Source organism: Ipomoea nil, unplaced genomic scaffold (assembly GCF_001879475.1).
Source record: "Ipomoea nil cultivar Tokyo-kokei standard unplaced genomic scaffold, Asagao_1.1 scaffold2144, whole genome shotgun sequence".
Lineage (NCBI taxonomy): Eukaryota > Viridiplantae > Streptophyta > Magnoliopsida > Solanales > Convolvulaceae > Ipomoea > Ipomoea nil.
The window spans coordinates 6997764-7065556 of NW_017618572.1; the positions used below are offsets into that span (position 1 = coordinate 6997764).

At 40.8% G+C, this 67793-nt stretch overlaps 1 protein-coding gene and 4 non-coding genes across 5 annotated transcripts; 1 reads left to right on the forward strand and 4 right to left on the reverse strand.

Annotated features, from left to right (window-relative positions):
- The first annotated feature begins 29044 nt into the window (after positions 1 to 29044).
- On the forward strand, positions 29045 to 29884 carry LOC109148696. Its single transcript, XM_019296433.1, has one exon. It carries the CDS (start codon positions 29045 to 29047, stop codon positions 29882 to 29884), a length of 840 nt encoding a protein of 279 aa, XP_019151978.1.
- A 17689-nt stretch (positions 29885 to 47573) lies between these two features.
- Positions 47574 to 47646, reverse strand: TRNAF-GAA. The gene has a single exon. It is a non-coding gene; the product is annotated as a tRNA-Phe (tRNA).
- Positions 47647 to 50581: 2935 nt separating this feature from the next.
- TRNAE-UUC lies at positions 50582 to 50653 on the reverse strand. Its single transcript has one exon. It is a non-coding gene; the product is annotated as a tRNA-Glu (tRNA).
- A 92-nt stretch (positions 50654 to 50745) lies between these two features.
- TRNAF-GAA lies at positions 50746 to 50818 on the reverse strand. The gene has a single exon. It is a non-coding gene; the product is annotated as a tRNA-Phe (tRNA).
- Positions 50819 to 52187: 1369 nt separating this feature from the next.
- On the reverse strand, positions 52188 to 52259 carry TRNAE-UUC. Its single transcript has one exon. It is a non-coding gene; the product is annotated as a tRNA-Glu (tRNA).
- Between the last annotated feature and the right edge of the window lie 15534 nt (positions 52260 to 67793).

Below are 67793 nucleotides of genomic sequence, written 5' to 3' on the forward strand. Positions count from 1 at the left end.
AGTCAATTTTCAAAAACCGGCACAAAAAATGTTTTCAAAAATTAAATATGATTATAATGTGTTTAATGGTTACCAATCACCTAAACTTAGATCAGTGAGTACAAGGTGGATTTGGGTACCAAAAATGACTAACACCCAAGGACCCAAGTCAAGTTGGGTACCTAAAGATGTTTAATTCATTTGCAGGAAGTTTGGTACTTCGATAGTGGATGTTCTAGACACATGACTGGAAATGAATCAAGTCTTGTGAATCTTAAAAATATCGAAGGACCAAAAGTCGTATTCGGTGGAAATGAACGATACGGCATAACAAAAGGAATCGGTACAATATTTAGAAATGGTTTGAAAATCGAAGATGTATCCTTTGTTGAAGGTCTAAAATTCAACTTGTTGAGTACAAGTCAATTTTGGTGACAAAGGATATCTAGTAGAGTTCTTCAAAGAGAAGTGCCAAGTGAAAAATAATTCCACAGGAAAAGTTGTTCTCGAAGGAATAAGAAAGAAAAATATGTACGTTGTGGATTGGAATACAACAAAAGAATCAGTGTATCTACTAGCAAACAACTCACACGCAACAAGTTGGGAATGGCACAAGAAGTTGAATCATCTAAACTTCAAGACTATCAACAAGCTAGCAAGAAAAAAATTATTTGAAGGTCTACCCGACATTGTCTACAAGAAAGATCAAATATGTGATGCTTGCCAAAGAGGAAAGCAACTCAAGTCATCTTTCAAATCCAAAGCTCAAGAATCTACAACAAGACCGCTAAGTCTACTACACATGGATCTATTTGGTCCAGTAGACCCAGCAAGTCTAAGTGGTAAGAAATATACACTAGTTGTTGTTGATGACATTTCCAGGTACACATGGACAATATTTCTCAAAAAGAAAAATGAAGTGGAGCAAAAGTTGCCAGAGCTACTGATGCTACTACAAAATGAGAAAGACTTGAAAATTGCAAAAATCCGAACGGATCGTGGAACTGAGTTCGTGAATCAAGTGATTGAAGCCTACTGCAATTCCAAGGAATTCTACATCAATTATCTGCCGCACGTACACCTCAACAAAACGGTGTAGCCGAAAGAAGAAATAGAACACTAAAAGAAGCCGCACGAGTGATGATTACGTCAGCCGAGCTACCTAAAAGATATTGGGCTGAAGCAATCAACACCGCTTGCTACACACAAAATCGGAGCTTGATACATAAGTCTTACAACAAGACTCCGTACGAATTATGGAAAGGGAGAATACCTAAACTCAACTATTTCCATACTTTTGGTATCAAATGTTTTATTCTTAATAATGGAAAACATATCTAAAGACTTTTGATGAGCGTGCAGATGAAGGAATATTTTTAGGATATTCATCTACCAGTAAAGCATTCAGAGTATTGAACAAGAAATCAATGGTGGTAGAAGAATCAATTCATGTCACATTTGATGAAGCTCATGTGAAGGAAACCCAAAGCAACAAAAATGATCAAGAGATTTGTCAAGTTGAAAAATCATTTAATGATGCTGACATATCTTTTAAAGATCAAATTGTACAGGGTATGGAGCAATTGGACATTGATTGCAATAGTGAAGGATACGTGGAAGCCAATGAAGATGCACACGTGGAAAATCAAAACTCTCAAGTCAATACACAAATTGGAGATCAATCTGATGAGCAAAATGTGTCTACCTCCAATTTACCTACTGAGCAAGGAAACGTGGAAAGGCCATGCAATCTACAACCTGACTTGAGATGGCTCAAAAATCACCCTCCAGAGCTAGTAATTGGAGATCCACGAGAAGGAGTAAAAACAAGGTCCTCAAGTATAAATTCTTTATTCTCTTGTTTTCTTTCTCAGGTGGAGCCCACAAGCATTGAAGAAGCTTTAAGTGATCCAGATTGGATCAATGCAATGCAAGAAGAGCTTGAACAGTTTAAGAGAAATGACGTATGTGAATTAGTTCCAAGACCTGAAAATTACAATGTAATTGGAACAAAATGGGTCTTTCGAAATAAAGCTAATGAGGATGGAATCGTCATTCGAAATAAAGCACGTTTAGTGGCAAAAGGATATTCACAAGAAGAAGGCATAGATTTCGATGAAACATTTGCACTCGTTGCAAGACTAGAAGCCATCAGAATATTTCTAGCTTATGCCGCATACAAGAATTTCACTGTCTATCAAATGGACGTGAAAAGTGCATTTTTAAACGGATTACTTGAAGAGGAAGTCTACGTCGAGCAACCTCCCGGTTTCGAGGTAAAAGGTGATGTTAATAAGGTCTACAAGTTAAAGAAGGCGTTATATGGGTTAAAACAAGCACCGAGAGCTTGGTATGACACCCTATCAATGTTCCTAATTAACTGTGGTTTCACAAAAGGCCTTGTTGATAAAACCTTATTTAGAATTCAAGAAAATGATCACATTTTATTGCTACAAATTTATGTTGATGATATTATCTTTGGAAGTACTAATAAAATTCTTTGTGAGAAATTTTCTAAGCTCATGCAGAATAAGTTTGAGATGAGCATGATGGGAGAATTGAATTACTTTCTTGGACTACAAGTAAAGCAACTCAGCGAAGGAATATTCATCAATCAGGCCAAGTACACAAAAGATCTGATAAAGAAATTTGGTCAAGATGGAAAACCCTCAATCAAGATCCCGATGAGCACATCTTTACGATTAGATAAAGATGATGAAGGCAAGGATGTTGACGAAAGAAAATATCGAGGAATGATTGGATCATTACTATACCTCACTGCAAGTCGACCAGATATATCTTATTCAGTGGGAGTATGTGCTAGGTTCCAGTCAAAGCCAAAAGAGAGTCATCTTCTTGCTACCAAGAAAATCATCCGATACTTAAAAGGAACAGTCAATGTGGGATTATGGTATCCCAAAGAAGGTAATTTTACACTAACTGGTTTCTCAGATGCAGATTTTGCAGTATGTAAAATCGATCGCAAAAGTACCTCAAGAACGTGCCAGTTCTTAGGGGGAAGGTTGGTTTCATGGTTCAGCAAAGAGCAAAACTCCATAGCTACAAGTACAGCCGAAGCTGAATATATAGCTGCTGGAAGTTGTTGTGCGCAAATTCTTTGGATGAAACAACAGCTGAAAGATTATGGCGTGAATTGTGAAAATGTCAATATATTGTGTGACAATACAAGTGCTATTGCCATAACACACAATCCCGTGTTGCATTCAAGAACAAAACACATTGATGTGAGACATCATTTTATCCGGGATCATGTTGAAAAGAAGGAATTATCAATCGAATATATCCCGACCGAGAATCAATTAGCTGATATTCTCACAAAGCCTCTGTGTGAATCAAGATTTTCGAAATTGAGACACGAAATGGGTATGATTGAATTGAGCTAAGTTTCTAAACTCTATTCTATTTATAAGCTCAATTTTTCATCTGATATTTCGACACTTTATCTGATTTAAATTTTCGTGCCTATGTGTCACACATGCAAGGAATGTCACATCTTTTTAAAGTCCACCTATATCCATTAAATGGTGTTAAAGCACATAGTGCTTATATATCTTTCTAACCGTATATCTATATACATATGTACAAGTAGAAATCATTTAGATATGCCAAATCCTACCATTTAAGAGTGATAAGATGGTGTGATGATAGAATGTCTTAAATGAGAACACCTTTTTATGGTAGTTGTGCACAATAAATAGTCTAGAAAGAATAGATTTCTCTTTCTTCCATCTACATAAAAACGTGTAGATACATACATATTATTTTCGAACAGATTTAGTGCTCTTTGAATTTTATTTCAGGTAAAATCAGTCCGAGTATCTAAATTTTTGGTGCTACATCAGTAGACAAATTGGATGGAGAATATATAACCTAAACTAACTATCAGTTAGGTCAAAGGTTGGAAGCTATTGGAATATCAAAAATACCCCTCACTTATTAAAAGTCAACATTTAATTGAGAGGATATTTGTGTAAAGACACCTCTTTTCTACCCAATCGGTTGGAGAAGCCACCATCACACTCAAATTTTCAAAAGCTTTTCATCTTCCATAGCCGAAATACAAACCTCTTCTTCCAAAAATTTATCAATCCCTCAAATCTCCTAAAAATATCAATCGAGTTATGGCCACCATTGGAGATACAAGCTCACAACCGAATGAAGAACACACCACACAACTCAACCTTGCAAAGCTAGCAGTGGGAATCAAGGCCGGAGGAAGTTTTGACCCTCAAGGATTCCTCAAAGAAGCCGAGAACTCTCCTCTTGCACAAAGAATCATCAATGCACTTCAACAATGCAATCTAATGAGGTTATGTTCTTACTCATATTCTGGATTTTATGATGAAGATGTAGCAGAGTTTTATATGAATGCCAAGGTTGTTGGATGGACCATTGAGTCCACCGTGAATGGAACTCTCATCACCATTGATGAACACGAGTTACACACAACCTTTGGACTGCCCATATCTAGTCCAGAACAACCACTGTTGGACTTAGATGTTCACCTATATGATCATACGGACATTTGGACAGAAATTCGGAATGAGAATGCCTCTCTCGAACCAAATCTTTCCGGTCAAAAATCTGAGTTGAAGTTGGAGTATGAAATGCTTGTTAAAATTCTCTACAAATGTGTGTTGTGCAAATTAAATAGCATGGAAGATATTTCACCCGTAAGAATTGGTTATGTACATGCTATCATGAATGTTGTTAGGGGTGATTGGAGTAAGCTTGTCTTGAGCCGAATTGCACACTTTGTGAAAGGTGCAAAAATAAGGAATGGGAAGTTCAACCGTATATTAGGGTTCGGTTTGCTCATTGGAGAGATTATCAAAAGAAAAGGGTTGACTATGAGGTCAAAGAAGCCTTTTGGAAGTAATAGAATCTTGTTTAAAGATCATGAAGTGATTAGTGATCTAAATTCCAAAAGAAAGAGGAAGCCGAGAGGTATCCCAGCTAGGAAAAGACCAGTTGCAGAAATTCTTGGTCTACCCTCTCAATCCCATGAAAACCCTACATCAAGCCAAAATCCAAACACAAGTCATAACCCTACCTCAAGCCTTAACCCTACCACAAGCCAAAATCCTACCACATGTCTTAACCCAAATGCAAGCCAAAGTCTTTTAAATCCTTTTTTCCCAAATTGCCGAATTGGAAACAATGTTGAATGAGGAGATTCATCAAGTTGCAGGATTAGACTGTGTATTAGTGAATGAATACCGTAGAGTCCTAAGTTGGAGAAAATGGAGACGTGGTCCTTATGATGAGTTGATGACTAAGGGACCAAGTATGCATGAAGAAGAATTGTTTTCACTAAAATGGATTGGCAATTTTGATGTTTGCCATGCAACCTTGTTGTCTACGGTAAATGGAGCATTTGTGAACAAATTGAAAGCCAAATTGGCCGAAGCTACTGTTGACTGCACTGTTCAAGATGATTTGCCTACTGAAGACAATTTCTTAGTTGATATGGCCGAATTTGTGACAAGGGATGTTGAAGAAAATGTCACGTATGGTGTACACTTGATGGATAGTGGCTTATATGATGTGAGTGTGTTAAATCTCACTGAAATAAGTCAAGACCAAAATGCCATGCAAGCTAGTCAACATACGGAGGAAATTCAATCTATTAATGCAGAAAGTGCACATGGTGACACTCACGTGCTACACACTCCGGACAGGGAAGGAAATATAGTGGAAAATCAAGCTCAATCTCACATGCTTGAAGCCGATTTTGCTCAAGAAGGAGCAAGGTGTTTTCCCTCATCCCGAGAAGAGCAAGAACTTGATGGCACACCTACAAATGAGAAATTAGAAAATCTGGAGAAAGTTGTCTTAAGCCTTGTTGACCGAATGGAGGACATGTTTCAAGGGATCTACACTCATGTGGATCAAGTTGTCAATATTCAAGGTGGAAAATTCGAAGCATCTTTTGATGAAAATCGGAGAAGTCAACAACATTTGATTGATACCCACCAAGCACTTGAAAGACAAGTTGGAAGTTTGAATAACAATGTCAAAGGGCAACTCAATGAGTTCTATATCCAACTTTCCCAAATCCTCAAGAATTCTGGAAAGGTAAATGAAGCAATTGCCATGAACCAAAGTCAAGGTATTCTCAATGTTGTTCATCAACATGAAAAGCAGATTAATGATGTCTACACGAATCTCATCTCAGTTAACACCAAAGTGGGCTGTCTTCGGGGTTCTTATGAGAATATATCCGAATCCATTTCATCTCTTCGTGAATCGATTCATACACTTCTTGATTACGCCAAAAAGGGGGAAGAGAGATTCAGTCATTTGGAGAGCATGATTGAGATGATGATGACTGCCATGGCTAGCAGAAATGTTGGCACAAGCAGTAGTAGAGGTGGAGGAGGCAGATCTGCTGGAAGAAATGCACCAAGAAAAGGAGGATTGGAGTATTGGTTCGGTGGTGGTGAAGCTGGCAGTCCAGGAGGATCAAGCAGTGCAAATACCACTAACCGTTCTTTTCGTGATATTGTTTGTGGAGGAGGAAACATTGAGCAAATAAATTGGTACAACCGTGCAACTCTTTATTTGGAATCCACACCGAGAGACGGTAGAGTTGAAATGCCAAAGTTGGTGACTTTGAATGATCTACCAAAAGGAATGAAGAAAAGTGGTCCTAGTGATCAAAACATGTGGGTTTCAAGTGAAAATTTCAGAAGAATTCAAAGCTATGCAAGAGCCTTGATGATTATGGTTCTAAGGGACTACATCAAAGTCAATGATGCCGAGCTACAAGATGGAAAAAGTCTAGAAGAGTGCATCGTATGGTATGAGGAAGGTATACTGGCCGGGAGCAACATCACTGAAGCTCTCAACTACTATTCAGTTGGGCAGGTATGCAACAACTTTGCCATTAGTGACAATTTCGTTGATGTTCAGAACCATATTAACAATATGCTCAAGGAAAAGAGAAACAAAGTGATTAGATGATTTGTATGATTGGTACAATTTTTGTGGTCCACGGGTACATGAACCCATGAAACAATTTGGAATGATTTGAATTATCTGTTTATGATGCTATTAAGTTGTTTTTTAATTTTATTATTTGTCTTGAAAGGTAATATTTTTAGCTTAGAGTGTATCAAATCGCATGAATTGGAAAAATGCAAAAATTCATTATCATTAAAATTCCAAAAATGCGAAATAGGAATATAGTGGCTAAAAATACCTTTCCTAGAGTCAAAATCATTTGTTAAACTCACCTTGGCTATGTCAATGAAAATAAAATCTTTTGAAAAATAATTGTTTTAAAAGACAAGCCAAATGACTGAGTATAGGTTTTGGCGTCATCAAAAAGGGGGAAAATTGATAGGAATATTTTTGTAAGTTTTGATGAGCCAAATGTATCTTTAGATCCCCTTAGTTTTTAAGTCTTTAGTACAAGCATCATAAATCAGAATATTGAAATCAGAAGGAATCTACCATAGGAAGAACAAAATTAATTTGAGAAATTAATTTTGGTCCTACGAGTATTCATCCGTGAAAGAAACATAAAGCAATGGCGTTGGAAGGAATGATTGGATGAGCCTAACGGTGAAATGGTAGAGGTCCTTACTCTAAACGATCACACCCGAGCTCAATCCCCCCTAAGGACCCTTATTTTTAAGGCTCCTTTTGAAGGAGCACAATGTGTGCTAAAAGAGCATAATGTGTCCGAAGGAGCACGATGCTTACTAAAGAAGCACAATGTGACCAAATCTGCTAAGGAGCACAATGCTTACTAAAGAAGCACAATGTGACCAAATCTGCTAAGGAGCACAATGCTAAAGGAGCACGATGCTAACTAAAGAAGCACAATGTGGCAAAAGAGCAAGATGATCAGAAATTGGATAAATTCGAAGGAATTTACTCCAAGTCCATCCACATGCCACAGGACTCCAAAATTGCCTGAAAGACATTTGATCAGAACGGAAAAATATTTATGAAGGCATAATATAAAAACTTATCCTAGAAATAAATTCTATCAGATGAATTTATTTCAAAGATTCGTTGGATATTCAAATTGACAATTAAAGTAATATTTTTAGAAACAACTAGAAAATCAAAGTTGTGCTAAAAATAATTACTTTGTCAGGCAAGTTGACAAATCAAATCAAAATTGAAGATCTACTACTGTCAACAATATCAGGCTATGAAGATTCAAAATTCAAATATCAAATTATCCCACTCCAACAGATATATTTGATTGACTATAAAAAGTCATGAAGACTTGAAGACAAAGTGTGTGGAGCAGAGGTGAACAAGATAGACACAAGATAGAAGTGCAATACACACGAAAATTTAAAAGTGCAAGTGCTCAAATATTCTTAGAGACTTAGTCTGAATAGTCTCAAATCTAGTTGGAGAGAGATACAATTAACTTTGTATTTGTAATTGTAAAAAGAGTATAGCTATGTGCAAAATACTCTAGTGAGTGTAGCTGTGTGCAAAACACTCGTAGTTGCTAAGTGTAGCTGTGTGCAAGACACTTAGTTGGCGTTGAGTATAGCTGTGTGCGAAATACTCGGAGTTGAGTGTAGCTGTGTGCGAGACACTTGGAGTTGGGTGTAACTGTGTGCAAGACATCCGGAAGAAGTGCTTGTGTAGCGCTTATTCACTATTGTAACTGTGTGTGAAAAAATAGTGAATTTCTCCTAGACGCGAAAGGAGAAAAGTGGACTAGGAAGATTACGCCACTTCTGAACCACTATAAATTGCCTCTCTCATTTACATACCGCACTTACATTATTTGCTACATTTATCTATCTCATCCGACTAACCCGTTTACTATTCACAGTTAATCTTAATCATCCGGGTTTAGTGTGTTCTCACGTATGCATGTGACTCAAACTTCTCGAGCTTAAAAAGTGATTTATTCTAAGCAAGTTTGACGTGTTGCATGTAACAGTCGTCACACGTTCGACGTGATACGATATTTATTTACAATCTTGAATATTGTTATTATATATTGAGTGAACCATCTCCTTTATATATTCAAGATATCTCTGTCACTTTACATATCATTTGTACCTAACTTACTTATACCTGTACACTTAATTTACTAGTTGGGCATAACTCTTTACTATTATTCCGCTGTGCAGTACAAACTTGCTCTATTTACTTGTTACTTAGAGTTGAAGTTACCAAAGAGTTATTTAGTTTGAAAAAGCTTGAAAGTCTATTCACCCCCCCCCCCCCCCTCTAGACTTTCACCACCCTATTGGGACCAACAATTGGTATCAGAGCGGTTGTCTATTTGAGTCAATTTTGACTGCTAGACAGATCTCGAAAAATCAAGATGATGAAAAGAGATAATGCTCTTGCCCAAAATTTATTATTTTCCCTAGAAAAATTTGACGATTGGAAAATTCGCATGCAGGTACATTTATCCGCATTACATGATGAAATGTGGGAAGTGGTTACAAGTGGTCCTATTGAGATTTTGCAAGTCAACACTTCATCCGAACAAACAAGTGAGACTCCGCAATACATTCCAAAACCGAAAGTGGAATGGTCTCGTGAAGATAGAACAAGAAATAACTTGGACAATATTGCCAAGGATATTTTGTTTAAATCTATCGATGACACGATATTTCCAAAAGTTCGAAAGTGTCAATCCGCGAAGGAAGTTTGGGAAACGCTCATTCAAATTGGTGAAGGAGACGAACAAGAAAAGGATAATAAGCTCACTATAGCATTAAAGAAATTCGAGGATTTCAAAATGCTAAACGGCGAGAATATTATCGATATGGAAACGAGATTTGCCAAAATCTTAGGAGAGATTAATGATCTTGGAAAAGATATTAATCAAAAAGAAATCTCACTCAAAATTCTACGTGGTCTACCATCTACATGGGACATGAAGGTCACAGCCATGAGAGATCATAGGGATCTAAAAACCCTATCAACCGATAAGCTCTTTAGTGATCTAAAAGCTTATGAATTTGAGATGAAATCAAGATTAGAGGAAGATCATGAAGAAAAGAAAAACGCGCTTATAGCCGAGCAACCATCAACCTCAAGGTCAGTACAAAATGTTGAATTATTGCCTAATGATCAATTTGCTCTCTTTGTCAAGAAATTTAGGAAATTCATGAACAGAAGCAACTACAAGAAAAATCCACAAGGGAAATCATGGAATACAATGAAGAATTCTTTCTTTTTGGTTATTGATTTAATTGATTTTTGGGATCGTAACACAGGGTGTTACACTCTCCTCCCCTTAACTGGAAGCTTCGTCCCCGAAGCTTGGTCCTTGTCGAGTGACTTCTTCCTAGTTACCTGGTCTGAAAAGCTCGGGGTAGCGCTCCCTCATCGTGTCCTTGAGTTCCCATGTCGCTTCCTCGGTCCCATGGTTGGTCCAGAGGACTTTCACCATTTCTATGGCTCGACGTCGTGTGGTTCTCGTCTTGGTGTCCAGGATTCTCACGGGTTTTTCTTCGTATACTAGTGACTCGTCGAGGTCCACGACCTCGGGTTGAACCACGTGGCTTGGGTCGTGCACGTATTTCTTTAGCTGGGATATGTGGAATATGTTGTGTACTCGTTCTAGTTCAACGGGTAGCGCGAGGCGATAGGCTAGGTTCCCAACTCTTTCTATGATCTCGTAGGGGTCGATGAATCGTGGGCTGAGCTTCCCTTTTCTTCCGAATCTCATCACCCCTCGTGTGGGCGAGATTCTCAACCAGACCTTGTCCCCGGTGTTGAACTCGGCTTATTTTCTCTTTAGGTCGGCATAGGACATCTGGCGGTCCTAGGCAGCCTTCATCCTTTCCCGGATGTGCTTGACCTTGGTGATGGTATCTTGTAGGTGTTGGGGCCCTAGTGCTATTGGGTCGACCATGTCTTCCGAACATAAGGGGGTTCTACACTTTTGTCCGTATAGAGCTTCGTAGGGCGCGATACGAATGCTTGCGTGGTAGTTGTTGTTGTATGAAAATTCGATAAGGTCTAGGTGTTCCTCCCATGTCCCTTGAAAGTCTAACACACAGGCTCTTAGCATGTCTTCGAGAGTCTGAATGGTTCTCTCGGTCTGGCCGTCCGTGGTGGGGTGGAAGGCAGTGCTTAGTTTTAGTTGTGTCCCCAAGGTTAGTTGCAGGGATTTCCAGAATTGTGAGAGGAACCTGGAGTCTCTGTCGGATACGATGTTTCGGGGGACTCCATGGTACTTCACTACTCGACTCAAGTAGGCTTGGGCTAGTTGCGTCATTGTCCACGTTTCCTTCATGGCGATGAATCGCGCAGTTTTGGTTAGTCGGTCCACTATGACCCAAATCTTATCCTTGCCGGTCTTCGTTGGGGGTAATCCTCCGACAAAGTCCATGGATATGGAATCCCACTTTCCTCGTGGTATCTCAAGAGGTTGTACGAGTCCCTTGGGTTTGCATCGTTCGGCCTTCACCCTTTGGCAATTCAGGCACCTGGCCACGAAATCCGCGATCTCCTTTTTCATGTTGGGCTACCAAAACGACCTTTTTACGTCTTGGTATAGTTTGTCACCCCCTGGGTGAACTGAGTATGGGGAGTTGTGTCCTTCCTCCAAGATTTGTTGTTTCAAGTGGGGGCGCGTTGAGGGCACGCACCACCTTCCTTGGTAACGGAGACTGTCGTCTTCGTGTATTTTGAAGGGCCCTTCCTTCCCTTGGGTCAGGTCGCGGCGGATCTTATCTAGTTCCAGATCCTGCTGTTGTCCTATTTTGATTTCTTCGAAGAGTGTAAGTATGACTTGTGTGTTGAGCAAGTGGGCGTCGGGGTGGATTTGATCTTGCTTTATTATTTCCAAATTCAGTCTTTGGAAATCCCTGTATAGCTGGTCCGGTAGGATCCAGGTGGTCTTGAGGGAGTGGTTAGCCTTCCTGCTTAGGGCATCCGCCACAACGTTAGCTTTTCCCTCATGGTATTGGATGTCCAGGTCGTAGTCCTTTATGAGTTCTAACCACCTTCCTTGTCTCATGTTTAGGTCTTTCTGGGTGAAGATGTACTTTAGGCTCTTATGGTCCGTGTAAATCTTGTATTGCACCCCATATAAGTAATGCCTCCAAATTTTTAGCGCGAACACGATATCGGCTAGTTCAAGGTCGTGGGTGGGGTAGTTTTCTTCGTGGGTTTTGAGCTGCCTGGATGCGTAGGCTATTACTCGGCCTTTTTGCATTAGCACGCACCCCAGCCCCTTTTTGGATGCGTCACTGAAGACCTCGAATCCTTCCTCCCCGGAGGGGATGGCGAGTACGGGTGCCGTGGTTAGCTTATCCTTCAATTCTTGAAAGGCCGAGATGCAGTCGTTGTCCCATCGGAAGGGGGTTTCCTTTTTCATGAGTTTGTTGAGGGGTTGGGCTATCCTGGTGAAGTCGGGTACAAACCTTCTGTAGTAGCCTGCCAAGACTAGGAAGCTTCGGACTTCTGTGAGTGAGCTCGGTGTGGTCCATTCCTTGACGGCACGGATTTTGGTGGGGTCTACCTTAATTCCTTCCTTGGCTATCACGTGGCCCAGGAAGGCCACACTGTCTTTCCAGAATTCGCATTTAGAGAACTTGGCGTATAGTTGGTGTTTTCTTAGGGTTTGTAGGGTTATGCGGAGGTGTCTTTCATGTTCTTCCTTATTTCGGGAGTAGACTAGGATGTCGTCAATGAATACAATGACGAAGTCATCCAAGTGGGGTCAGAATACTCGGTTCATGAGGTCCATGAATATGGCATGTGTGTTGGTGAGTCCGAAGGGCATTACTGTGAATTCATAGTGGCCGTACCGTGTCCGGAAAGCTGTTTTCTGAATGTCCGGTTTGGCCACTTGTATTTGGTGATACCCGGATCTCAGATCGATTTTCGAAAATACCCCTGCCCCTTTAAGTTGGTCAAACAAGTCGTCGATTCGGGGAAGGGGGTACTTATTCTTTATTGTGACTTGGTTAAGTTCCCTGTAGTCGATGCAGAGGCGCATGCTTCCATCCTTCTTTTTAAGAAACAACACTGGCGCTCCCCATGGGGAGGTGCTAGGGCGGATGTAGCCCTTGTCTAGCAATTCCTGTAGTTGCGTTTTCAGTTCCTTCATTTCTTTTGGTGCCAACCGGTAGGGTGGTTTAGAAATTGGGGCAGCGCCCGGTACGAGATCTATGGTGAACTCGACTTCTCTGGCTGGGGGTGCCCCGGGGATTTCGTCCAGGAAGACGTCGGCGAATTCGTTTACCACTGGAATGGTTTGTGGTACGGGGGTTTTGGTGTTGAGGTCCTCGACCGTACATAGGAAGGCCTCGCTTCCCTTGTTTAGGTATTTCTTCATTTTCACCATGTTTACCAATATGATCCCGGCTTCCCGGTGGGTCCCACTGTAACACCCCGTGTTACGGCCTTCAATCCCAGATTAATTATTAAATTAATCCCGTTAATAATAATTAAATATGATTTAATTCGGTTAGGTTTCCTTTAATTAATTAATAAAGGTCCACCATGAACCGTGGACCCTTGCCTAAATTAGAGTCCTAAGCCTATTAGGAATAAAGAAAGTAAACCCTTTACTATTCAGATTCTAATTAGGAATCCTAGACCTAGTTATCTATTAGGAATAAAGGAAGTAGGCCTTTTACTATTCAGACTACGATTAGGATTCCCTTTAATTAATTAATATGGTCCACTATGGACCATGGACCCTTATCCCTAAACCCAATCCTTAGTTCCAAAAGGAATAGAATTAGCAAGCCTATAATATTAGTTCCTAATTAGGACTCCTAAATATATAAATAAGGAACTTAGGAGACACCTAGAACTGCCCACACGCCTAAACGCCCCATCACCCCAGGAGAGCTCCAAGAATTCCCTTAGAAGAAATCAAGAAAGCAAGAAAGCTTAAAGAAAGATCCTTCATAGCTAAGGAATTATTTAAGGCTAAGAGGTAACCCATGTCTCAACAAAACCTATTTTCATAGCTATGATTCCCCCTTAGGGTTTCCCCCATATTATTGTGATTGGCGAGATATGATGATAATTATTGATGTTTGATGTGATGATCCCATGAGGGATCTTGATAATCTTGATAATTGAGAGTTTCTTGATAATGATGATATTCTTGATGATTAATTCGGGATCCTTGATGATTATGTGTTGTTCTTGATGATTATGATGTTCTTTATGATTAATTGGCATCCTTGATGTTTGTGTGTTATTCTTACCGAATCTTGCAATTAGAAGATGAATCGTATTCTTGTTGATATAAAAGTAATTAGAACCCTAGGTTGTATCGTATGATCTTATTCTTGGATTATCGGGTGGGGAAATCGCATGTTTGGGTGTTGATTATATTTAGAAAAGCATGATAGGTTATGTGTCGTTCGTTTCTCGTAATTTTATCCGTTAATTATCTACGTGTTGTCGTTAATTACGTTGAAAAGTGTCTAAGCATGGTTTCGGGTTCCACATCGGTTCCGGGGGCGAAAAGTGTTGAAAAGAGTCAGTGGGGGGTAGGTGGGGGTAGGGGACCCGCCACCTACCCGCGGCATTCACGGGCAGCTCCGGCAGCGGGCAGCCGGCGGGCGGGCAGCTGCCCGCCGGGCACCCGCTGCCCGGAACAGTGTTACCGGCGGGCAGCCGGCGGGTGGACCCCCACCCACCGGCTACCCGCTGGAATCTTCCCCCCCTCGGGACCCCGGCTTCCCCGTTTGATGTTTCCCCGATCCCCGTGGTGTCCCAACGGACCCCGTTTGTCGTGCCTATGTCTAGTTTGATATTTCGGGTACCGTTCGTAGGTTTATGAGTCTATTATATTGCATGCTAGTTGAATTGGTATCCCGTTGACCTAGGTGGAAGGAGTATGAACCCCTTAGGACTATTCTTAGTACGTGATGGATCACGCATAAGGTTGTTATACGCTTTATCCCCCTTCCCAATGTGTAATGTGGGTTGCATGTGCTTGCTATGTGTTATGTGTGCGTGTTACCCCAATTCGGTTGCGATCGGATTGGTTATCCTGAGCTGCGGTTCAGAAGCCGGCTATAGTCAGATGGGAATTCCTGGCTGTAGTCGGATGACGGTATCCTGGGCTGCGGTCCAGAAGCTGGTTGTAGTCAGATGGGAATTCTTGGCTGCAATCAGGTGACATCTTTCCTGAGCTGCGGTTCAGAGGCTGGCTGTAGTCAGATGGGAATTCCTGGCTACAGTCAGATGACACACTCTCTTGGGCTGCGGTCCACTGTTTGGCTGCGATCAAACATTATGATGAGCTGCGGTTCATTGGTCGGTTGCGATCGACCCCTCCGTGTTGCGATACGGGGCAGGTTGCTGCGGGGCCGTGTCAGAGCTATATGCGCTGACCCTCATGTATGGGCATGCGATTGGTCCTGTGGCGCCAACAAAGTGTGTTATGTGTTGTGACATGGACGAGTTGTGATTACGAGTGTCTTGGGGGATGTGACTATGGGATTTATATTGGGGATTGTTCATGTTGGGTTATGATCATTGTTTATGCTTTGCCTTATCTGCCTTATCTGTTGTGAACTGCATATGCTCGTTATAACTGTTGCTTGTGTCTGGCCTTATCTGTCGAGTCATTCCCGGTTTTAAAGCTAGAGTTCGTAGGATATATCTTCATGCTCAAAATGGTTTTCGTATATCTATATATATCTCTATATGTATTGTATTTCAACGCGTTGGAGTGGGTTACCAACATCTCTCGCTGAACAGATATATTTGGCTTTCAGGCACAGAAGATTAAGTCACTGGAGTGCGCTAGAACTTAGAAGTAGACAGTTTCCCTTTTGGCCTGTGTGCCACGTTTACGTATTTACGCTTTGAGGATATTAGTAAGTTAGCCTGTGCACTTGGGTTCTCTAGCCCAGGTGTGGCATAGCACCCCGAACGCTTGTATTTATATCTTGGGATTTAGTAAGATTCTACCTTTATTATAAGTTTTAAATGTCTTGAAAATCTGGGGTGTTACACCCATGGTATGGCACTCTCTTACCGTTTGGTCCCCGTAGGACCACTTTTTGTTCTCCGCATAGGATTTGTGCTTGGTATTTCCCTAGCCAATCCATGCCCAAAATCACATGTACTCCATCCAATTTGAATCGGATAAGGTCGCTGGGAAATTCCACCCATTGTATGGTAATCATTACATTTTCGTACATGCGGTCGCATTTTAGGATCTCGCCTGAGGCCACCTTGACCTGAAGTCGGACCTCGGTGCTGGCGTTGAGGCCGAGCTGAGTGGCAAACTCAGTTGCTATAAACGAGTTGGTAGCCCCCGAGTCAAATAATATAGTGGCGGGGGTGGCGTGTACCAGGAAGGTTCTGGAGACTATGTTCCTATCTCCAATCCTGGCTTTGCTTAGAGTAAGGATTCTTCCTTGAATGGTTGGTGCTGTGACCTGGTGAGGTGAGGCGGCCCTGGGGTTTTTAGGCCCGCGGGTGGAGTTTATGTGATTTCCTTCAGATTTCATTTTGTACCCCAGGTGTGTCTCCCGGGGTTGGTTTGGCACTTGTTGTAGTTGGGACGCTTTGGCATGGGCCTCCCTGAGGGTTCCTAGCTCTTGTGTAGCCAGGGCTTTTTGATATTCGGGGTTAAGGCCTGTTATGAACTTTTCGATCCTGATCCTCTCGGTGGGTACTAGCTCGGGGATGAGGCGAGCCAGTCGGTGGAATTGTTGGTAGTATTCCGTGATCGATGTTGCACCTTGTCTTAGGTGGAGGAATTCTTCGTATATGGTGGCTCTTAGATGATTGGGATAGAATTGTTCTCGTGGTCGTGTCTTTAGGGATTCCCAGTTGAATACATGGTTATGTTCACATGTGGGTCCCTCATGGGCCCACCAGGTATCGGCCTCGTGCATGAAGTAGAAGGAGGCTATTCTTACTTGGTGGTCCTCGGGGCATTTGGTTGTCCTGAATATCTTGTCGAAAGTCCCGATCCATTCCTCGAGGGTTGTGGGGTCTTCGTTCCCTGAGAAGGTGGGTGGTTGATGTGCCGAGACTTGGTGGTGGATTTCCAAGTTCTCGTTTGTTGGTAAGGGTTGGGAAATGGTTGTACTCAGTGCCTGGGCAATTTGGGCCAGGCGTTGCAGATTCTGTGTCAAGAATTCCTGAGTGGGGAGTTTCGGTGTTCCTGTCTGTCCCCCTTTCGGTGCCATCCTGGTGTTCATAAGTCGATGTTATTTTGTATTCTTACCTGGATGCAATAAGTGAAGGGGGGAGTTTCTTTAAGTCAGAGAGGGAGTAAGTGAGTGGGTTATGTGTAGGTTTCACAATCTCACCGCGCGTCCTATGATTCCCAAATCTTATGTTCCTAGGTACCTAGAGTTTAAGCTTAATGTCCTAAAGTCTCATCTTAAGAGTCTTATCCTAGGGTCAATCTTAGGCTCTGACACCAACTGTAACACCCCAAAATTTCAGAACATTTAAAACTTATAAAATAAACGTGAAGTCTCATTAATTCTCAAGAACGAAGCATAAAGAGTACGGGGTGCTATGCCACACCTGAGCTGGAGAACTCAAGTGCACAGGCCAACTAACTAATATCCTCAATAAAATAAATGCACAACGTGGCACGCAGGCCGAAAAGGGAAACTATCAACTTCTACGCTCCAAGATCTAGCGCGCTCCAGTGACTTATTATTCTGTGCCTGAAAGCCAAATATATCTGTTCAGCGAGAGATGCTAGTAACCCACTCCAACGCGTTGAAATACAACACACACACACACACACACACACACACACACACACACACACACATATATATATATATATATATATATATATATATATATATATATATATATATATATATATACGTATACATAGATATACGAAAAGTCATTTCGAAGCATGAAGATATATCCTAAGAGACTCTAGCTTTCAAATTAGGGAACCGACTCGACAACTAGGGGTACACACAGTCTACAGTCATAACCAAGCATATACAATTCTCATATAGGAAACAGTCATAGATAAGCACAACCAATAATCACAATTAAGCATTACTAGCAAGAGCCCTATGGTCACGTTTACATAATAGTCATATCATCAATCCCTCGCATCTCATCATATAGCACACTTTGTTGGCGCCACAGGACCAATCGCATGCCCATACATGAGGGTCAGCGCATATAGCTCTGACACGGCCCCGCAGCACCCTGCCCCGTCTCACACTACGGAGGGGTTGATCGCAACCGACCGATGAGCCGCAGCTCTATATAATATTTATATACCTGACCGGTCTTTACCAGCCTGTTTAACAGTTGGGATGGTTCTCAACCCATTCAACTGCCCGTATAGTGGACCTTTGTCCTATATAACATTTATATACCTGACCGGTCTCTACCATCCTGGTTAACAGTTGGGATGGTTCTCAACCCATTCAACTGCCCGTATAGTGGACCTTTGTCTTATATAATATTTATATACCTGACCGGTCTCTACCAGCCTGGTTAACAGCCGGTATGGTTCTCAGCCCACCCGACTACCCGTATAGCCCGATTGATCTCAACCAAATCGGGGTAACATGCACACACAACACATAGCAAGCACATGCAACCCACATTAACACATTGGGAAGGGGGAGAAACGTATAATAAAACCTATGTGTGATCCTTCACATACTAAGAATGTTCCTAAGGGGTTCATATTTCTTTCACCTAGGTCAACGGGATACCAATTCAACTAGCATGCAATATATAAGACTCATTCGGCCTACGAACTGTACCCGAAAATCAAACTAGAAATAGGCACGATAGACGGTGTCCGTTGGGACACCACGGGGGTCGGGGGAATATCAAACGGGGAAGCCGGGATCCCGAAGTGGGGTACATACCAGCGGGTAGCCGGTGGGTGAGGGGTCACCCGCCGGCTGCCCGCCGGCGTTTTACTATTCCGGGCAGAGGGTGCCTGGCGGGCAGCTGCCCGCCCGTCGGTTGCCCGCTGGCGGCGTTGCCCGACTAGGCCGCGGGTAGGTGGCGGGTTCCCTCCCCCCACCTACCCCCCACTGACTCTTTTTCACCAAAAACGCCCCGGGAACCTTCGTGGAACCCGAAACCATGCTTAGACATTTTCAAACGCAATTGATAGCACACGTGCACAATTAATGGATCAAAATCAAGAAACAAACGGCACATAACCTATCATGCTTTTCTAAACATAATCAACACCCAATCATGCGAATTCCCACCCAATATACCAAGAATAATACCATACGAATCCCACGATATAACCTAGGGTTCTAATTATTTTTAAATTAACAAGAACATAATTCATCAAGATTCAGTAGGAATATCATATAAATACCAAGAACATCATATAATCATTTAGAACATCAAGAACACCATATAATCATCAAGAACGTCATATAATCATCAAGAACACCATAATTATCAAGAACCTCTCCTCATCAAGATTATCCATGGAATCATCCCACCAATCATAAATAATAATATCACAAATAATCAATACACAATAATATGGGGAAATCCTAAGAGGGGAAACATAGCTACGAAAATAGGTTTTGTTGAGACATGGGTTACTTCTTAGCCTTAATTAATTCCTTGGCTATGAAGGGTCTTTCTCTAAGCTTTCTTGCTTTCTTGATTTCTTCTAAGGGGATTCTTGGAGCTCTTTTGGGTGGTGAGAGATTATTGTGGTGGGAGTTCTAGGTGGCTCCTTATGTTCCCTATTTATATATTTAAGAGTCTTACTTAGGGCCTAATTACCATAGGTTTGCTATCTCTATTCGTTTTAGGACTAAGGATTGGGTTTAGAGATGAGGGCCCACGGACTATGGTGGGCCTTTATCCTAATTAATTTCTGTAATTTAATTCTTTCTTTTGGGTTATTGATTAAATGATTTAATTGATTTTAGGGATCATAACACGGGGTGTTACAGATCAAGAGACAGAAATAAAAGTGCAAAATTCAAAAGTGCAAGTGCTCAAATATTCTTAGGGACTTAGTCTGAATAGTCTCAAAATTAGTTGGAGAGAGATACAATTACCTTTGTATTTGTAATTGTAAAAAGAGTATAGCTGTGTGCAAAATACTCTAGTGAGTGTAGCTGTGTGCAAAACACTCGTAGTTGCTAAGTGTAGCTGTGTGCAAGACACTTGGTTGGCGTTGAGTATAGCTGTGTGCGAAATACTCGAAGTTGAGTGTAGTTGTGTGCGAGACACTCGGAGTTGGGTGTAGCTGTGTGCAAAACATCCAGAAGAAGTGCTTGTGTAGCGCTTATTCACTATTGTAACTGTGTGTGGAAAATAGTGAATTTCTCCTAGACGCGAAAGGAGAAAAGTGGACTAGGAAGATTACGCCACTTCCGAACCACTATAAATTTCCTCTCTCATTTACATACTGCACTTACATAATTTGCTCTATCTATCTATCTTATCCGACTAACCGTTTACTATTCACAGTCAATCTTAATCGTTCGGGTTTAATGTGTTTTCACGTATGCATGTGACTCAAACTTTACGAGCATAAATATTGAATTATTCTAAGCAAGTTTGACGTGTTGCATGTAACATTCGTTACACGGTCAACGTGATACGATATTTATTTACAATCTTGAATATTGTTATTATATATTGAGTGAACCATCTCCTTTATATATTCAAGATATCTCTGTCATTTACATATCATCTTTACCCATCTTACAGGCGCATTTGAATTATTTATTGGGCATAACTCTTTACATACTACCTATTCCGCTGTGCAGTTTAAACTTACTCTATTTACTTGTTACTTAGAGTTGAAGTTACCAAAGAGTTATTTAGTTTGAAAAAGCTTGAAAGTCTATTCACCCCCGCCCCCCCTCTAGACTTTCACCACCCTATCGGGACCAACACCTTGTCCTTTGTTAGACTGTTTATGTGGATGTTGTTCTCGCCTGTGCGTTCACCTTAGCGTGGACGTGGCATAACATTCCTCGTTTTCCAGTTTATATAGTTAGACTTCCACTGTGTATACTTATCTTGTGGTTAGATTATCTGCATATTTAAGTTTAAATTGGCATGGAAATCGGGGGTGTTACACATCTGTGCAACACATACCGCATTGTCCTCATATAGGATAGTCGGGGAATCAACATTGCTCATTGTTCCGCATGAGCGATGGATATGCTGTATCAATGATCTCAACCATACGCATTTGCGTGCAGTTTCATATAAAGCAATTATCTCCGAGTGATTAGATGAGGTAGCAACTAAGGTCTGTTTAATGGACCTCCAAGATATAACTGTACCTCTACAAAGAAAAACATAACCAGTTTGCGATTTAGCAGTATGAGGGTCAGACATATAACCAGCGTTTGAATACCCTGTTAAAGTAATGTTCTGGTTGTTTTCAAAATAAAGACCAAGGTCTTTTGTCCCTTGGAGATATCTAAAGATATGCTTTATTCCACTCCAATGTCTTCTGGTTGGAGAAGCACTAAATTTAGCAAGTAAATTCACTAAAAAGGCAATATCAGGTCTTGTGTAATTATCCAGGTAAAGCAACGCTCTAATAGCACTTAGGTAAGGAACATCTGGTCCTAGTACCTCCTCATTTTCCTCCTTAGGTCTAAATGGGTCCTTTTCCGCTTTAAGGGACCGGACTACCATTGGGGTGCTAAGGGGATGAGATTTATCCATATAGAATTTGTCCAATAATTTATTAATCTAGTTAGCTTGGTGAATGAAAATTCCATTTGGAATATGCTCGATCTGTAGGCCGAAGCAGAACTTGGTTTTTCCCAAGCTTTTCATTTCGAATTCTGCTTTTTAGCATGGACATGCTTTTATAAGGTCTTCCTTTGTCCCAATAATGTTCATGTCATCGACATAGAAAGATATAATACATAAGCCATTAGATGACCTCTTAATTAATATACAAGTGCAAATATCGTTTTTATGATATCCCTTCTTCAAGAGGAATTCACTCAAATGGTTATACCACATTCTACTAGATTGCTTCAAGCCATATAATGACCTTTGAAGTTTGATGCTATACATGTTTCAATCTTTCTCCCTCATATTGGAATTTTGAATACCCTCGGGTAATTTCATGTATATATCAACATCTAGTGATCCATAAAGGTAAGCTGTCACTACATCCATCAACTGCATATCTAATTTCATACTTGTTGCCAATGATATTAAATAGCGGAATGAGATGCCATCAATAACATGAGAGTATGTTTGATCAAAATCAATTTCGGGTCTCTGCGTGAACCCCTGAGCTAGCAATCTCGCTTTATATCTAACCACCTCATGGCTTTCATTCCTCTTCCGTACGAATACCCACCTAGATCATACTGGGATCACATCTTTTGGGGTAAGTACGGTGGGACAAAAAACTTTTCTTTGATTAAGCGAGTTGAGCTCTGCCTCAATTGCATGTTTCCACTTCAACCAGTCAGAGCGCTTCCTACACTCGGTTATTGACTTTGGTTCTGGATCCAGATTATTTTGTGGAATATTACAGGCGACTGCATAGGGAAAAGTGTCGTCGACGACTATTAAATCTCTGTTATATGTTTCTCATGTATCAACCAAATTTACGGCAGTTTCTTTATTGACATCAACCAGATCATCGTCATTTCCCAAAATATTCTGATCTGGATGTTTCGCATCCCCAATGTTCATATTTTTTAAGCACGTGCATATGCACTGGGTTCTCCGTCTTCGGGACGGTCGTCTTAAGGACGGTTAACATTTTTTTGGAGTGACTGAGATATTTTACCAACTCCTGTCTTCCATGGATTTAAATCTTTTGCACCAAGTGGTCTCCCGTGCTTCTGGCGATGGGGAGTGTCAGTGTGCATACTTGATCCCACGGGGACTTCAACTCTCGAAGGAGCATTCACAGCAGGGATATGGGACCTAGTCACTCCTCTGTTATCAACAAAAGCATCTGGCAGATTATTTGCTAAATTTTGCAAATTAATTATTTTCTGAACTTCTAGTTCAGTTTGACTAGTACGTGGGTCTAGGTACTGAAGATCCTTTTCATCCCATGAAATTTCTTGGAATTTTGTTAAATAAGGCCTTTTATCTCCCCTTAATGACGGGAAATGATCTTCATAAAAAATGCAGTCAGCTTACTGTAACACCCCAGATTTTTAAGTCTTTTTAAAACTTATATCAAAGGTGGAATCTCATTAAATCTCAAGGAATAAATACAAGCGTACGGGGTGCTATGCCACACCTGGGCTAGAGAACCCAAGTGCACAGGCTAACTAACTAATATCCTCAAAGCGTAATTACGTAAACGTGGCACGCAGGCCAGAAGAGGAAAACTATCTACTTCTATACTCCAAGTTCTAGCGCGCTCCAGTGACTTAATCTTTTGTGCCTGAAAGCCAAATATATCTGTTCAGCGAGAGATGCTGGTAACCCGCTCCAACGCGTTGAAATACAATACATATAGAGATATATATAGATATACGAAAACCATTTTGAGCATGAGGATATATCCTACGAACTCTAGCTTTAAAACCGGGAATGACTCGACAGATAAGGCCAGGGCACAAGCAACAGTTATAACGAGCATATGCAGTTCACAACATATAAGGCAGATAAAGCAAAGCATAAACAATGATCATAACCCAACATGAACAATCCCTAATATAACTCCCATAGTCACATCTCCCAAGACACTCGTAATCACAACTCGTCCATGTCACAGCACATAACACACTTTGTTGGCGCCACAGGACCAATCGCATGCCCATACATGAGGGTCAGCGCATATAGCTCTGACACGGCCCCGCAGCACCCTGCCCCGTATCGCAACACGGAGGGGTCGATCGCAACCGACCGATGAACCGCAGCTCATCATAGTGTTTGATCGCAACCAAACAGTGGACCGCAGCCCAAGAGAATGTCATCTGACCGCAGCCAGGAAAAAGGACGAACCGCAGCTCGTATAGAAACGTTTGATCGCAACCAAACGGTGGACCGCAGCCCAAGAGTATCAATCTGACCGCAGCCAGCTTCTGAACCGCAGCTCAGGATAACCAATCCGATCGCAACCGAATTGGGGTAACACACACACATAACACATAGCAAGCACATGCAACCCACATTACACATTGGGAAGGGGGAGAAAACGTATAACAAAACCTATGCGTGACCCATCACATACTAGGAATAGTCCTAAGGGGTTCATACTTCTACCACCTAGGTCAACGGGATACCAATTCAACTAGCATGCAATATAATGGACTCGTAAACCTACGAACGGCACCCGAAATATCAAACTAGACATAGGCACGATGAACGGAGTCCGTTGGGACACCACGGGGATCGGGGGAACATCAAACGGGGAAGCCGGGATCCCGAATTGGGGAAATTTCCAGCGGGTAGCCGGTGGGTGGGGGCCACCCGCCGGCTGCCCGCCGGAATTACTGTTCCGGGCAGCGGGTCGCCGGCGGGCAGCTGCCCGCCCACCGGCTACCCGCTGCCGGGCAGTGTTTCACGGCCGTGGGTAGGTGGCGGGTCCCCTACCCCCCACTGACTCTTTTCACACACTTTACGCCCCGGGAACCGTTGTGGAACCCGAAACCATGCTTAGACACTTTACAACGCAATTAACGACAACATGTAGACAATTAACGAATCAAATACAAGAAACGAACGGCACATAACCTATCATGCTTTTCTAAATATAATCAACACCCAAACATGCGATTTTCCCACCCGATAATCCAAGAGTAAGATCATACGATACAACCTAGGGTTCTAATCACTTTTATATCAACAAGAATACGGTTCGTCTTCTAATTGCAAGATTCGGTAAGAATAACACATAAACATCAAGAGCATTACACAATTATCAAGAACAACACATAATCATCAAGAACTCCATATAATCATCAAGAATCTCCCAATATCAAGATTATCAAGATCCCTCATGGGATCATCACGTCAAACATCAATAATCATCATTATATCTCGCCAACACACAATAATATGGGGGGAACCCTAAGGGGAATCATAGCTATGAAAATAGGTTTTGTTGAGACATGGGTTACCTCTTAGCCTTAATTAATTCCTTGGATATGAAGGGTCTTTCTTTAAGCTTTCTTGCTTTCTTGATTTCTTCTACGGGGATTCTTGGAGCTCTTTTGGGGTGGTGGGGCGTTATTCTTGTGGGGAGGTTCTAGGTGCTTCTTAAGTCCCCTATTTATATATTTAGGAGTCCTAATTAGGAACTAATATTATAGGCTTGCTAATTCTATTCCTTTTGGAACTAAGGATTGGGTTTAGGGGTTGGGTTTATATATGAGGGCCCACGGGCTATGGTGGGCCTTTTTCCCTAATTAATCATTATAATTTATTCTTTCTCTTGGGCTATTGATTAATTAACTAATTGGTTTTAGGACTCGTAACACGGGGTGTTACACTTACCTCGCGGTAATGGTGGAGGGAGATTCATAACCAACATATATACCTTGTTTTCTCTGCGGGCTTATGGAGGTACGGTTTGTAGGTGGTATGGGGGTATAAACTGCACACCCAAATACACGCAGATGGGAAATGTTAGGTTCTACACCACGTAGTAGTTGCAAGGGGGAATAATCATGATATGCACTAGGTCGGATTTGTATTAAAGCTGCAACATGTAATACTGCGTGTCCCTAACATGAGACTGGTAAACTGGACTTCTGCAGTAATGGTAGCGATTAATTTAATACGCTTAATTAGGGACTCGGCCAAGCCATTCTAAGTATGGACATAAGGTACATGATGCTCCACTTTGATGCCTAAGGCCATACAATAATCATTGAAAGCTGTTGACGTGAATTCTCCAGCGTTATCCATTCTTATTGATTTAATGGGATAATCTGAGAATTGGGCATTCAACTCAATAATTTTCGCAACACATTTAGCGAAAGCTTTGTTCCTCGTGGACAGTAGACTAACACGAGTCCAACGAGTGGAAGCATCAATAAGGACCATAAAATATCTAAATGGTCCAGAAGGTGGACTAATAGGTCCGCAAATGTCGCCCTGCAATCTCTGCAAAAATATAGGCGATTCATGTCCAACCTTAATACGCGATGGGCGTACAATATATTTACCTTTCGCACAAGCCACACATGTAAAAATATTTGGCGAAAGTACCTGAGATCTCGACAGGTTATGTCCATCAGAATTAGATATGATCTGACCCATCATATTTTGCCCAAGATGACCCAGACGGTCATGCCACATTTGAAAAGAATGTGGATTTTTGAGTTTTATGGTTAGTGCAACAAATGAATCATTGGGTTGTATATAGGTATAATATAACCCAGAGGATAAAGAGGAAGTTCCTCAACCTACTGCTTTTGACCAGTGATCAACTTAGTCATGATCAAGAACTCCTCTTTGTTCTTAGTCATGGTTTCAATATGGAAACTATTTGAACGAATATCCTCGAAACTCAGCAAGGTTCGTTTAGATTGAGGGTACACGAAGCATTTTCAATTAGTAGCTTTGTACCCTTAGGGAGGATGATGGATGCTCTTCCGGAGCCCACTATTTGTACCCGATCATTAGAAATGGTAGTAATATTACTACTTGATTTGTTTAAGGTACGCAAAAACCTCATATCCAATAGGATAGTATGCGTGGTTGCACTATCCACCAAGCACAATGTTGGTTCATGTTCCATTGTGCGAACAACAACTTTGCAATGTTGTAAGATCTTCGCGGTTACTTCTCGAACAGTGGTTGTTCGTTACTAATTAACCAATGCCTTGGCACAAAAAATAGCATGTGAAGGTTAAAAAGGAGGTGAACCATTCATCATGATAAAATACAAAACATAGAAATCAAGTCATAAAATGATATGTAAAAAACATAAGTTCATAATCCAAAAGAAACGATACGAAAAATATGTTCATAAACCAAGAGCATAAACCAGATCATTCTTGATCACCAAAGTCTTCAAGCTCATATTTTAAAAGATCACCATCATCATTAATCACTGCATTTGCTTCATGCAAATCAGTGTTGGTGTGATGAGATTCATTTCCTGACGGTTGCTTATCATTTTTCTTCTACACCATTTTGTAAGCTTCAACCAGATGCTTTGGTGTGCGACACGTTTGAGACCAGTATCCCGTACACCCTTACCAATAACAAGTTTGTGACCTTGACGAACCTTGATCACACTGTTTCTTATCTTGGGCCCGGGAGTCATTGTTGCCTTTACCTTTACCACTTCGATTGTTTCGATCGTGACCTCTACCACGACCCTTTCATCGACCCCTTCTAGAATTGCTTCCCTGGGCAATATAATGTGCTTCAGGCGCGGGGCAGACCCAGCAGGTCATGCATTATGGTTTTTCATCAACAACTGGTTGTGCTTCTCGGCCACAAGAAGTGCACATATCAGCTCAGAGTGTTTTCCATAATTCTTTGCCATGTACTTTTGCTGGAGTACAAGGTTACTCGAATGAAAGGTAGATAGAGCCTTTTCAATTAATTCTGTCTCTGAAACTTCTTATTGTAGAGCTTTAGTTGCGAGACTATCTTATGAAGGCCCGAATTGTAGTCAATAACTGACTTATAGTCCTAAAACCTCAGGTGAAGCCAGTCAAATTGGGCTTGAGGGAGGACAATAGATGACTGCTGATCAAAATGGTCCTTCAGGGACTTCCATAATGCAAAATGGTCATTTTTAGTCACGTATTCATTTTTCAGGTCGTGGTTCAAGTAGTGACGTAAGAAAATGAGAGTCTGTGCCTTCTGGGTGTTAGTACACTGTGACTTGGCAACAATGGTTTGACATAGTTCTTTAGATGCGAGATGAATCTCGATGTCTAAAGCCCAAGTCAAATAGTTTCTACCGTCAAGTGCCAGCTCATTAAATTCTCTTTCTACAATAGAAGACATGATCTACAAAACACACATCATATTCTTTCATATACATTCATAAAATCATATGTGATCCAAATAAATTGCACAAAGTGACAATTTTAATTTATGAGTATATTCAATAATCAATTTAAAGAATTAATGTGGCAAAAAAAACCCAAATCATGGCTAACAAAGCAGGAAAAAAAAAAACCTTTTCCTAAGCACAATCTGCAACAAATAAAAATGAATAACAGTGGGCGGCATCTCATTTACTGATTAATAAATTAACATAAATCTTGATCGAGAAACGGCGCACAGAGAGAAAAGGCGAAGATAATGGGCGGCAAAGAGAAAGATCGGCCAAAAATTAATGGTTTTGTTTCGAAAAAACATACCAGAATACATATACATATGATTTATTTCTTCTAAAAAAAACATGTATTTATTCATACAGAATATGTGAAAACATTTCTCTTTATTCAGAAATCAGTATATTCATTCTCTGAGCTTGAGCAATTTCTGAAGAAGAAAACTTTCACTAGGAACGAAAATGATAGACTGATGAAACTTTTGCATTCAAAAGTGGTAGAGTTCTCTAATGGGGATTTTGACAGAAGAGGTGAAGCTAATTATTCAACATTATTTTATTAGGTGTGTTGCTGATAGTTTCCAACAACTATAATTTATAAACAAACCTCTACATTACAAAAATCAAGAAGCACAAGCATAGACAAAATGCAAATATGCAACTATTATGGCTAAATAACCAGATTGTACATTTTGAATAGGTGGTGCATACAGAAAATATTTATATATAACAGCACATACAAACATTCATAAAAAGCATGGATTGATTTTCTTTAAAAAAAAAATCGTATAAAATTTTCAGCGTGACGACGATGAAAGGGCGTCGACCCAAACCAGGCCCGCACTGGAGAGGTTGGGCGATCGCGTGACAGCCCGGGATAGGTTGGGTCCGAGGCCAACCAACGGGCCACCGGCGGCAGAGTCGTGCTCCCGCCGGCCGCCGCGACAGAGATCGGTCACTCGGAGGTCGCCGAGCCATGGGCCCCGCGCCCAGTCGCGACACGAGGCAGCCTCGCACGGGTCAGCAGGTCGGGTCCCCCGACTCCACCCGCGACGTGAGCAGGCCTCCCGGGTCGAACGATCAGGTGAAACGAAGGGTCGAGCTCCGAGCCATCGGGCTGAGGTCGAGCAGCTGTAGAGGAGGATGGACGTGCTCCAGAAGCAGATCAATGAAAGGGACGGGTCTCCGGAGCCCCAGGACGTGTTGGCCTCCCCATTCGCGGACACCATCATGGTGGAGCCCCTACCTCGAGATTTTTGCTTTCCCACAATTAAAGCATACTCGGGGACCACAGACCCGCGGGCACACCTGACCAGGTACAGAGTCGCCATGATGATCACCGAGGCAACAGACGCCATCCTATGTAGGGGGTTCTTCACCACCCTGGACGGGCAGGCGCATGATTGGTTCGGGTCCCTCCCGGCGGGGTCCATCTCCACCTTCGCGGACCTCACCCGGCAGTTCCTATCCCATTTCGCCACCAGCATACAGCGGAAGAAGCAAATTGCCGACCTGTGTGATTTGAAACAGGGGAGCTCGGAATCACTCGCCGAGTACCTCAGCAAGTGGAAAAAAGAGGCCATGGGGGTCGCCGACCTTGATGGGAAGTCGGCCATAGTGATTTTTCGAAACAACTTGAGGTCAGGCGCCTTTCACCAGGACCTCATCAGGTACCCCCCCAGGACCTATAACGACCTGATGGACAAGGCAGCAAGGTACGCTGACGCCGAGGCTGCCGAGAAGAGGAAGAAGGAGCAGGAGGAAGGACGAGGTCGAAAAGACAAGGCACCCCAGGAGGAGCGCAAGGCGTCGCGGCCGCACCGACGTGAGTACGCTGAGGGGCCCAGGCTGAACCCCACACGCTATTTCACCCCGCTGACACAACCAGTGGGTACCATCTTGGCGCACGCGGAGGACCAGGGAATCGTGGTGTTCCCGAAGGAGGAGTGCATGAAGATATCGGCAAGGGGGGACCCCAACTAGTACTTCAGGTTCCACAGGCAGAAGGGGCACGATACGGACGAATGCATCCTCTTGAAGCGACAAATCGAGGAACTCATCCAAATGGGTTACCTCGGCCAATTCATTAAGAGGCCCGGCCAGGCGCAGGGGCTGGCACAAGGGCAGGCGCAGGGCTAGAAGCCAGGCAACGTATGGAGGAAGGGGGGTAGCCAAGCGCCATCCACCTCGGCTCCCCGCAAGAGGGACCACTACGACCACAGCTCAGAGGAGGAGGAGAAGACGACGGAGGACTCCCAGCCCCCGAAGAAACGGACCATCTACGTCATATTTGGGGGGCCCGAGGGAGGGGACTCGCCAGCCGAGCGGAAGAGGTGGGCGAGGAGCTTGTACGTGGGGGAGGTCACACGTACCCCCCACGAGAAAAAACCAAAGAGGGAGCCCATCACGTTCACCGACGTCGACCTGCCAGATGGGGCCCTCCCCCACCGAGACGCCCTGGTGGTCAAGCTGGACATCAATAACGTGGTGGTGCACCGGGTGCTCGTAGACACGGATAGCTCGGTGAACGTCATGCACTACGACACGTTCACCCAGCTGCGACTCTCAAGAGGACAGTTGGAACAAGTACGGACCCCCCTGTCCGGGTTCACGGGGGATTCAATTGAAATGGAGGGGTCGATCAATTTGGAGGTGGAGATAGGCACCCCACCGCATACCAGGAGGTGGGAGGTCGAGTTTGTAGTCGTTAAGATCAGTTGCGCCCACAACATTATTCTCGGTCGGCCCGCCCTAGAGGGCCTCAGGTGTGTGATTTCTATGGAGCACCTATGCCTCAAGTTCCTGGCACCAACCGGGGTTGGGGTCGCCCGGGGAGTCCAAAAGGTGAGCCGCAGCTGCTACCTGAAGGCGTGCCACCAAATTGGTCAGAAGGACCTCCAGGTCCATACCATTACTGAGAAGGCGTTTCGGGAGGAGGCAGGTCGACCTCGGGCCGAGCCCGTGGTCGAGACAGAGGAAGTCATCCTCGACCTCAGCCGACCTGACCGGGTCATGAAGGTAGGGATCGACCTCCCGGCCGACCTCCGGGCACGGATAATCGACACCATCAGGAGCTACAAGGAGGTCTTCGCATGGGGCCCCGAGGATATGCCAGGCCTGAGCCGAGACGTGATCACGCACAAGCTGGCTGTCGACCCCGTGGCCAAGCCAGTCCAGCAGCGCAAAAGGTACCTCTCCGCTGAGAGGAGGGAGTTCGTCAAAAGGGAGGTCGACACCCTGCTAGAGATCGGCCATATCCGGGAGGTCTTATACCCCACGTGGTTAGCCAACGTAGTCCTCGCCCCAAAGCCACCCACTTGGAGGATGTGCGTGGACTACACCGACCTTAACAAGGCCTGCCCTATGGACCCCTTCCCCCTCCCCAACATTGACCAGCTGGTGGACGAGACTGCAGGTTGTGCCCTTATGAGCTTCCTAGATGCGTTCCGGGGGTACCACCAAATTTTCATGGAAGAGGCCGACGAGGAGAAGACGGCCTTCACCACGCTAGAGGGGGTCTATTGCTACAAGGTCATGGCTTTCGGACTGAAAAATTCAGGCGCCACCTACACCCGAATGGTGGCCAAGGTGTTCAAGCAGGTCCTCGGCCGCAACCTCCAGGCCTACGTTGATGACATGATCGTCAAGAACACCGACACCGACCTCCACACGGACGACCTTACCGAGGTATTTTCGATTATGCAACGCTTCAATTTACGGTTGAACCCCAAGAAGTGTACCTTCGGGGTACACGGGGGGAAATTTTTGGGTACATGGTCTCGAAGAAGGGCATTGAGCCCAACCCCGACAGGGTCAAGGCCATCCTGGACATGGAACCTCCGAGGTCCCTCCGGGAGGTCCAGCGCCTCAACGGCCGGTTGGCAGCCCTGGGCCGTTTCCTTTCGAGGTCGGCCGAGAAATCGTTGTCGTTCTTTGGAGTCCTCAAAAAGACGAGGGGCTTCGAGTGGTCCGAAGAGTGCCAGAAGGCGTTCGAGGACCTCAAGACGTACCTTATGTCACTCCCCCCTAGCCAAACCCGTTAAGGGGGAGGTCCTGTACCTATACCTGGGCATCTCGCAGGCCGCGGTCAGTTCCGTGCTGGTCCGGGACGACGAGGGGGTCGAGCGGCCCGTATACTACACGAGCCGAGCTCTACGGGGGGCGGAGGTCAGGTACACACCCGTGGAGAAGGCCATCTTTGCGGTAGATGCGACGGCGAAAAAGCTGAACCACTACTTCCAGGCCCACCCCATACAGGTCCTCACAAACCAGCCACTAGACGCGGTGCTGAGGGCCTCGGGGTCGGCCAGTAGGTTGGTCATGTGGGCCATGTGGCTGAGCCAGTTCGACATCCAATTCAAGCCCAGACCCACCATCAAGGGGCAGGCACTGGCTGACTTCATAGTCGAGTGTACCGCCCGGGAGGCCACAGAGCGGGTCCGGGATGATGATGAGGAGTGGTGGACCCTCTCAACGGACGGGTCCTCCAACGCCAAGAGCTGTGGGGGTGGAGTCGTACTCATAACCTCGGAGGGGTTCCGGGCCTACTATGCCCTCCGCTTCGCGTTCAAGTTATCCAACAACGAAGCCGAGTATGAAGCACTCCTAGGGGGGCTCCGCCTCGCGCTAAACATGAAGGTGGAAAAGCTCAAAATCCGGTGTGACTCTACACTCGTCGTGGGACAGGTCACAGGTGAATTTGAGGCAAGTGATGAAAGAATGAGGAGGTACCCGGACGTGGTGCTCCAGCTACTGGGCCAGCTGATCAATTACGAGGTCCTACAGGTGCCTCAGGACCAGAACACAGACGCTGACATCTTATCCAAGCTCGCCCAAGTGGCCCAGGAACATATCTCAAAAATAGCCCGAATTGAGGATTTCAAGAGGTCGAGCCTGGACGCCTACCCGGTCCTACCCGTGCAAACTAGACCTCCCTGCTGGTTGGACCACCTCAAGGAATACAAGAGAACAGGTACACTGCCTCCCGACGAGGCCGATGCCAAACTGGTGAAACGACGAGCCCCCACGTACGTAATCATGGGGGACACACTTTACAAGAGGTCCTATAACGGCGCCTTGTTGCGCCGCCTATACCCGGACGAAGCCAGGGCGGTCATGGAAGAAATCCACGAGGGGACCTGCTCCGCCCACCAAGGGGCCTTCGCCATGTCCCGAAGGGCCATCATACAGGGGTACTTTTGGCCCAAAATGGCCAAGGAGTGCGCAGGCTACGCTAGGGGTTGCGAGACCTGCCAGCATTTCCAGGTCACCTCGGCTGACCCGCCACGAGCTACACCCCCATCAGCTCGGTCATCCCCTTCTCCAGGTGGGGAGTGGACCTAGTGGGAGCTCTGCCTATGGGGTCGGGAAAAAGGAAGTACTTCATAGTGGCAGTGGACTACTTTACCAAGTGGGTGGAAGCGGAACCGCTGGCGACCATAACAAGCGCCCATTGCAAGCACTTTGTATACAAAAACATTTTGTGCCGTTTTGGGGTCCCGATGCAACTCATCGCTGACAACGGACGCCAATTCGAGGGGCAAGAGTTCAAGGGGTTCTGTGCAGAATGGCACATTACTCACAGTCGGGTGGCCGTGTGCTATCCCCAAGCAAATGGACAGGTAGAGAATGCCAACCGCACCATAGTGGGAGGTCTGAAAAAGAAACTGGAATCCGCCCGGGGGGCGTGGGTAGAGGAGCTCGACGCCATTCTTTGGGCCTACCGCACCACCCCCCGGAGGGCCACTGGGGAGACACCTTTCTCCTTGGCCTACGGGTTCGAAGCTCGAGCCCCAGCAGAGGTAGTCATACGTTCCCGCCGGGAGGAGGACTACAACATCGACACGAATGAGGAACACCATAGAACTGACCTCCACCTGATCGCTGACAGACTCGAAGCAGCTGCGATCCGAGCTGAGAATTACCAAAGGCAAAGCAAAGCTTACCATGACAAGCGGGTACGGCCCCGCTACTTCCAAGCGGGAGACTATGTGGTCAAGATGAGAGAGGCAAGCCAGCCCCAGGCGGGAGGAAAATTTGCTGCCAACTGGGAAGGCCCATACATTGTAGCAGCCGTGGTTCGCCTGGGTAGTTACAAGCTCAAGACCCCCAAAGGGAAGATGATAGCCAGGGTCTGGAACTCAGAACACCTGCTGAAGTTCTACCAGTAAACCCGCCGCGTGAAAGGTGGACTTTGAAATGCCATTTTAGGAGGAAGACCATTCCCATTCCCCAATAATGTTTTAGTGAACGACAATAATATCACAACTTTGGTTTTCATCCATTATTTCTCCTTTAAAAAAAAATCATGAAACAAAGGGGAACGAGTGCTGACTCATGTTTTCCCTCGCGGACCCTAAGGGGGAACGAGGTCCGACCTCGCGTACTAACCCCGACGGAGGACGCACCCTAAGGGGGCACGAGGGCCGACCTCACGTACTAACCCCGACGGAAGAGCCCGGGGGCACAGCCCGAAAGGACTTGGCCCGAGCGGCTAGCGTGCACCCTAACGGGGCACGAGGCCTAACCTCGTGTACAAACCCCGACGGAGGAGCCCGGTGGCTTGGTCCGACAGGACTAGGCCCGAGCGGTTAGGCGCACCCTAAGGGGGCACGAGGTCCAACCTCGCATACCAACCCCGACGGAAGAGCCGGGTGGCGTAGTCCGGAAGGACTTAGCCCGAGCGGTTGACGCACCCTAAGGGGGCACGAGGTCCGACCTCGCGTACCAACGCTGACGGGGAGCCCGATGGCATAGTTTCGTAGGACTATGTTTTGAGGCTAACTCTAGGCAAAAAAAAAAAAAAAAAAAAAAAAAAAAAAAAAAAAAAAGATATGCCTATCACGCCCCGGCAACACCGGGGCGCGGCAAGGTGCCGCCTCGGCCGTACAGTCGGGGCGCACCATGCTGCATACACCTCGGCTATGCTGCCGGGGTGCACCGTGCTGCGTGCGCCTCGGCTATACCACCGGGGCGCACCACGCTACATGTACCTCGGCTTGCACTGAGGTCTAGTACCTCGGCGCAAGCCGAGGTCGAGAACCCCGGCACTGGTCGGGCATCCAAAAAAAAAAAAGAGTCACCCAACGTGGTTACGGCAGCAGGAGTACATAATCAAACATAAGTCCCAAGCATATAATAAAGATCCAGCGTTCGAAGCATAGCAAGATAAAGCAGGAAGAGTCATCAAAGGAAATAAACAGCAAATGAGGGCAAGAATCCACATCCAAAGTCTATGCCCGGATACACAAAATAGGGAATAAGCTAAAACAAGCACAATCAAGGCTGCTCATCCGAACCCGGCGCGGTGGCAAGTGGCAGCTCAGTCGACGGCGCAACGGTGACGGTCACTCCCTCGGCCCCCTCATCCATGTCAGGGACGTGAACGCTCAGCAAAGTGGGTGAAATAATTCCCTAGGAGGCCACCAGCTCCACAGGCTCGTCGGCGCGATCAAGGGGTGATAGTGAGAAGCCCGCCGCAGGGGTCACTAGCTCAGGGTTCTCCATCTCGGCCGGCAGCTTGAGGACGACCGGGTCGAAGGCATCTCCCTTCTGACGAAGGGCGGTGTAGATCTCTTGCTGCATAGCATACCGGCCCACCTGGAAGGCCATAGCACTCTCCTCCGTAATCGTCTCCTTCCCAGCGTCACTAGCTAGCCACGAGGTGACAATGTCGCTGTTGCGCCCACGGACGTACTCCTCGGCATCCCGCTCGAACTCATCAGACTTCTTGTAGGCGGGGATGACTTGTCCAAGCTCCTCCGCATGCCTCATCCTCTCCGCCTCCAAGGCCTTCCGGGACTCGGCATCATATCTGACCGCCTCATCGGCCCGCCTGGTCTTGGCCTCCAAGGCTCGCACTAGCTCACGAGCGCGACCCTGCTCATCCTCGACAAGGGCCACGGTGGACACGGCCCAACCCTGAGAAGAGGCACAACCATAACAAGACAACAACAAGGACTGAGTGTAATAAAGGAAATCACAAGCAAGAGTACGTACCTCGAAGGTCCGGAGAGCCTCTCGAATGATAGCGGGCAAGCTCCGCGTCGTGTGCTAGGCAGGCGGCAGTGGGGGCGGAACGGCCGGCGGCACTAGCGGGCGACTCGCCTGCAGCCGCGCCCCTCCCAGAGGGGGCGCGCCAGACTGCGCAGTAACTTTCTGTCTCTTCGCAACGGGGCCACACGCCACGACGCGCTCGAGACGCTCACGGAACGAAGACAAGATGGGAGACCTCGCTGCAAGAGGAAACGAACAGGGGTTAATCCATAAGCCATATGTACAAACGATGGTCTAGCGAAAGAGGGGGAATAAACCACGAGTAGAGGCACGCGAAGGGCCAACAGCGGACCCGGAGGACCTAGGCTCAGCAAAAACCTCGCCCGAGGACCCCGAGGATCCCGGGGACTGCTCTGGCGGCTCATCGTCTGACAACTCGATCAGGGGACGCGCATCCGACTGGGGCGGCCCATCCGACACAAAGCCCAGGCTACGCATGTTCTCCGGCGTAATCATCTCGCCAATAACAATCTCTCCCCAATCGCCCCGGAAGGCATGGATGTCCTGGGCTAAGGCGGCCGTCTGAAGTGGGACCCTGTGGCGCACAAACCTGTTGTTCCAAGATAGGGACGGGCGACGATCGCCGACCGAGATGAAGACAAAGTGCGGTTTCCAATCTCTGTTGGTCTGATTGAAGTCATGGAACGTCTTCATACGCGCCCGGGTCGCTATACCCACGAACCCCTTGCTGGCCTGGCCGGAAGACGAGGTGACTTGAAACAAGCTCTGGAAAAGATCCATGTAGGGCTTGACACAAATGGTATGGCAGCGAAGCAAGAAGGCAAGAAGTAAGTAATGGGCATTCGGGACCAACTGCCCGGGTGCGATGCCGTAATGGTTGAGGAAGGATTCGACGAAGGGATGAATAGGGAAGCGAAAACCGAGGTACAGGGACTGCACGTGAACCCCGAAGAAGAGGGGTGTCGGAGGCTCGGTGACATTCCCCGACGGAGAAGGCAGGCGCACCTCGCCTATAGATCAAACATAGCCTTTGGCCTCCTCAAACTCCTGCACGGAGGTCTGAGCCAAAGTCGAGGCCGCGACGAGTGTCTCCAGAGGGGTGTACTGGACAGGATCCTCGTACGGGACCGCGAAGGGGTCCTCTATGATGGGAGGATGGGCGTCCAACGGACCCTCATATGGCATGGTGACCTCCCCAGATGGGGAATGAGCGGGAAAAGGAGTGGGGGGGTCGCTAGTGTCATCCATGGGAAGGATGTGGGTGTCTACGGAGTCCAAGAAATCGTCCAAGGAACCAGAAGAAGTGTACATGCACCAACTAAACCTACGAGATAAAAGAGAAAGAGAAGGGGTATAAGAACGGGGCGTGTTGAAAAAAAAAAAAAAAAAAAAAAAAAAAAAGGAAAAAGGGGGACCTCGGCCCAGGGCCGAGGTCGAGGCCGGCCCACCGAGGCCGGGCCGATCCCGGGGTCGGCACGGCCTCGGCGTGCGAGGTCGGCACGGCACGAGGCCAGCCTCGTACGTCGACGCCCGGAGGACGGCACGGCCACAGAGGCGCGGCCTGTAGGCCCACCCCGTGGCAGTGTCGCGGCGACGCCGGCGCCGTGATGGATGGCGTGTTCCAAAAAAAAAAAAAAACGAGGAGAAGAAGGGGCGTACCACGCTCGGGCCGGGGGCTCGGCGACGGAAGACACCTGCGGGGTTGGCCGGAGTAGAATCGCGCCGGAGTGTCGCCGGAATCCGGGGGGGAGCTCTCCGGAATTTGGGGGAGATGATGGATGTTGGAGTGGTGAAGGTGTAGAATGAGAGGGGAAAAAGGGTATATATAGGAGAAGGGGAGATAGGAAGAGGGGGAGTTTGAAATTCAAAAGGCAAAAAAATGGGGGGGGGGGGGAAGTGAAAAGATGGATGTGATTGGTTGACTTGGAGAAGATGATCAAAACCTAAGAGGACTCTACTGTGTATGTGTCCTAGCAGATGAAGGAGTCATGTTCCGGATGGAGTTTTTTAACATTATCGCGAGAAGTGCATTTGGACGGCACCCATAACGCTGGACGCGGACGTCTCGGGGTCGGCATTTTGGGAGGTCGGCCAGAGTATCTACTCTCCTTCACTGATGATTACTCGCAGCTCGGAGAGTGGGGGACTGATGACGGATATATTAGGAATCGACCCGAACCGACCCGAGGACGCGGGCAAGAACGGTTCCCGGGGCGGCACCACTAACCCGCCCCGGCCAAAGCCTCGCCACGTTGCCCCCGCACGGGCCACGTTGGAGGCTGGGCCGGCCTCTCCAGGAGGCCGGGCCAACCTCCACACGGGCTCGGCCCGAGCCCACGACGGGCTCGGCCTGGCCCAACGGTACGGCCCGATCACGAGACCGGGCGCGGTCAACTCGGATCTAACCACCCCCCACTTTAGGGGGTGGCGGTTAGGGGCGGGGGTTGTATAAAAGCCCCCCACCTTGTCTTGTTAAGACACGCTCTACATTTCCAACATACTTTGTCCTAAAATACTACTGTAATAGCCAATTCTACGGCATTTAATACAATCTACGGTCTCATGGCCTTTGCTATATCATTCGTATCATTTATTTACTATTCGTATTCTTATTCGGGTTAGTTAAGTCGGACCCCCGGTTTAATTAATTCCATCAATATATATATATATATATATATATATATATATATATATGTATATATATATGAGTGAATTTAAAATATCAAACCGATTTCATTACACTACACCAAACATCTCTTGTGCATGATTCAATTGTTACCACAAGCCAAAGCCAATCATCTTTAATAACACCTCTATAATTATTATAAAGTCTAATGTAAGCATAAAAAACTATGACATTTCCCTTCTTCACATCTGTGTATCTAACTATACCTAAATGTTTTTATATTTGAAAAATTACTCGAGTATATATACTAATTACTAATTACTAAATTCTCAATTCTCTAAATCCCAATTTTTTATTTCTATTAGACACTTAGATTGCTATCTTGTAATTTGAATTAAGTTTTATGTTATGTTTGGACATTGGATTTGAATTAATTAAAAAAGGACCCGAACTGTAAATCGAAATTCCCACCCCTAATTGTAGGTTCTTTTAATTACTATAATTACAATTCCATTAAGTAAATTTACAATTTTATCAAGATATTATTGCATGTTCGTTAATTTACTATTTCAAGTCGATTAAGTCACTATTGCAAGTCCTTTGAAAAAGAAAAAAAAGTAACTCCTACAAGTTCATTAAGTCATTTATGCTCGTCCATCAAAACATTATTACTTGCTCATTAAATTACTATTGCATAGTCATTAAGCCACTATTGTAGGTAAAATAAGTCATCATAGGTCATCTATATTATTAATATTTCACACATTTATTGTAAGAATATATTGAAAAAATATATAGCAACATGAGTGAATTTATAATATCTCTATGAGATATTTTTAACGATATAACATTGATAGATTGATTTTATTTATAAAAAAAAAAAGAAAAAAAGAAAAATGTATTTAAGCAATGTTTGGTTTATTATATTAGCAAGAATAACTAGGGAAGCAAAACCGAGACGTTTAAACAAATACACGGGACATACCCAGAGAGAAAGCCAATATTAAACCATACTTTGCACTACAAATCTTCTCTAAATTTATAGATATGAAATCTTCCGTTGCCGGGAATCGAACCCGGGTCTCCTGGGTGAAAAATATTAACTTATAATTGTATGATTAATAGTTTAAAACCATCAAAGCTAAGTTGCGGTAAACGTGGATTGAACACATGACCTTCAAATCTTCAGTCTAACACTTTCCCCACTAAGCTATCCCCGCATCTCATAAAAACTTGACATTCTTAATAAACGAACTTTTAGCTTTTTGTAATCATAAGTTATTATGATCCACATATTGCTTCGCATAGTCATTATTGCGTCTTCACACTCTGATTAAAAGTTAAAACATAGCCATGATGATTATGTATATGAGAAACAAACCAATTTCATTACACTACACCAAATATCTCTTGTGCATGATTCAATTGTTACCACAAGCCAAAGCCAATCATCTTTAATAACACCTCTATAATTATTATAAAGTCTAATGTAAGCATAAAAAACTATGACATTTCCCTTCTTCATATCTGTGTATCTAACTATACCTAAATGTTTTTATATTTGGAAAATTACTCGAGTATATGTACTAATTACTAATTACTAAATTTTCAATTCTCTAAATCCCAATTTTTTATTTCTATTAGACACTTAGATTGCTATCTTGTAATTTGAATTAAGTTTTATGTTATGTTTGGACTCATTATTGATTGAGGAATTTGAAATATGCATCTTTGACATGTTGATTCTATTTTAAATTTTATATAAATAAAAATTAATTAATTAATTAATTAATTGCGCTAAAGAACTAGAGAATGTTAATGTTCTCAAATTGACCGAACCAAACTAAACCTCCATGTTAAATAGAATGGTTTCGTATTTTTAAAACTGAAAAAATATAAATCAAACCGAGAAAAAAAAAAGGACCCGAACTGTAAATCGAAATTCCCACCCCTAATTGTAGGTTCTTTTAATTACTATTATTACAATTCCATTAAGTAAATTTATAAGTTTATCAAGATATTATTGCATGTTCGTTAAATTACTATTTCAAGTTGATTAAGTCACTACTGCAAGTCCTTTAAAAAAAAAAGACACTACTAGAAGTTCATTAAGTCATTTATGCTCGTCCATCAAAACATTATTACATGTTCATTAAATTACTATTGCATACTCATTAAGCCACTATTGTAGGTACAGTAAGTCATCATAGGTCATCAATATTATTAATATATCACACATTTATTGCAAGAATATATTGAAAAAATACAGCGATATGAGTGAATTTAAAATATCTCTATGAGATATTTTTAACGATATTACTTTTATAGATTGATTTTATTTATACAAAAAGAAAGGAAAAATTTTAAAAAATGTCCCTCTATAATATGCCAATTATCAATGTCACCCCTGAATTATGAGTGGTGTAAATGTTGCCCCTCAATTATCAAAATAGTGCACATATAGCCCCTCTCGTAACGGACCTGTAGTTCCCCACCGCTGTCCATTGCTGGTACTTCGATTCGAGGGAGGGGAAAAACAATTAAATTACATATTTACTCCGACTTAACGGTGTCGTACACTAACGGGAAACCAGTCTGATAGGGGAGGGGCTATATGTGCACCGTTTTGATAATTAAGGGGCAACATTTACACCACTCATAATTCAGGGATGACATTGATAATTGACATATTATACAGGGACATTTTTTACAATTTCCTCCAAAAAGAAATAAAGAAAAATGTACATACCCAGAGAGAAAGCCAACATTAAACCATACTTTGCACTACTAATCTTCACTAAATTGATAGATATGAAATCTTCCATTGTCAAGAATCAAACCCGGGTCTCTTAGGTGAAAACCAAATATCTTAACCACTGGACAACAACAGAACGCTTCATCGATTATCGGTTGAAACATCAAACACGTGACCTTTAGATCTTCAGTATAACACTTTCCCAACTAAGCTATCCCCGCATCTCATAAAAACTTTACATTCTTAATAAACAAACTTTTAGGTTTTTTAACCATAAGTTATTATGTTCCACATATTGCTTCGCATAGTCATTATTGCGTCTTCAAACTCTGATCAAAAGTTAAAACATAGCTGTGATGATTACGTTCATGAGAAACAAACTGATTTCATTACAGTACACCAAACATTTCTTGTGCATGATTCAATTGTTACCACAGGCCAAAGCCAATCATCTTTAATAACACCTCTATAATTATTATAAAGTCTAATGTAAGCATAAAAAACTATGACATTTCCTTTCATCACATCTATGTATCTAACTATACCTAAATGTTTTAATATTTGAAAAATTACCCGAGTATATATACTAATTACTAATTACTAAATTCTCAATTCTCTAAATCCTGATTTTTTTTTAATTTCTATTAGAAACTTAGATTGCTATCTTGTAATTTGAATTAAGTTTTATGTTACGTTTGGACATTGGATTTTTAAATAGGTAGTGTTGTCTTGTTGTTTGGACTCATTATTGATTGAGGAATTTGAAATATGCATCGTTGACGTGTTGATTTGATTTTAAATTTTAAATTAATAAAAAATAAATAATAAATTAATTGCGCTAAAAAACTAGAGAATGTTAATGTTCTCAAATTGATCGAACTGAACTAAACTACAATCTTAAATTGAATTGTTCCGTATTTTCAAAACTGAAAAAATATAAATTAAACCTATAAAGAAATAGGACCCGAACTGTAAATCAAAATTCCAACCCCTAATTGTAGGTTCTTTTAATTACTATTATTACAATTCCATTAACTAAATTTAGAAGTTTATCAAGATATTATTGCATGTACGTTAAATTACTATTGCAAGTTGATTAAGTTACTACGGCAAGTCCCTTAAAAAAAAGTCATTACCGAGACATCCATATGAGTCACACAAGGAGGTACATTCTCATTCCGTTGATATTAATGCTGTAAGAGATTGTATTGTTGGAGATGTACGTAGGGAAATTCAAGAATTGAGAGGAGATGTTTTTCAAGAATTTGAGAAAGTCCACAATCAATTTGGTAATGTGGATACCAAACTAGATGACTTTCACAATGAAATTTATGAAAGGGCCGAATCCTTGTTACTTGGACAAGGATCAATGCAAGGCGATATGGCCACAATGTCCACCAAACAAGAAGAGAATAATAGGGAAGTCTTGAAGATGTTCTTTGACTTAGGAAAGAAAGGAACGGATTGTGAATCGAGGCTACGATTGGTGGAAAATCAATTGAAAGCTCTACTACACCAAATTGGCGTGAATAATGATCTTTTAATTGGAATCCAAAAGAGCCAAGACAAAGCTTCGGCGAGTTTTCAAAGCTATGTTGATGCTGCCGAAAAGGGAGAAAGAGCTAGAGGAGCCCCAAGACATTTGGTAAATCATTTGATTGGACCGTCTTCACAATGGCCACTAGTTGAGCTTGTTCGACCTTCAGGAGCACCGAGAGGAGTCTCACCCATACCGAAGGTTCAAGGCTGAGGTAGAGGAAGGATTATGGACTATCTTGTAACCGCTCAAAGCTCGGATTATCCAAGTTCATCACCTTCAAGATCACTCTATGATGAGAACAAGATGAAGCTTGTACATGAGTTGGAGACTTTCTTTGGGCACTCAAGCAACGAGATGGTAGATGGAAGATCATTTGAAGAATGCGTTGCTTGGTACCAAGCCGGAGTGTTGCGGGGTGACAATATTCAAGAAGCATATGGAAATTATGTAACCGAGCAAGTCACTGCACCATACCAACTCAAGGAGAGTGATCAAGACTTTAAGGAGCTAAGGACACACGTGAATGCCTTAATTAGCAAGAGGTAAAAATTTGAAGCCTCATTCTTTTTGGTGTACATAATATTAGCTAGCTTGTTCGAATTATGCCTTTTTGGTACAAAATATAAAAATTGCTAGCATATGGTTTATCTCTTTATTTTTGTCTAGTATGTTTACTTAATTGCTTTAAAGTCTCAAGATTTTAATTGGACTTAGTAATTGCATGTGAAACGTATAATTGAGAAAATAAAATTGAAAGGAGGAAGAAAAATTAAATGATAAAAATCAATACGCAACCCCGCATCTTAATCTCAATATACGTTTAGGATCGTCCAAAATTAAAATCTCTAGGTCTTAAATGTGTGAAACCCGTCAAATGGCTAGTCGAAATAAAATTGGACAAAAAGATTATTTTTCAAAATTTGACATAGCCAAATGACTTGGGTATAAGTTTCGGCATCATCAAAAAGGGGGAAATTGTTAGGAATATATTGTATGAGTTTTGATGAGCCAAATGTATTTTGTAGACCCCAATTTTATTTTATTTGAGTCAGTTCTGGTTCACAAAGTATAGTGCACCACTTCCATGAAGTCTACGTGAAAGCAGCTTTGAAGGAAGAATAAATGAAAGTGGGATCATAGCTTCACACATTTATTAAGCATTAAGTTATCAAAGGTTGAGATGGATGAGATGGTAGAATACTTATTAAGACTTATTGAAACATGCTTGATGCGAGATGATTCATAGTTTGATTCTTATTGGGAGCATTTTTTGTGTAAAGAGAAATGCTATCATGAAGTAGTGATATGGGGAAGTAATATCACAAAGAAGATATGTGATATCGGGTAGAACTATCATGAAGAAACATTTTTATAACATGATAGTAAGATATATCTGATGATGACGTCACTACTATCAAATGATGGCGTCATAGTGTGGTATGGCTTGTGAAACCCACGTGAAGAGAGATAAGACAAAAGAATTTAAGTCTTGAGATGTATTAATTGGTTACCTAGTCGAGATGGAAGAAGCCTTGCAAAGCAAACTAAATGATCTACAGTTTAACTCCCTCCCGAAGCAATATTATGGTAGCCTAACATGATACTAGTTCATGATATACTATCATGTAATGACATCATCATGATAAAATAGTTAGACAGAAACATTCAGCTCTATTTCGCAAGTCGAAGAAGCTGATATACGAAGGAAATCTTTTTAATACTCAAGCAAGAATCAGCAGATAAATTATTTGATTAACTTAGCACATCAGATCAATAATTCAACAAAAGTCATGCAAGAGAAATTCAAATTTGGAGGCTACCCATTCCAAAGAAAAGCTATATCAGATTAAAGGAGAGTAACGGCAAGATTACTCAAAATCTTCTGACAGACGGCGAAATGACTTTGCAGACCAAGTTGGCAAAATTATTTGATCAACTACAATTCAAATTGGACGATCAAGATCGAAAGTTGATCAACGGACAAATAGCTTTCTTTGGCTATAAAATGCCCAAGCAGACTTGAAGACAAAACAGAATTCTACACGGCTGAAAAATTAAAATACACAAGCAAGAGAAAAGCAAGCAATATTCAAATCAGCCAAGAAGCAATATATTGAGCTATATACGAAAGAATTCAAGTCTGAGTGAGAGAAAAATTTTATCTCATTGTAAATCTTCTACTGAGTGTAGAAAAGGGGTAGAGTAACTGGAGAGAGTGAAAAACCCAGTTGGAGTGTAGCTTTGTGCGTAGCACTCGGTGGTAAAGGGGAGAGTAACAAGGGGAGCTTGTGAAAACCCGGTGAGAGCGTAGCTTGGTGCGTAGTTCTCGTGGTGTAGGAGTACAGTTTGGTGCGAAGTACTCGGGAAGGCAGAGTAACAAGAAGAGCTTGCGAAAAACCTTGGTGGAGTGTAGCTTTGTGCGAAGCACTCGGAGAAGTGTCGCTGGACACTTATTCACTATTGTATCTGGGTGATCGAAGAATAGTGAATTTCCTCCTTGGAGTGAAAGGAGAAGAGTGGACTTGGAGGATTACACCACCTCTGAACCACTATAAATCTCTCTCTATTTACTTACTGCTCAATTAATTTCGTGCATGCTTATATCAACTGTGAACTAACCCGTTACGATTTATCGCGTATCTTTATCTGTCTGGGTTTGATAGTTCCCTCGTTTGCATGAAAGTGAAATTTTACATACATCATCCTTAATCTATATCAAGTGTTTCTAATGTGATGCATGTATAGAATCTCTCTTTGAGCACTACACAATTAAAGCATAACACTTTGCCGTTACATTTTCCGCTGTGCACACTCTAAGTTGTTATACTTGTTACTTAGAGTTGAAGTTACCAAAGTGTTGTTTGCAAAAGAAGTTGAAAAGTTAGAGAAGTCTATTAAACCCCCCCCCCCCCCCCCCCCACTCTAGACTTCTCGCCACCCTTTCGGGACCAACAGATTATCTAAAATTAATTTAGATATGAAATCTTCCATTGCCGGGAATCGAACCCGTGTCTCCTAGGTAAAAGCTAGATATCCTAACTGCTGGACGAGAATGAAACACTTCCATGGATTCTCTGTTGAAAATCATCTTTTGAAAAATATTAACTTGTAATTGTATGGTTTATATTTTAAAACCATCAAAGCTAAGTTGTTGTGAACGTGGATCGAACACGTGACCTACAAATCTTCAGTCTGACGCTCTCCCAACAGAGCTATCCCCGCATCTCATAAAAACTTGCAATTATTAATAAATGAACTTTTAGCTTTTTGTAACCATAAGTTATTATGATCCACATATTGCTTCGCATAGTCATTATTGCGTCTTCACACTCTGATTAAAAGTTAAAACATAGCCATGATGATTATGTACATGAGAAACAAACCAATTTCATTACACTACACCAAACATCTCTTGTGCATGATTCAATTGTTACCACAAGCCAAAGCCAATCATCTTTAATAACACCTCTATAATTATTATAAAGTCTAATGTAAGCATAAAAAACTGTGACATTTCCTTTCATCACATATATGTATCTAACTATACCTAAATGTTTTTATATTTAGAAAATTACCCGAGTATATATCCTAATTACTAATTACTAAATTCTCAATTCTCTAGCTAAATCCCAATTTTTTTTTTCTATTTGACACTTAGATTGCTATCTTGTAATTTAAATTAATTTTGTGTTATGTTTGGACATTGGATTTTTAAATATGTAGTGTTGTCTTGTTGTTTGGACTCATTATTGATTGAGGAATTTGAAATATGCATCGTTGACGTGTTGATTCGATTTTAAATTTTAAATTAATAAAAATTAATTAATTAATTAATTGCGGCGAAAGAACACGAGAATGTTAATGTTCTCTAATTGAACGAACCAAACTAAACTACAATGTTAAATAGAATGGTTTCGTATTTTCAAAACTTAAAAAATATAAATCAAACCGAGAAAAAAAAAAGGACGCGAACTATAAATCGAAATTCCGACCCCTAATTGTAGGTTCTTTTAATTACTATAATTACAATTCCATTAAGTAAATTTACAAGTTTATCAAGATATTATTGCATGTTCGTTAAATTACTATTTCAAGTCGATCAAGTCCCTACTGCAAGTCCTTTGAAAAAAAAAAAGTAACTCCTACAAGTTCATTAAGTCATTTATGCTCGTCCATCAAAACATTATTACTTGTTCATTAAATTACTACTGCATAGTCATTAAGCCACTATTGTGGGTAACGTAAGTCATCATAGGTCATCTATATTCTTAATATTTCACACATTTATTGTAAGAATATATTGAAAAAATATATAGCAACATGAGTGAATTTATAATCTCTATGAGATATTTTTAACGATATTACATTGATAGATTGATTTTATTTATAAAAAAAAAAAGAAATAAAGAAAAATGTATTTATGCAATGTTTGGTTTATTATATTGGTAAGAATAACTTGGGAAGCAAACGCGAGACGTCTAAACAAATACACGGGACATACACAGACAGAAAGCCAATATTAAACCATACTTTGCACAACAAATCTTCTCTAAATTGATGGATATGAAATCTTCCATTGCCGGGAATCGAACCCGGGTCTCCAAGGTGAAAGCCAGATATCCTAACCGTTGGACGACAACAGAACACTTCCATGGATTCTCTTTTGAAAATCATCTTTTGAAAAATATTAATTTATAATTGTATGATTTATATTTTAAAACCATCAATGCTAAGTTGCAGTGAACGTGGATCGAACACGTGACCTTCAGATCTTCAGTCTGACGCTCTCCCAACTAAGCTATCCCCACATCTCATAAAAACTTGACATTTTAAATAAACGAACTTTTAGCTTTTTGTAACCATAAGTTATTATGATCCACATATTGCTTCGCATAGTCATTATTGCGTCTTCACACTCTGATTAAAAGTTAAAACATAGCCATGATGATTATGTACATGAGAAACAAACCAATTTCATTACACTACACCAAATATCTCTTGTGCATGATTTAATTGTTACCACAAGCCAAAGACAATCATCTTTAATAACACCTCTATAATTATTATAAAGTCTAATGTAAGCATAAAAAACTGTGACATTTCCTTTCATCACATATATGTATCTAACTATACCTAAATGTTTTTATATTTGGAAAATTACCCGAGTATATATCCTAATTACTAATTACTAAATTCTCAGTTCTCTAGCTAAATCCCAAATTTTTTATTCTATTCGACACTTAGATTGCTATCTTGTAATTTGAATTAAGTTTTGTGTTTTGTTTGGACATTGGATTTTTAAATATGTAGTGTTGTCTTGTTGTTTGGACTCATTATTGATTGAGGAATTTGAAATATGCATCGTTGACGTGTTGATTCGATTTTAAATTTAAAATTAATAAAAATTAATTAATTAATTGCGGCGAAAGAACAAGAGAATGTTAATGTTCTCTAATTGAACGAACCAAACTAAACTACAATGTAAAATAGAATGGTTTCGTATTTTCAAAACTTAAAAAATATAAATCAAACCGAGAAAAAAAAAAAGGACGCGAACTATAAATCGAAATTCCGACCCCTAATTGTAGGTTCTTTTAATTACTATAATTACAATTCCATTAAGTAAATTTACAAGTTTATCAAGATATTATTGCATGTTCGTTAAATTACTATTTCAAGTCGATCAAGTCACTACTGCAAGTCCTTTGAAAAAAAAAAAAAGTAACTCCAACAAGTTCATTAAGTCATTTATGCTCGTCCATCAAAACATTATTACTTGTTCATTAAATTACTATTGCATAGTCATTAAGCCACTATTGTAGGTAACGTAGGTCATCATAGGTCATCTATATTATTAATATTTCACCCATTTATTGTAAGAATATATTGAAAAAATATATAGCAACATGAGTGAATATATAATATCTCTATGACATATTTTTAACGATATAACTTTGATAGATTGATTTTATTAATAAACAAAAAAAAGAAATAAAGAAAAATTTATATAAGCAATGTTTGGTTTACTATATTGGTAAGAATAACTTGGGAAGCAAACCCGAGACGTCTAAACAAATACACGGGACATACCCAGAGAGAAAGCCAATATTAAACCGTACTTTGCACTACAAATCTTCTCTAAATTGATAGATATGAAATCTTCTTTTGCCGAGAATCAAACCCGGGTCTCTTGGGTGAATGCCATATATCCTAACCGCTGGACGACAACGGAACACTTCCATGGATTCTCTGTTGAAAATCATTTTATGAAAAATATTAACTTATAATTGTATGGTTTATATTTTAAAACCATCAAAGCTAAATTGCGATGAATGTGGATTGGACACGTGACCTTCAAATCTTCAGTCTGACGCTCTCCCAACTGAGCTATCCCCGCATCTCATAAAAACTTGACATTCTTAATAAACAAACTTTTAGCATTTTGTAACCATAAGTTATTATGATCCACATATTGCTTCGCATAGCCATTATTGCGTCTTCACACTCTGATTAAAAGTTAAAACATAGCCATGATGATTATGTACATGAGAAACAAACCAATTTCATTACACTACACCAAATATCACTTGTGCTTGATTCAATTTTTACCACAAGCCAAGCAATCATCTTTAATAACACCTCTATAATTATTATAAAGTCTAATGTAAGCATAAAAAATTGTGACATTTCCTTTCATCACATATATGTATCTAACTATACCTAAATGTTTTTATATTTAGAAAATTACCCGAGTATATATCCTAATTACTAATTACTAAATTCTCAATTCTCTAGCTAAATCCCAATTTTTTTTCTATTCGACACTTAGATTGCTATCTTGTAATTTGAATTAATTTTGTGTTATGTTTGGACATTAGATTTTTAAATATGTAGTGTTGTCTTGTTGTTTGGACTCATTATTGTTTGAGGAATTTGAAATATGCATCGTTGACGTGTTGATTCGATTTTAAATTTTAAATTAATAAAAATTAATTAATTAATTAATTGCGGCGAAAGAACAAGAGAATGTTAATGTTCTCTAATTGAACGAACCAGACTAAACTACAATGTAAAGTAGAATGGTTTCGTATTTTCAAAACTTAAAAAATATAAATCAAACCGAGAAAAAAAAAACGACGCGAAGTATAAATCGAAATTCCGACCCCTAATTGTAGGTTCTTTTAATTACTATAATTACAATTCCATTAAGTAAATTTACAAGTTTATCAAGATATTATTGCATGTTCGTTAAATTACTATTTCAAGTTGATTAAGTCACTATTGCAAGTCCTTTGAAAAAAAAAAGTAACTCCTACAAGTTCATTAAGTCATTTATGCTCGTCCATCAAAACATTATTACTTGTTCATTAAATTACTATTGCATAGTCATTAAGCCACTACTGTAGGTAACGTAAGTCATCATAGGTCATCTATATTATTAATATTTCACACATTTATTGTAAGAATATATTGAAAAAATATATAGCAACATGAGTGAATTTATAATATCTCTATGAGATATTTTTAACGATATTACTTTGATAGATTGATTTTATTTATTAAAAAAAAAGGAAATAAAGAAAAATGTATTTAAGCAATGTTTGGTTTATTATATTGGTAAGAATAACTTGGGAAGCAAACACGAGACGTATAAACAAATACACGGGACATACCCCGACAGAAAGCCAATATTAAACCATACTTTGCACTACAAATCTTCTCTAAATTGATAGATATGAAATCTTCCATTGCCGGGAATCGAACCCGAGTCTCCTGGGTGAAAGCCAGATATCCTAACCGCTGGACGACAACGGAACGCTTCCATGGATTCTTTTTTGAAAATCATCTTTTGAAAAATATTAATTTATAATTGTATGGTTTATATTTTAAAACCATCAATGCTAAGTTGCGGTGAACGTGGATCGAACACGTGACCTTCAGATCTTCAGTCTGACGCTCTCCCAACTGAGCTATCCCCACATCTCATAAACACTTGACATTCTAAATAAACGAACTTTTAGCTTTTTGTAACCATAAGTTATTATGATCCACATATTGCTTCGCATAGTCATTATTGCGTCTTCACACTCTGATTAAAAGTTAAAACATAGCCATGATGATTATGTACATGAGAAACAAACCAATTTCATTACACTACACCAAATATCTCTTGTGCATGATTTAATTGTTACCACAAGCCAAAGCCAATCATCTTTAATAACACCTCTATAATTATTATAAAGTCTAATGTAAGCATAAAAAACTGTGACATTTCCTTTCATCACATATATGTATCTAACTATACATAAATGTTTTTATATTTGGAAAATTACCCGAGTATATATCCTAATTACTAATGACTAAATTCTCAATTCTCTAGCTAAATCCCAATTTTTTTTTTCTATTCGACACTTAGATTGCTATCTCGTAATTTGAATTAATTTTGTGTTATGTTTGGACATTAGATTTTTAAATATGTAGTGTTGTCTTGTTGTTTGGACTCATTATTGATTGAGGAATTTGAAATATGCATCGTTGACGTGTTGATTCGATTTTAAATTTTAAATTAATAAAAATTAATTAATTAATTAATTAATTAATTAATTAATTGCGGCGAAAGAACAAGAGAATGTTAATGTTCTCTAATTGAACGAACCAAACTAAACTACAATGTAAAATAGAATGGTTTCGTATTTTCAAAACTTAAAAAATATAAATCAAACCGAGAAAAAAAAAAAGGATGCGAACGATAAATCGAAATTCCGACCCCTAATTGTAGGTTCTTTTAATTACTATAATTACAATTCCATTAAGTAAATTTACAAGTTTATCAAGATATTATTGCATGTTCGTTAAATTACTATTTCAAGTTGATTAAGTCACTATTGCAAGTCCTTTGAAAAAAAAAAAGTAACTCCTAGAAGTTCATTAAGTCATTTATGCTCGTCCATCAAAACATTTTTACTTGTTCATTAAATTACTATTGCACAGTCACTAAGCCACTATTGTAGGTAACGTAAGTCATCATAGGTCATCTATATTATTAATATTTCACACATTTATTGTAAGAATATATTGAAGAAATATATAGCAACATGAGTGAATTTATAATATCACTATGAGATATTTTTACCGATATTACTTTGATAGATTGATTTTATTTATAAAAAAAAAAAAGAAATAAAGAAAAATGTATTTAAGCAATGTTTGGTTTATTATATTGGTAAGAATTACTTGGGAAGCAAACACGAGACGTATAAACAAATACACGGGACATACCCCGACAGAAAGCCAATATTAAACCATACTTTGCACTACAAATCTTCTCTAAATTGATAGATATGAAATCTTCCGTTGCCGGGAATCAAACCCGGGTCTCCTAGGTGAAAGCCAGATATCCTAACCGCTGGACGACAACAGAACGCTTCCACGGATTCTTGTTGAAAATCATCTTTTCAAAAATATTAATTTATAATTGTATGATTAATACTTTAAAACCATCAAAGCTAAGTTGAGGTAAATGTGGATCAAACACGTGACCTTCAAATCTTCAGTCTAACACTCTCCCCACTAAGCTATCCCCGCATCTCATAAAAACTTGACATTCTTAATAAACGAACTTTTAGCTTTTTGTAACCATAAGTTATTATGATCCACATATTGCTTCGCATAATCATTATTGCGTCTTCACACTCTGATTAAAAGTTAAAACATAGCCATGATGATTATGTACATGAGAAACAAACCAATTTCATTACACTACACCAAATATCTCTTGTGCATGATTCAGTTGTTACCACAATCCAAAGCCAATCATCTTTAATAACAACTCTATAATTATTATAAAGTCTAATGTACGCATAAAAAACTGTGACATTTCCTTTCATCACATATATGTATCTAATTATACCTAAATGTTTTTATATTTGGAAAATTGCCCGAGTATATATCCTAATTACTAATTACTAAATTCTCAGTTCTCTAGCTAAATCCCAATTTTTTATTTCTATTCGACACTTAGATTGCTATCTTGTAATTTGAATTAAGTTTTGTGTTATGTTTGGACATTGGATTTTTAAATATGTAGTGTTGTCTTGTTGTTTGGACTCTGTTGGTCCCGAAAGGGTGGCGAGAAGTTTAGAGGGGGGGATGAATTGACTTCTCTAACTTTTCAAACTTTCTTCGAAAACACACAAGGCAAAACACTTTGATAATTTCAACTCTAAGTAACAAGCATCAACAAGATAAACAACTTAGAGCGTGCAGCGGAATAAGTAGCGGTAAAGTGTTATGCTTAATTTGTGCGGTGCTCAAGGAGATATTCTAAACATGCAAAACGTTAGAAACACTTGATATGGTTCAAGGATGATGTACGTAAAGTTTGGCTTGCATGCAAATGTGGGAACTATCAAATCCAGACATATAAAGATAAGCGATAAATCGTAACCGGGTTAGTTCGCAGTTAGAATAAGCATGCACAAAATATATGAGCAGTAAGTAAATAGAGAGAGAGATTTATAGTGGTTCAGAGGTGGTGTAATCCTCCTAGTCCACTCTTCTCCTTTCACTTCAAGGAGGAAATTCACTATTCTTCGATCACCAAGATACAATAGTGAATAAGTGTCCACCGAATAATCATTTTGCGCGAATAATCATTTTGCGCGTCCAAAGCTACTTTGGACGCTGATTGTTTATACAATCAGCGTCCTCGCCATCTGCGTCCCAGCTACTTTGGACGCGAATTAGCCTTAACTTTGGACGCGAATGACTGTTTTTGTACTAGTGGACACTTCTCCGAGTGCTTTGCACAAAGCTACACTCCTCCAAGGTTTTTCGCAGGCTCCTCTTGTTACTCCGCCTTCCCGAGTACTTCGCACCAAGCTGTACTCCTACACCACAAGAACTACGCACAAAGCTACGTCCTCCAAGGGTTTTCACAAGCTCCTCTTGTTACTCTGCCCTTCACCACGAGTGCTACGCACAAAGCTACACTCAACCAGGGTTTTTCACTCTCTCTAGTTACTCCGCCCTCTTTCTACACTCAGTAGAGAATATTACAAAGAAATAAAATTTCTCTCTCACTCAGACTTGAATTTTATTCTATGAAGCTCTGTTTCCCCCTTTTTCGGCTAAAAAAAATAGCTTGTATCTTTTGCTTGTATGTCTTAGCCGTTTGTTCAAGTTTGAACTGCTCAATCACTTGGGGCGATTGTCTCGCTCAACTGCTCTCTGTCTTCAAGTCTGCTTGGACAATTTATAGCTAGTGAAAGCTATTTGCCCGTTGATCAACTATCGATCTTGATTGTCCATTTTGAATTGTAGTTGATCAAATAATATTGTCAACTTGATCTGAAATATTAGGTAGATATCATTTCTCCTTTTGTCAGATGATTTGAATAATTTGCCCGTTGCCATTTCTTGAATTTTGTAGCCTACAGAATTTGAATAAATTCGGCGCGGCAATCTTTGACATTTCTGGTCCTTCATAGATACTCTGACATGTCAAGTTGATCAAATAATTTATCTGTTGATTCTTGCTTGAGTATAAAATAATTTCTCCGCGAATCAGCCTTCTTTGAGCGTCTCCGGTTCCACCGTAAAAACTTGATGTTCAGATGAAAATATATCAGTTATTTTCTCCTTCATGATCCTTGTAAAATAATATACTGGAACCTCTGTAAAAACTTCACAGTTGTTCATGGTGAGATGCTCTGTTTCGAATTTCTAGCTTAGTTCACCATACTTGGTGTGTTTTTCCATATGGTGCATGGCTTTTGTGAGACTTGAGCATTTTACTTAGTCTCCATATTCTTAGCTAGTCTCCTTGTTAGTTAGTCTCATTTTTTAGCTAGTCTCCTTGTTAGTTAGTCTCCATTTAGCTAGCTAGTCTCCGGTTTGGTATACTTTGAGCTAGTCTCCCATACGGTATACGGTCCAATATACTTGACCTTGAGCTAGTCTCCCATACTGTCCAAGCTAGTCTCCCAAGCTTAAAAATGCTTCACTTGAGATTCGAACTTAAGATCATTTGGCATAGCTCACACGCATTTCTTCCAACTCCTCTAGCATGATTCTTGGTGACTTATCCGCAACTTAATTATGTTAAGCTATAATCCCGCTTAACATTTAAAATCAACTTGTGATTTTCCAGACTTGTACATGGGTTGCATGATATGGGTGCACCATACTCCGTAGACTCAAACTGACTCAAATAGAATAAAAATGGGGACTACTTGATTTTTCAAAAATACATTCGGCTCATCAAAATTCACAATATATTCCTAACAATTTCCCCCTTTTTGATGATGTCGAAACTTATACCCAAGTCATTTTGGCTTTGTCAATTTTGAAAAATAATTTCTTTTGTTCGATTTTATTTCGACTAGCCAATTGACGGGTTTAACAAAAATTGAGACCTAGAGATTTTAATTTTGGACGGTCCTAAACGTATGTTGAGACTATAACGCGGGGTTGCGTATTGATTTTTATCTTTTAATTTTTCTTCCCCTTTCAATTTTATTTTCTCAATTATACGCATCACATGCAATTACTAAGTCCAATTTAAAATCTTGTGACATAAAAACACAAAATAAATAAATTAACTAGGACTTACTTCGTATGGTACGAAATATTGTCATCATGCAATTTCAACCCATTTTAACTTAGCATATATAAGATGTCAAGAGAAATGTGCTAGCTAAAATAAATTATACACCAAAAATTGATTTGTCAATCAAACTTGTTACCTCCCTTTCAACTTGGCATTGATGAAGTCTCTCAACTTCTTGAAATCCTTCTCGAGGCCCTTGTGTTGATACGGTGCGGCTACTTGTCCGGTGATGTAGTTGCCATAAGCCTCTCTTATATTATCTCCTTTCAACACTCCGACTTCATGCCAAAAGATGCATTCGTCAAGTGTTCGGCCATCACTCATTTGGTCACTTCGGTGTCCGAACTCCGTTTGAAGCTCTTGCAATTTTTGTATCCTTGTTGCAATTGGCTTCGGCATTGGAGGCATTGGAGCAATCGACGTCGGTGGCAACACTCCTAGAGATGTAGAACTTGGGCTCGGACAAGTTCCTCTAAGGTAATCAATCATACTTACACGGCTTGGAGCTCTTGGTGGTGTTGGTCGAATTAGTTCAACCATTGGTCCTCTTGGAGCTCTTGGTTGTGTGTACGCATAAGCTTGTGGCACAAAATGACGTGCCAATCCTTCCCACTTTTCGGCAGCATCTATGAATCGTTGACAGCTCTTGGTGGAAGAATCTTGCTTGTCACGCACTCCCTCTAGAAGATCCATGTGAATACGCGATTGAGTTAGTAAACCTTGCACTTGTTGTTCCAAAAGTTTGAGCCTCGACGTAGTATCGGACCCATGCTTTCCCATTTCATTGAACAACTTCATCACATCTTTCTTCAATTCATCTTTGGCCGTGTCAATTTCGGTTTTTAATAGGCATTGCCTATTAAACAATTGTTGAGCACGATCCACCATCTCCTTGTGATAATCATCAAGTTTTGTGTCCATTGCCTCCATCTTTGTTCTCAATCCACCCGTAGATTCTTGTACAATGGCCTTAACATCTCCAACAATCTCTTCTCTTAAGGCTTGAGTATTGATCAAGGGTTCATGTTGCACGGGTGGGGTTGGAATTGGCAAAGGTGTGCAAAATCATCTCTTGGTGTGGTGATCATTGTATCAACAAGGTTGGGTTCGGCTTCCTCGGTGTTGTAGCAAAGAAGCAATGTTGATCTATTTCTTGGATGTTCTTGGTCATAAAACTCATAGGAAGATGGCAAATTAGGCAAATTCCTTGTCGCATCCAAATTTAAAGAAACCCCTTGACTTGGTGCATTTCCTTCTTCACGAATAGACTCCGTAACCTCCGTTACGGGATGTGGAAAGTAAGATTCAAAGCTCAAATTTTCATTCAAATTTTCATCTCCAAAATTCGCAGGATATGGATCAAATGCCACGATCTCTACACCATCATTTCTCGCCAAAGATCCCTCTCCGGGTCCTCTTCGGGTATCCTCTAAAGACATAGCGATGGCACGGCGAATATCATTCGGATCAAACTCTCCTAAAGGCTCTTCGGTTGTGGCTTCAACCATCACTCCCTTTTCGGTTCTCTTCTTCCTAGCAAGCTTAGTCAAAAAGTGAGACTTAATCATCGAAAGTCGGGTAGCTCTAGCAAGATCCCGTGTGCCTAGCCAATTCAACACCATTTCTTCCCTTTTCATGGTATTCAGCCCTATTGATTCGCCTAGCAAGTTGTGATCCCCTAATCTCCATGCTCTCCATTCTAGTGCTCTTTTATACTCCTCCAAAAGTGCACTATCCGCCCCAATTGTTGATATTTCATCATCACTTCCAACTTCAACTTGATCATTCACAACAACATTCACCTCAACTCTATTTTCCTCAACAAAGCCGTGGCTCTCAAAGATAATTGGGTTCGGGTTTTGAGTGGTTAAGGGTCTTGAGATTGGGTGGCTAGATTGTTCTTCGTTGGATCGGACGGCATGGGTGTTTGATCCTTCATGGCTTGGTTCTCGGATATATTGTTTAAGGTTTTGGAAGGGGTTGGGCAATTTTCTTTTTTCGGGTGGGTTTTGGTAGGCTTGTGGGTAAGGTAGGATTTTTAGGTTCATTGGAGTTGGGTGGCCGAAAGAGGTAGCTATGGTTTGTAATATACTTGGCTTTGGTAAGAGTGACATTTTTGGTTCTCAAAATCTCACCAACGGCAAACCCGTAACCGATCTCCTGTTGAAACCATCCATCCACCAAAGGTTTCGCCTTCCTTATAGACTCACACAACCTTCCAAACATAAAGGCACCCCAATCCACACAAATATTGTTCAAGATAATATCCATAATCAACAATTTTTCTTTTGACAACTTGTCACGACAATGATACCGGGATTCTACACATTTATGAACAATATCCAACAACAATCCATAATCCTTCTTCAAATCTCTTTTGTTACCATTAACCTTCGGAGATAGCGGTGCGTTTGCATCGCATACCTCGGCCCAAATGGCATTGAGATCATGCACATGATTTTCTACCCTCAAATTCGATTCAACAAGATTAAACATCCTCCGAAAATCATTGAGATTAATTTCTACATCAACACCTTTGATCATAGAAATAATTGAGCCATTTTCTATTCTAGCATTCATGTATAATTCGGTCACCTCATCTTTATAGAAACCAACATATCTAAAAGTTCAAATATTTAACAACCCACAAGATTCGAGAGAGTTGATAATTTTTACCCCAATAGATTTGTCCTCCACTTGTTTGTTGAAGTCGGTGACATCTAGAATCATCCCGCTTAGTACACGGCTTGACTTCCTTGTTCCTCCGGTTGTGAATGACTCCATCTCCACTTGATTAATCTCCATTTGAGTAGAAATAGAATTTAGGATTTTTTTGGTGCAAGATTGGGTGTTTCGGCAGTGAGGTCCGAAAGAAGGATAGGAGGAATGGGTTTTTAGATTGTGAGGTTATTTGGGTAGGATTTTGTGTTTGGGTGATGGGTTTTAGTGTGTAGAAGATTTTTGTGTAGAGAAATTAGAGTGGGTATAGGAACATTGAGAGATTTTTGGCTTCTTCTTGTGTGTTTTTCCGGCCGGCGAGAGAGAGGAGGAGGAAGAAGACTTTGAGTTCTTCTAGATTTTCAATTCTACCCGTTAGAATTGAGGGAGAAGGGTGAGAAATTACTCTTTTGCCCTCTAGTGGGTAGAGAGAGAGTATTGATCTCTTTGAGGATAAATTCGACCTTCCACATGATTTAAATTTGCCAACTCAGATTTTTATACTCCATTTGTGAGTACATGGCGCCAAAAATTGTGCTTCAAATAACCGCCAACCTGGAGCAAATCAGATAAAAAAAAATCTCGAAAATAATCTCTTAGACCAATAAATACACTCTAGATAAATATTATTATTTCAATTTCATATTTCAATAAAGCTGATTTTCTGAAAAGAAACCTGATAAAAAATAAATTGATCAGACTGATACCTAATATCTGAAAAGAATTTCAAGTTCCCAAAACAATTAAATCTTTTGACTTTCTAAAATTGGGCCTAACTTGTTTGACTTTTGAATTTTCAAAATGTGCAAGCACTCATCAGAATACATCTTCCTTATCATGCAAACCCAAATAGCTATATTCCCCCTAAATATGTGCAATTTCATCAGAATTAACCCAATTGAAAAATTGCTCCCCCTAAATTGCATACTAATCTCAAATTAATCTAATTAAACACATTTAGCAAACAAATTACACAAATCAATTATGCTAAAACGTGACAAATTAAATAGACATACGTATCACATAAATAAATCGCAAATTTAGGTACGCAGTTTTCGTAAGATAAAATTATAACACATTTAGGTACATACAAATTTTACGAAAACATGTACACAAATAAACATATATTATACGTACATACACAATTAAATTAAGCACATAGATCACATAAATTACATGCAATACACATTAGGTATCAAAAATTAACAATTAAGAGATAAGAAATTGCTTAGCTCATTTCGATCATTCCCATTTCATGCCTTAGAGTTGCAAAACGAGATTCACACAACGGCTTTGTGAGAATGTCGGCAATTTGATTTTCCGTGGGAACATGATCGATTTTCAAATCATTCTTTTCGACGTGGTCTCGGATAAAATGGTGTCGAACATCAATATGCTTGGTTCGCGAATGAAGCACCGGATTTTGGGTTATGGCGATTGCACTTGTATTATCGCATAAAATGCTAACATTTTCGCACTTAATCCCATAGTCCAATAATTGTTGCTTCATCCACAAGATTTGTGCACAACAACTCCCAGCTGCAATATATTCGGCTTCGGCAGTGCTCGTAGCTATGGAGTTTTGCTTTTTGCTGAACCAAGAGACCAATCTTCCCCCTAAGAATTCTTAGGGGGAAGATTGGCATGTCCCTGAGGTACTCTTTTGGTCTATTTTACAACCTGCAAAATCTGCATCTGAATAACCAGTTAGTGTAAATTCTCCTTCTTTGGGATACCATAATCCCACATTGATTGTTCCTTTGAGATATCGAATTATCTTCTTGGTTGCAATCAGATGACTCTCTTTGGGCTTTGATTGGAATCTTGCACATACGCCAACCGAGTAGGATATGTCCGGTCTGCTTGCGGTTAAGTATAGTAACGATCCAATCATCCCTCGATACATCGTTTGATCGACGTCTTTTCCTTCATCATCTTTATCCAATTTTTGAGATGTACTCATGGGAATTTTGACTGAGGATTTTCCATCTATGCCAAATTTCTTGATAAGATCTCTTGTGTACTTGGCTTGATTTATGAAAATTCCTTCTTCAAGTTGCTTGACTTGCAGTCCCAAAAAATAATTTAATTCTCCCATCATACTCATCTCGAACCTGTTCTGCATGAGCTTAGAAAATTTCTCACATAAAGATTTATCAGTACTTCCAAAGATAATATCATCAACATAAATTTGTACTAATAAAATGTGATTATTTTCTTGAATTCTAAAGAGGGTTTTATCGACTAGACCTTTGGTGAATCCACAACTAATTAAGAACATTGACAAGGTGTTGTACCAAGCTCGCGGAGCTTGTTTTAACCCATACAATGCCTTCTTTAATTTGTAGACTTGATCACCAACGTCTTTTACCTCAAAACTAGGTGGTTGTTCGACGTAAACTTCTTCTTCAAGTAAGCCATTAAGAAATGCACTCTTTACGTCCATGTGATATACCACGAAATTCTTGTGCGCTGCATATGCTAGGATTATCCGGATTGCTTCGAGTCGTGCGACGGGGGCAAATGTCTCATCAAAATCAATTCCTTCTTCTTGTGAATACCCCTTCGCGACTAATCTTGCTTTATTCCTAACAATGACGCCGTCTTCGTTTGCTTTGTTCCTAAAGACCCATTTAGTGCCAATTACATTTTGGTGCGTTGGTCTTGGAACAAGTTTCCATACGTCGTTGCGCTTGAATTGATCTAATTCCCCTTGCATGGCATATATCCAACTTGGTTCGGCTAAAGCTTCATCAATTTCTTTTGGTTCCAGTTGTGATAGAAGGCATGAGAACATTGCATCTTGTTGTTGATTCCTAGCAGATGATCGCGTCTTTACTCCGTCACTTGGATCTCCAATGACTAAGTCATGTGTGTGACTTCTTAGCCATTTTCGATTAGGTTGAAAATTTGTTGGATTCTCAGAGTTTCCTTCTTGATGTGATTCCACTTGTTGTGTATTGTTGACGGGAACATCTTCTTGTTCATCTACTGGAATTTCTTCTTGTTGAATTCTGGGTGTAATCTCAGTTGTACGTGATATTTCGGGTATCACATTTGATATTGCCTCAATTTGGTGATCACCCATATCACTTGATTCTTCTACTTCCTGCAACACATTGTCTTCGAAATTGTCATTAGAAATAATTAAATCACGATTACCTTCATCATTTTTGCCATTATTGCCGTGATTTTCATCGAACACAACATGAATCGATTCTTCTACCACCATGGTTGATTTGTTGAAAATTCTATACGCCTTGCTGGTGAATGAATATCCTAAGAATATTCCTTCGTCCGCTCGCTCGTCAAAAGTCTTTAATTGAGACTTTCCATTAACAAGTACAAAACATTTACAACCAAATGTATGAAAATAGGTGAGATTGGGTTTTCTCCCTTTCCATAATTCATAAGGTGTTTTGTTATAAGACTTGTGGATTAGACTACGATTTTGAGTATAGCACGCCGTGTTAATTGCTTCTGCCCAAAATCTTTTTGGTAGATCGGCGGCCGTTATCATGACTCGTGCGGCTTCCTTGAGTGTTCGATTTCTTCTTTCAGCTACACCATTTTGTTGTGGCGTTCGTGTGGCAGATAATTGATGTAAGATTCCTTGCGAATTGCAGTAAGATTGAATCACTCTGTTCACGAACTCTGTTCCTCGATCGGTTCGTATTGCAGCAATCTTCATGTCTTTTTCGACTTGCAGTAGCTTCAATAGCTCTGGCAACTTTGATAAGACTTCATTCTTTTTCTTGATGAATACTGTCCATGTGTACCTAGAAAAATCATCAACAACATCCAAAGCATATTTCTTACCACTTATACTTACTAGGTCTACTGGACAAAATAAATCCATGTGCAGTAGACTTAAGGGTCTTGATGTTGACTCTTGAGCTTTGACTTTGAATGATGCTTTGATTTGTTTTCCTTTCTGGCATGCATCACAAATTTGAGTTTTCTTGAACACAATGTTGGGTAGTCCTTCGACTATATTATTTCTTGCAAGCTTATTGATGGTTTTGAAATTCAAATGATTTAGCCTTCTGTGCCATTCCCAACAAGCTTCATTCGAATTATTTGCCATCAAGCATACGGATTCCTTCGTTGTACTCCAATCCACAATATACATGTTTTTCTTTCTTGATCCAGCGAGTACGACTTCATTCGTGGATTCGTCCTTGACTTGACATTTACCTTTGTAAAATTCTACGAGATATCCTTTGTCGCAAAATTGACTTGTACTAAACAAGTTAAATTTTAATCCTTCGACATAAGATACGTCATCAATTCGTAGACCATTTTTCACAATTGCACCGGTTCCTTTTGTCATTCCATATCGATCGTTTCCACCGAAAACTACTTTTGGTCCTTCGATACATTTGAACTCAACTAGACTAGCTTTATTGTCGGTCATATGTCGAGAGCAACCGCTATCGAAATACCAAACTTCCTGCAAGAAAGATTAATTATTTTTAGGTACCCATGCTTGATTGGGTCCTTTTGTGTTAGTAATTTTTGGCATCCAAATCCACCTAGATCCCATTGATCCAAGAGTAGGTGATTTGTAACCATTAAAAACATTATAATCATAGCGCACTTTCGAATAATGATTCGTTGCGGGTTGGGAAGCAGATAGTTGCTTGATTCTATGAAAAAGAGCAAATCTGGACTTGGTCCATGGTTTGTTATCAAGCGACCAATCTTGTTCTGAGGGATATAATCTCCCAGCCCCAATTCTCGGAATTCTTCCCATATTCCTATGAGGTTTTGTTGCACTAGACTCGTTGGTTCTCTTTGGAGATACAAATTTTTTCCTTTTAAAAATTTGTTGCCTATCCGAGATTTTAAATTTTTGATTCGGCTTTACAACATTTTTCTTGGCATTTATTTGTTTACCAACTCCTTGTCTCATTGTGCTATACCGACTTTTCACAAATTTTACCACTGGAACTTTATTAATTAAAGTAGTAGTAGAATTAGCCAGTTTTACAGGGGTTTGAGAACATGATGGATCGTAGCCTAGTCCGGCTTTATCTCCAGCGGGTTTCTGCATGTTTACCATTTTATCCATTATTTTGGATGAATTTGTAAATGATGCGATTACTTCCCGAAGGTTATGTTCTCGAACCTCTCTAGCTTTGCACTCTTCTTGAAGTCGAGCATTTTCGGCTTTCAAATTACTCATTTCATTTAGAGCATTTTGCAATTTTTGTGACATTTCTTCCTTTTCAAGAATTAACGTATTATTGCGCTCTTTGATTTGAGTATGAGTGGCCATGACCTTTTGACAATCTTCCATAAGAGTTTGAAATGATTCTTGAGTCTGGAAAGAAGTGTCAACTGAACTAAAAGAACTAAAAGAGCTAGAAGATACCTCTTCGTCGATTTCACGCGCCATATAGCATTCCTCATGTTCGGATGTCTTGCCCACTAGGCATAGTAGCGCCGTATCTTCTTGTGATGAATCACTCTCGTCACTAGATGATTCTTCGGATTCACTTGCTTCTAACGGATCGCTTATTAGAGCCTTCCGTTTGCCCTTTTTGAATTTCTTCTCTTTGGATTTGTATTCCACCTGCGGAGAAGTATTCGAATTTTTGTCCGCCTTGGGGTGTGGACATTCGGCCATAAAATGTCCAGGCTTTCTACAATTGTAGCACACGTTTGTGTTATCTTCGACCGGTTCCCTTCTTGATCTTCTATTTTCTCGAAAGAAATTTCCTTGTGGTGATCCTTTGTTCTTTCGCATGAACTTCTTGAATTTCCTAACAAATAGAGAAAATTGTTCGTCAGATAAAAAATCATTATTTCCTACTGACCTTGATGTTGAGGGTTGTTCGGCCATCAATGCGGATGTTCGTTCATCACGTTCTTCTTCGACTCGTGTCTTCATTTCGAACTCATATGCCTTAAGATCACTAAAGAGTTTATCCGTAGATAATGTCCTTAGATCTCTATGATCGCGCATTGCGGTCACCTTCATATCCCAATTTGTAGGTAGTCCGCGTAACACTTTGAGCGATATTTCTTTCTGGGTAATGGTCTTTCCCAGATCCGTGATTTCTCCAAGAATTTTGATTAATCGAGCTTCCATGTCGGTGATGCTTTCGTTCGGTAGCATTTTGAAATCTTCGAACCTCTTCATGGCAATGGTTAGTTTGTTGTCTTTTTCTTGTTCATCGCCTTCACCAATTCCGATAAGTGTATCCCATATTTCTTTTGCTGTAGTGCACTTTCGAATCTTTGGGAATATGGTGTCATCGACCGCTTTGAACAAAATATCTTTGGCAATGTTGTCCAAATTATTTCGCCGTCTATCTTTCTTTGTCCACTCCATTTTTGTCTTTGGAATATATCGTGGAGCATTTGGAGTTAGTGCGGTGGCAGTGTTAACTTCCATAATTTGGATAGGACCATTTGCGATGACTTCCCACATTTTGTCATTTAAAGCAGATAAGTGCACCTGCATACGTATTTTCCAATCATCAAATTTATCAAGTGAGAAAAGCAAATTTTGAGCAAGAGCCATATCTCTCTTCATCTTGAAGATTTTGAGATCTATCTAGCAGTCAAAATTGACTCAAATAGACAACCGCTCTGATACCACTTGTTGGTCCCGAAAGGGTGGCGAGAAGTCTAGAGGGGGGGGGGGGGGTGAATAGACTTCTCTAACTTTTCAAACTTTCTTCGAAAACACACAAGGCAAATAACACTTTGATAATTTCAACTCTAAGTAACAAGCATCAACAAGATAAACAGCTTAGAGCATGCAGCGGAATAAGTAGCGGTAAAGTGTTATGCTTAATTAGTGCGGTGCTCAAGGAGATATTCTAAACATGCAACACGTTAGAAACACTTGATATGGTTCAAGGATGATGTACGTAAAGTTTGGCTTGCATGCAAACGTGGGAACTATCAAACCCAGACATATAAAGATAAGCGATAAATCGTAATCGGGTTAGTTCGCAGTTAGAATAAGCATGCACAAAATATATGAGCAGTAAGTAAATAGAGAGAGAGATTTATAGTGGTTCAGAGGAGGTGTAATCCTCCTAGTCCACTCTTCTCCTTTCACTTCAAGGAGGAAATTCACTATTCTTCGATCACCCAGATACAATAGTGAATAAGTGTCCACCGACACTTCTCCGAGTGCTTCGCACAAAGCTACACTCCTCCAAGGTTTTTCGCAAGCTCCTCTTGTTACTCCGCCTTCCCGAGTACTTCGCACCAAGCTGTACTCCTACACCACGAGAACTACGCACAAAGCTACGTCCTCCAAGGGTTTTCACCAGCTCCTCTTGTTACTCTGCCCTTCACCACGAGTGCTACGCACAAAGCTACACTCAACCAGGGTTTTTCACTCTCTCTAGTTACTCCGCACTCTTTCTACACTCAGTAGAGAATATTACGAAGAAATAAAATTTCTCTCTCACTCAGACTTGAATTTTATTCTATGAAGCTCTGTTTCCCCCTTTTTCGGCTAAAAAAAATAGCTTGTAGCTTTTGCTTGTATGTCTTAGCCGTTTGTTCAAGTTTGAACTGCTCAATCACTTGGGGCTATTGTCTCGCTCAACTGCTCTCTGTCTTCAAGTCTGCTTGGACAATTTATAGCTAGTGAAAGCTATTTGCCCGTTGATCAACTATCGATCTTTATCGTCCATTTTGAATTGTAGTTGATCAAATAATATTGTCAACTTGATCTGAAATATTAGGTAGATGTCATTTCTCTTTTTGTCAGATGATTTGAATAATTTGCCCGTTGCCGTTTCTTGAATTTTGTAGCCTCCAGAATTTGAATAAATTCGGCGTGACAATCTTTGACATTTCTGGTCCTTCATAGATACTCTGACATGTCAAGTTGATCAAATAATTTATCTGTTGATTCTTGCTTGAGTATAAAATAATTTCTCCGCGAATCAGCCTTCTTTGAGCGTCTCCGGTTCCACCGTAAAAACTTGATGTTCAGATGAAAATATATCAGTTATTTTCTCCTTCATGATCCTTGTAAAATAATATACTGGAACCTCTGTAAAAACTTCACAGTTGTTCATGGTGAGATGCTCTGTTTCGAATTTCTAGCTTGGTTCACCATACTTGGTGTGTTTTTCCATATGGTGCAGGGCTTTTGTGAGACTTGAGCATTTTACTTAGTCTCCTTTAGCTAGTCTCCAATACACTCAGGCTAGTCTCTCATACGGTTTGGTATACTTTGAGCTAGTCTCCCATACGGTATACGGTCCAATATACTTGACCACGGTATACGGTCCAATATACTTGACCTTGAGCTAGTCTCCCATACGGTTATACGGTCCAAGCTAGTCTTCCATACGGTCCAAGCTAGTCTCTCATACGTTTAGAGCTAATCTCTCATACGGTTAGAGCTAGTCTCCCAAGCTTAAAAATGCTTCACTTGAGATTAAAACTTAAGATCATTTGGCATAGCTCACACGCATTTCTTCCAACTCCTCTAACATGGTTCTTAGTGACTTATTCGCAACTTAATTATGTTAAGCTATAATCCCGCTTAACATTTAAAATCAACTTGTGATTTTCCAGACTTGTACATGGGTTGCATGATATGGGTGCACCATACTCCGTAGACTCAAACAGACTCAAATAGAATAAAAATGGGGACTACTTGATTTTTCAAAAATACATTCGGCTCATCAAAATTTACAATATATTCCTAACAGACTCATTATTGATTTAAGCCATACTTTGCACTACAAATCTTCTCTAAATTTATAGATACGAAATCTTCCGTTGCCGGGAATCAAACCCGAGTTTCCTGGGGGAAAGCCAAATAACCTAACCGCTGGACGACAACAAAACGCTTTCATGGATTATCTGTTGAAAATCATCTTTTGAAAAATATTAACTTATAATTGTATGGTTTATATTTTAAAACCAACAAAGCTAAGTTGCGATAAACGTGGATCGAACACATGACCTTCAGATCTTCAATTTGACACTGTCCCTACTAAGTTATCCCCACATCTCATAAAAACTTGACATTATTAATAAACGAACTTTTAGCTTTTTGTAACCTTAAGTTATTATGATCCACATATTGCTTCGCATAGTCATTATTGCGTCTTCACACTCTGATTAAAAGTTAAAACATAGCCATGATGATTATGTACATGAGAAACAAACCAATTTCATTACACTACACCAAATATCTCTTGTGAATGAATCAATTGTTACCACAAGCCAAAGCCAATCATCTTTAATAACGCCTCTATAATTATTATAATGTCTAATGTAAGCATAAAAAACTGTGACATTGACTTTCATCACATATATGTATCTAACTATACCTAAATGTTCTTATATTTGGAAAATTACCCGAGTATATATCCTAATTACTAATTACTAAATTCTCAATTCTCTAGCTAAATCCCAATTTTTTTTTCTATTCGACACTTAGATTGCTATCTTGTAATTTGAATTATGTTTTGTGTTATGTTTGGACATTGGATTTTTAAATATGTAGTGTTGTCTTGTTGTTTGGACTCATTATTGATTGAGGAATTTGAAATATGCAACGTTGACGTGTTGATTCGATTTTAAATTTTAAATTAATTAAAATTAATTAATTAATTAATTAATTGCGGCGAAAGA

Bases quoted from the DNA above. Each gene is read 5' to 3' on its own strand.
- LOC109148696 (XM_019296433.1), top strand. From the start codon at position 29,045: ATGGACGTGCTCCAGAAGCAGATCAATGAAAGGGACGGGTCTCCGGAG.